The 72089-nt window shown below is 34.7% G+C and overlaps 4 protein-coding genes and 5 pseudogenes across 17 annotated transcripts; all 9 read right to left on the reverse strand.

Annotated features, from left to right (window-relative positions):
• Positions 1–4284: 4284 nt before the first annotated feature.
• On the reverse strand, positions 4285–8086 carry LOC147409451 (8-hydroxygeraniol dehydrogenase-like). Of its 2 annotated transcripts, XM_086459396.1 has the most exons (5): positions 7939–8086; positions 6392–6505; positions 5072–5585; positions 4778–4931; positions 4285–4667 (listed from the first exon to the last, which is right to left on the reverse strand). In XM_086459396.1, exons 1-5 carry the CDS (start codon positions 8034–8036, stop codon positions 4468–4470), a joined length of 1080 nt encoding a protein of 359 aa, XP_086315522.1. In that variant the 5' UTR covers positions 8037–8086; the 3' UTR covers positions 4285–4467. The 2 variants fall into 2 exon arrangements, with proteins under 2 accessions (XP_086315522.1, XP_086315530.1); XM_086459404.1 differs by lacking the exons at positions 4285–4667; positions 4778–4931 and having other exon boundaries at positions 5060–5585.
• Positions 8087–12825: 4739 nt separating this feature from the next.
• Positions 12826–25484, reverse strand: LOC147409452 (cinnamyl alcohol dehydrogenase 2-like). Its single transcript, XM_086429064.1, has 5 exons — positions 25357–25484; position 24942; positions 23374–23486; positions 18861–18909; positions 12826–13290 (listed from the first exon to the last, which is right to left on the reverse strand). Exons 1-5 carry the CDS (start codon positions 25452–25454, stop codon positions 12826–12828), a joined length of 726 nt encoding a protein of 241 aa, XP_086285190.1. The 5' UTR covers positions 25455–25484.
• Positions 18830–22820, reverse strand: LOC147409453 (putative LRR receptor-like serine/threonine-protein kinase At1g07650). Of its 10 annotated transcripts, none has more exons than XM_086429137.1 (6): positions 22482–22820; positions 21275–21340; positions 21121–21156; positions 20909–20952; positions 19837–20216; positions 18830–19750 (listed from the first exon to the last, which is right to left on the reverse strand). In XM_086429137.1, exons 5-6 carry the CDS (start codon positions 20068–20070, stop codon positions 19373–19375), a joined length of 612 nt encoding a protein of 203 aa, XP_086285263.1. In that variant the 5' UTR covers positions 20071–20216; positions 20909–20952; positions 21121–21156; positions 21275–21340; positions 22482–22820; the 3' UTR covers positions 18830–19372. The 10 variants fall into 10 exon arrangements, with proteins under 10 accessions (XP_086285263.1, XP_086285235.1, XP_086285271.1 ...); XM_086429109.1 differs by adding an exon at positions 21808–21858 and having other exon boundaries at positions 20909–21156; XM_086429145.1 differs by having other exon boundaries at positions 22478–22820.
• Positions 25485–33911: 8427 nt separating the features above from the next.
• On the reverse strand, positions 33912–34368 carry LOC147409454 (putative mannitol dehydrogenase pseudogene; annotated as a pseudogene).
• A 134-nt stretch (positions 34369–34502) lies between these two features.
• On the reverse strand, positions 34503–37547 carry LOC147409455 (cinnamyl alcohol dehydrogenase 2-like; annotated as a pseudogene). The gene is made up of 3 exons (XR_015173942.1): positions 37361–37547; positions 35862–35975; positions 34503–35027 (listed from the first exon to the last, which is right to left on the reverse strand). The product of XR_015173942.1 is annotated as a cinnamyl alcohol dehydrogenase 2-like (transcript).
• Positions 37548–38649: 1102 nt separating this feature from the next.
• LOC147409456 (8-hydroxygeraniol dehydrogenase-like) lies at positions 38650–42515 on the reverse strand (annotated as a pseudogene).
• A 391-nt stretch (positions 42516–42906) lies between these two features.
• Positions 42907–52589, reverse strand: LOC147409457 (8-hydroxygeraniol dehydrogenase-like; annotated as a pseudogene). The gene is made up of 5 exons (XR_015183057.1): positions 52492–52589; positions 50278–50391; positions 47822–48328; positions 43449–43604; positions 42907–43286 (listed from the first exon to the last, which is right to left on the reverse strand). The product of XR_015183057.1 is annotated as an 8-hydroxygeraniol dehydrogenase-like (transcript).
• Positions 52590–58270: 5681 nt separating this feature from the next.
• LOC147409458 (putative mannitol dehydrogenase) lies at positions 58271–60059 on the reverse strand (annotated as a pseudogene). Its single transcript, XR_015170493.1, has 4 exons — positions 60044–60059; positions 59302–59550; positions 58997–59157; positions 58271–58897 (listed from the first exon to the last, which is right to left on the reverse strand). The product of XR_015170493.1 is annotated as a putative mannitol dehydrogenase (transcript).
• A 2373-nt stretch (positions 60060–62432) lies between these two features.
• Positions 62433–69656, reverse strand: LOC147409459 (8-hydroxygeraniol dehydrogenase-like). The gene is made up of 5 exons (XM_086429159.1): positions 69499–69656; positions 64571–64684; positions 63302–63815; positions 62964–63117; positions 62433–62783 (listed from the first exon to the last, which is right to left on the reverse strand). Exons 1-5 carry the CDS (start codon positions 69594–69596, stop codon positions 62584–62586), a joined length of 1080 nt encoding a protein of 359 aa, XP_086285285.1. The 5' UTR covers positions 69597–69656; the 3' UTR covers positions 62433–62583.
• Between the last annotated feature and the right edge of the window lie 2433 nt (positions 69657–72089).

Here is a 72089-nt window from a genome sequence, read left to right on the forward strand (position 1 = left end):
GGTTGACTTGATCTAATCAAGAGAGCAAAGCAAGAACAACTTGCCTAATTGAGAGAGACAGAGAGGGAGAGGGACTTATTCTAATCGAAAGAGACAATATCAATCTTTAAAACCCTAATCATGATAGGCAAGAATAAAGAGGTAAGAGACTCCAAAATAGTCAAAGCAAAAGAGAATATAAAAGGACATAAGGTTTGAGAGATGCAACCTAGGGTTTGAATAAGTCGTGATGAATGCACACGATTGGATACATGGTTGACGTGGCAAGGGCACATAACCATAGATGTTTTTCTTCAAATACACAGGAAAACTGTGCGATTTTGTTCCCTTGCCACGTCAACTGCATACATAACCGTGTGCATTCATCATTATTCTTTGAATAAAACCCCAAAAAAATAATATAACATTTCAATTCATGTTGGATTTGTGAAACACACTCATATCTGACCTGAATTCGAGTCAAGTTAAGAAAATTAAATCATGTTGAGTATATTTTTTTATTCAGATATACTCCTATGACCCAACAAATTCGCTAAAATCAATTTTCAAATCACTTGGATATATCAGATAAAATCCAACCCATTTTAAGCTCTACTTAGATCACCTACTAATCCTCCGACTCGTGCAATCTTTTCTGTTAAATCCTTATTTTAATTTCCTATTTTATTTAATTTTCTAATTCTATTTAGTATTATTGTAGAGAGTTTCTATTTTAGGTTTACCAGGAGTTTAGTATGAGTCAAATTAGGTTTTAGAATTAAATTAGAAATTGTTATTGTGGCCAAATTGGCAAGTTAAGCCTTTATATTTAGGAGGGAAATTTCACTATTAAAAATAAGCAATAACAATAAATTTATCTTGTTAGAAACTCTTCTTCTTTTTCTTCTTCCTTTTAATCTCTCATTCTCTTCTAGTTTACCATCTTCTTGACCTAAGAACCCTAACATCTGGTATCAGAGCATCTCTCCTAATCTTTACTATAACGATTAATGAGCTAGAAGTCAAAGTTCTATCTCTCACCCAATGAGTTGAAAAAATTTCTAAGACATTGACCAAATTCGAATTAATGAGTTGCCAGCTATGTTGGAGCGAATTTGGCAACACTTGCAGTAATTGGCACCAATACCACTTTGATCGCAATTGGAGACACAAGACCATCCAAATTAAGGCAGGGCTATAATTCAAGGCTACAACATTCATATTGAATTTTCCTTGTTTAATGGAGATGATCCAATGGGTTGGATTTTTCGTGTGGAGGAAAAAAAAATCACCAATATCATGAACGAACAGATTGTGGCCCTAGCATCGTCTTGTCTTATGGGAGTTACGATTCCATGGTACCAATGGTTAGAACGCACTTTAGGCAAATTGAACTAGACACAATTTACTCGAGCATCATGTACATGATTTGGCTTTCTAGATCAGAACGATCCTATTGGAGCACTTTCCAAATTGTGTCAAACGAAAATAGTTAGTAAATATAAATTGCGGTATGAGTGGTTGGCTAATAGAATGAAGATTACCAAATATTTCCTGATTAATTGTTTTATTTCAGATTTGTGTAATGAACTACGAGTTAGAGTTCAGCTGTAAAAACCTACTACCCATATACAAGCTTTTGAACTAGTAAAATTTCAGGCCGAAGCTATAATTGTTACAATGGTAAAGTTGACTTCTCGAGTGAACTCAAACCATCCATTCCTTCTACCTATTCCTACTAGACCAACAACTCTTGAGCCACAACATCGTTACTTGGGCCATCCTTTCATGGGCTTCCTCCTATTCAACAACTTTCCCTTATAGAACAAGCAGACCGACGAGCCAAGGGTCTTCTTTTGAATTGTGACAAATAATTCAAACCGGGGCACTAATGCAAAAAATACAATAACTCATTTTAGACGTCAATATTCTTTCTATTGAGAATTGTGCAAATACACGTAAAGACAATGTTGTAACTGTCAAGGTTTTTCCAACTTGTGGACAAATCATTTCGAAGGGGGAGGGGATGTTAGGATCCTTATTTTAGTTTTCTAGTTATATTAGTTTTCTAATTTCATTTAGTATTATTTTAGAAAGTTTTTATTTTAAGTTTGTTAGGAGTTTAGTATGAGTCAATTAGGTTTTATAGTTAAATTAGGAATTGATATTGTAGTCAAATTGGCCATTTAACTCTTTATAAATAGGATGACGGTTTTCATTATTAAAAATAAGCAATAATAATAAATTTATCACCCTTTTGTCAGAAACTGTTCTTCTTCTTCTATTTCCTCTTCTTAATCTCTCATTCTCTGTTTGTTCTTCTTCTTGATCTAAGAACCCTAACATTCTCCCCCAACATGCATTGGATAATTTTATTGAACAGAATAAAAAAATATGACTGATTCATTGGTTTTTGGAGCAAAAATCAAATAGGATTAAAACTCAGGAATATTCTAAAGTAAAGTAAAATATGACAGATTCAAGATAAGATTGAGTCAAATAAAAAAATATACGTAGAGATTGAAGATGGGCCATTTAAATGGGACCGGATCCTCTGTAGTGCAATATGCTTGTAATGCTCTTTAGCATGATTCAACGGTTGAAAGAGTGCCACATCAAAAACAAACTAAAAAAACCCCGTTTGAAATTGGGACCGTCCATTTTAAAATAATTGGATCTGACAAAATTTAAAAAAAAAAAAATTTAATTTAATTCTTTTTTAATCAAATTTTGACCACGATCACTGCAGGCTTCAGGTGTTATTTTTTCCCAACATGAGTCTCTGTCGCCTGTGGAGAGAGTGCTACAGAGGATCCGCACCCCATTTAAACTATTCACATTATTTTGCTCAGACTCCTCGGTGTGTAAGGGTAGTTTTATAAATTAGATAACCAATTCCATATTTCTGTAAGCAAAACAAATTTCAATTTCGGGGCTGACGTCGTGACTTAAAATGTCACTAACTATGCGAGGCCTTCCCATCAAATTCGGTCCCCTCTCCGGCTCTCCGTAGTCTATGGTAAGGACATCTCCCCGTGGAAGTGGAAACCATTATTAAATCTTCTTTGACACATTGTGGGAAGTTTTGATTGGTAAATTTTCTTGCAAATAGTCTAAGATCTTCGTAAAACTTCCTCCCAATAAATACAAATTTAAAATAAATAAATAAAACATAATAAAAAATGGTTTGAGAATTAAAACCTATTTGAATACAGATTTTTATTATGAATCAAAATTTTCAGGGAATGTCATCTCAATAAAAAATCCCTCGAAGGCATGATCCTACTCAATTTGAGATACCCTCATATTTATACTTTAATTTGAGATACCCCTGTATTTTCAACTAATAACATACCCCTATTTGATCTTATATTGCCCCTACTCCCTCATCTCCCTCCATTTCCCTTGTCCTACCCCACCACAAGAAAATCTTGACAATGTCCTAAATAAAGTTAAATGATACTTAGATAGTGTACAAGTATAATGTTCAAATTTACCTCGGACAACTCAGATTATTTCAATGACGAATTTTCATCATCCAAAAAGCTAGGGTAGTGGTGTGACACCTTCCAAACACCCTTCGACATTCAAGTTAAATTGTAAGTTACAGAAAATAATGGTTATAAACTTCAATCAACTTCCAAAAGTCTTTTCTTTTATAGTTTCTTCCTTTAGTTATAGGCTAATCTTCTTTCTTAACTTTCCCTTGGTCACATCACAATTTTCTTTATTCGAGGAGGATGAGAAATTTAGGGTGATTCTCTCTAAAGACCGAGAATTAGCGAAAAAATTTTATCGACAAAATTTAAAGTTATCCATTTAGGAAAGGACGTGATTTATGTAATCAATCACTTGTAGATTTTCAGAATCTTCTACTAATTCGCACTCAGAGAAGATGAGAGCTCGTTATAAGCATATGCTTTTCTCAATCTAGGGAAAACTAGGCACTTAACTCGGGCATGTTATGCTGGGCAGTGCTCTCAAACACTTTAGCAACCACAAAGCAGGGCAATGCTAAAATCTATCTTGCCCAACCACTAAATAATTCTCTAATATAGACATGTGAAGGGTCCATGATTCAACTCGTCTACTCTATACAAATAGCATTGTAATATAACTTGCTAATGGCATTGTTTGCATAAATAACTTTTATGAACAAAGTAAAATTACTTGATAAAAAGTACCTATTCAACAACCACTATATATTTACCATTAAATAACCTAGGATATGGGTATTTGTTATTGGTGGTTAATCCAAACTGTTGGGTTGTGAGGAACAATAAAAAAAAAAAACCTAATTTAATCACATCAAATTCATCCCCATCTTTACAAAATTATTTAGTGTATCCCTTACACTTTATTATAATCCATAATAATTAATACTCTAATACATAATATCAATCAAGAAAAATACTCTGCCAAATAAAACTTAAATTTATTGACTTCCACCAATATTAAAACATAGGCTTTGGATTTCGAGTAATTTGATTAAGAAGTGAGTGTGTTTGCCACATCGATGACGAATCGATATTTAACATCACCTTTGGCAAGTCGTTCCATAGCTGTATTCACGTAATCCATCGATATAACCTCTACATCCGCAGTTATATTGTGTTTCCCTGCAAAATCTAACATCTCCTGTGCTTCCTTCATACCCGCACCGGCACTCCCAGCTATTATCTTCCTCCCTATCAAATCATAATTAGCATTTTAATTATAAGTGAGGACACCACCAAGATATGAATGCATGGGGTAGTAGTGTTCATAAGTTTTCAACCATGTAATTATTACAACTTACCCATAATCAAAGGGATGGTAGGTAGTTCTAGAGGCTTATCTGCAACACCAACCATAATCAACTTCCCATTAGTCTTCAATAGACTGATCAATGGAAGGAGAGGGTGAACGGCAGAGACTGTATCGATAATACCATCCAAAGTGCCCATTGCAGCCTATGAAATAAATATAAATAGGGTTAGAATTAGAACAAGCAAATGCAATCCACATTTCACACATCAGTTAAATAATGTAACACTTAACAAAATAAAGTTATAATTTAACTTCATTTGTTTTGCAACATCTATTTATTTACCTGCATTTCCTCTGGATCAGAGCTAACCAAAAAAATGTCTGCACCAAGTTGTTCAATGGCTTCCTTCTTTTTGCTAGCAGAAGTGCTGATCACTGTGATCTTCATACCAAAAGCCTTGGCAAACTTCACAGCAACATGACCAAGACCACCAAGACCCACAACACCCAAATGTTTGTCGGGATCGCTGAGTCCAAAAAATTTCATTGGGCTGTAGACTGTAGTCCCAGCGCACATTAGTGGTGCGCCTGCATCTAAGGGTAAGTTATCAGGGAAAAGGCAAGCAAAGTGCTCATCCACGACAATCTTATCAGAATATCCACCATACGTTATTGTGCCATCGGGGTAAATTGCACTGAAGGTGAGTATTAATTTTGGGCAATAAGTTTCCAAGTCTTGAGAGCAATTGTCACATGAACCACAAGATCCAACCATGCCCGCAACACCCGCTTTGTCTCCCACTTTGAATTTTTGGACATTGTGCCCTACCTCTGTAACTATGCCTACAATCTCATGCCTATACGAGTACGTAAACAAGCTTTAGGATTAATTTTCAGATCAGTATATGTGAGTAGATTGCTGACAACTCATCTCTCGCTAATAATTTCTATGATCATCTAATTGAATTATCTAGCTAGGGGAAGCAAGTGCAATGTATATGGTGTCTAAGTAGTGGAATTATCCTATGACATGGAACTTATAAATCAGCAAATAAGATAGGATGCACTAACAGCTCGTGGGGTTAATTGGCATTCAAATTTTTGTGATCAAAAAGCATTTGAGACAAAAAGACTTTAGACATCAGTTTAATTGTAATGATGTCTATTATTTGGATGTAAAAACACTCATAAATGGGGGGTTTTAGAAATCAATTTTTCAAATATCAAAGTCTAAAGTCCAAACATAAACAGATGTGTACAAATCTCACACATTTTGGGCTTTAGTTTCCCATGGACAATCCAATAAAAGTGTTTTGAAAAGAAATGTATTTCAAAATGAATTCTGAATTTTAGTGTTAAATAAAGCTAAATGATATTTAGATAGCGTTGTAAAATAACTTGGTAACGGCCATTATTTGTTAAAATGATACTCTTATGAATAGAATAAAAAGATCTAACTAGAAGCTATTTTCAAAAGATATGAAAAATATTTAAACAGTACTACTGTAACAGCCATGCATTATTTACCATTGAACTTACTTGAAATCTATATGATTCCACATTAAATAAGCTAGAGACATGTATAATTTATTGGTGGTTAAGATGTCATATGTCCCATTCCAATGACAAATAATAAATGTAAAAGATGTAGTAGTAGTAGTACCCAGGGACGATAGGATAAATCGAAATGCCCCAATCATTCTTAATAAAGTGAAGGTCTGTATGGCAGATCCCACAATAAAGTATCTTCATGGTGATATCATTGTCGCTGGTGGCCCTGTAAGTAGAACATGGAATAAGGTCAATTGCATTCATAATCGCGACAAGATGATGATGATTAATGATCAATAATAATCCCACAAAAAAAAAAAAAATGGGATTTAGAGTAACGTAAAATGAATTCCCGATCACAAAGAGGTGGATGTTGAAGAGTGTGATCGATAATAATTCAAAAAACCAAAAGAAAAAAATACAGAAGGAAAAAAGGTAATGTTTGAAAAATGAAATATTAGCCATATAGGACTATGTGGACCATGGAGAGCTCTACAGCTCAAGTGCGACATCTTTAGATTATCTATCAGGTTATGGGTCATGTATGAGTCAATCCATCTCAAACAAGTCAAGTCCTTTAAATTAAGTCTAAATAATAATAATTTTTATAAATGAATATTCATAATAAAATGTTATGGGTTTAATTTTTAATAAATGTATATTCATAGTAAAATAATTATTTTCTTTTTTAGGTTTATTATAATTCATAAAATATCATTTTACATTGATAATATTTAAATTATTAACATATGATTATTTTAGGGAAAATGCTGGAATGACACAAACGGAAACACAAAGGTGACAAAAATGATGGGGTGGCGCGCACGTAACCGTAGATGGTTTTTACTCATATCTAGCAGAAAAGCATCTACAAACACGACACCACATCATTTTGTCACCTTTGTGTCTCCATTTGTGTCGCCCCAGCATGACTCTTATTTTAGAGAGCTGCTATTGGTACTTATTACACCCTAATAAAAATACAGAAAATAAGTAAATGAATCACTATGGTATATTTAACTGCTTTACACATGCAGGTGGATGGTATGTGCGGCCCGCCAAAGAAAAAAAAATTTTGATTGACAATGAGTTAAAGTTCTAGTAAACAAGTGTTAATTGTTTGAACTTGTTTTATAATGTTTTGTAACGCTTAGATAATAGAGTGGTGCTGGGGTGACATAGGATTTACTACAATTCTTACATTCTGACGTTGAGATGCGTATATAACTGTAGATGGTTTTTTACTTGCATTGCAAGAAAACACATCTAGGATTATGTGCACACCCCGCATCAGAATTGTGAGAATCACAGTAAATCCTGTGTCACCTCACCATTAGTATTTAAGAAATTAGAGTGTAATAAGTAAAAGTAGGGTACCAATAACAGATCTCTTATTTTATAGAGAGATTTACCCGGCAGACTGTTGCATTTTTTTTTTTTTTTAAACTCCCTTGGACCGTATTTTATTATGTCGGTTACCCATCAAAACTTACTTTATCATGTTTGTCATCCTAGTCTGATTCATGAAGTAAGGTTTGTTTAGTAACAAACTTGATAAAGTAGGGAAGTTTTCTTAATAAAATTGCAACAGATGGGTCTGCCCCGTAAACTCTCTATTTTATATGAAAACAACATCAAAAGGGATGGACGTAACGACACCTTCTGGAGAATTTGAAGGGAGAGAGGACACCAGATGCATCTCTCGCTGCCCATCCAAGCGCCTTTTGTGGGTGTTCTTCTTCTGGTGATTTCAACATGTTAAGAGAGAGAGAGAGAGAGAGAGAGAGAGAGAGAGAGAGAGAGAGAGATGGTGTATGGTGGTGCAGTTTGTGTGAGGCTGTCTGGGTTGTTATCTTTATATATATATAGTGGGAGGAGATAAGATCAGACAATCTCAGACATATAATCTTCTATTAAAAGAGACTTTTCTAGTCTAAGAGACGGCTAAGATGGAAAACCAGTTCCTTGTTTCCTAGTGATACGTATTTTCGGGAATCTTTAGGAACACATCTCTCTTGACCTTGAGATTAATTTTCCTCCAAGTAACAATAGGGGACGTCGACCCACCCAGTGACCAAATGAGTTGAAGAAAATGTCCAAACCCGCGAGTCAATAATCATTGTTTAAGGTTGCTTTACATTTTAGACTTCATTAATTTTCCTCCAAGTAACAATAGGGGACGTCGACGCACCCAGTTACGAAATGAGTTGAAGAAAATGTCCAACCCCGTGAGTCAATAATCATTGTTTAAGGTTGCTTTACATTTTAGACTTGATTAATTTTCCTCCAAGTAACAATAGGGGACGTCGACGCACTGTGATAATCTGACTTTCCCACGTGGCATGCTCAATCGACATGTCTGACTTGACATGTTTGGGAACGGTTATATCTGTACTCCTCAGGAGACATTTTTATGAGTTAGTGCAATTGAGTATCCCAAGGCATACAGATCTATGATTCCAAGCCTATGTATTTTCAAACTGGCGACATGCCTTCTTGACCTTTGTCTACCTTGAAATACTAAAAGAAAATGACCTAAATGCCTCCCATCGGAATCTCTAACTACGCCCTTCCAATTTTTTCTTCTCCCCAAGCCCCTAGTCTAGAGTACGGTCATATACACTGATTTTCAACCTTAGAATTCTCTCCGTTGTCAATTTTTATTTTTATATGTCAAGTACTCAATAGCAAGAGAAGGTTCTGGGGAAGCGATGAAGTAGATTTTTCACTCTTATTTTTCTTGGTTCGGTCTCTTATAGTTAGGGTTTAAAATAGGTCGGATGTGGCTCAAATACAAGTATATGCATAATCAGATTCAATTTTTTTCCCCACTTTGGATCCATATCTAAATCCATTGGATCTTACAATTGAAAATCATATCCGAATTTATTATATTTGTTAAAATCAAATTCAATCTGACCCGGGCCAATCTTTTTGGAAATTTCCTCTTTTTTTTAAGTTCAGATTTAGATAGATTTTTTATAAGCAATATCTGCATTCTTACAAAATCTTTCTAATAGATGCTTCTATTTGAGATGAATACAATCATTTACCAATGAGTCCGTACCTATTTTACAAAATAGATCTAATTATCTATGGGAAATGTTCAACACCAAACATTTTTGCAAAACATTTTTCAAAACATGGGTTAGAAGTTTTGGAATTGGCTGATTTTTGGTGAGGATGATCTCTACGGTGAGGAGATCATCATCACCAAAAATCAGCCCATTCCAAAACTTCTAACCCTATCAAAAATGCTTTACAAAAAATGGACGGTCCACGATTTTTCAACTTATAAACATGGGGCTAGAAGTTTTGGAATGGGCTGATTTTTGGTGAGGATGACCTCCTCACCGTAGAGATCATCCTCACTAAAAATCAGCCCATTCCAAAACTTCTAACCCATGTAGGACAAAAATGGTTGGCTAAAATGTTGGCCAAAATGTTTGGTGTTGAACGGGACCCATTATCTATAAATCTATAAGATTTACTTTGAAAGAGAATAGGTTTAGGGAGAAAAGTAGGGACAATATTGTAGATCAGTTCACAATTTCACCAAAAAGGCTAACATTTTTATTTATTTATTTAAAATTTGAATAAAAAATCAAAAACAATTATTTAGAAATAATACATGAACAAGCTAAACTATATAGAGGGCGATTAGGAAGATATTGTGACTAGGAAGAGAGAGAGAGAGAGGAACTTATTCTAATCGAGAGAGACGATATCAATCTTTAAAACCCTAATCATGAGAGGCAAGAATAAAGAGGCAAATAGCCAAAGCAAAAGAGAATATAAAAGGATGTTGGGTTTGAGAGATACAACCTAGGGTTTGAATAAGTCGTGATGAATGCACGCGGTTGGGTACATGGTTGATGTGGCAAGGGCACATAACCATAGATCTTTTTCATTGGATACCCAGGAAAAAGATATGTGATTTTGTGCCCTTGCTACGTCTACCGCATACACAACCGTGTGCATTCATCATTATTCTTTGAATAAAACCACTAAAAATAATATAACATTTCGATTTAGGTCGGATTTGTGAAACACACTCATATATAACTTGAATCCGAGTCAGGCTAAGAAAATTAAACCATGTTCAATCTGTTTTTTGATTCAGATCTACTCCAATGTCCCAACAAACTCGCTAAAATCATTTTTCAGATCACTTGGATATCAGATAAAATCCAACCCATGTTAGGCTCTACTTAGATCACCCACTAATCCTTGGGCTCGTATAGTCCTCTCTGTTAGATCCTTATTTTAATTTCCTATTTTATTTAGTTTTCTAATTCTATTTAATATTATTTTAGAGAGTTTCTACTTTAAGTTTATTAAGAGTTTAGTATAAGTCTAATTAGGTTCTAGAGTTAAATTAGGAATGGCTATTGTAACCAAATTGGCAAGTTAACCCTTTATATATAAGATGGCAATTTTCATTATTAAAAATAAGAAATAATAATAAATTTATCTCCCTCTTGTTAGAAACTCTTCTTCTTCCTCCTCTTTTTAATCTCCTATTCTATTCTAGTTTATCTTCTTCTTGGTCTAAAACCCTAACATCTGGTATTAGAACATATTTCCTAATATTCACTATGACAATTAAGGAACTAGAAGTTCAAGTTCTAACTCTCACCCAATGAATTGAAATTTCTTTTGAGACATTGACCAAACTCGAATTAATGAGTTGTCGATTATGTTGGAGCGAATGTGGCAACACTTGCAACAATTGGCACTAATACCACCTAGGTCCCAATTGGAAATACAAAAATGTCAAAATCAAGGCAGGGCTATAATTCAAGGCTGCAATATTCGTATTGATTTTTCATTGTTTAATGGAGATGATCCAACGGGTTCGATTTTTTGTATGGAGTAATATAAAAAAATCACCAATATCACGAACGAACAGTTGGTGACCTTGGCATTAGCTCATCTTATGGGAGATGCAATTCCATGGTACCCATGGTTAGAATGCACTTTAGGCGAATGGATTTGGATACAATTTACTCGAGCATCGTGTACAAGATTTGACTCACTAGATCAGAAAGATCCCAATGGAGCACTTCTCAAATTGTTTCAAACGAAAACAATTAACAAATATCAATTGTTGTTTGAGTGGTTGACTAATAGAATGAGAAGATTACCAAAAGATTTCTTGATTAGTTGTTTTATTTCAGGTTTGTGTGATGAACTACGAGTAAGAGTTCACATGTAAAAACCTACTACCCTTATACAAGCTTTTGAACCAGTAAAATTTCAGGATGAAACTGTAATTGTTACAATAGTAAAGTCAACTTCTCGGGTGAACTCAGACCATCCAGTCCTTCTACTTGTTTCTACTGGACCAACAACTCTTGAACCCACAACATCGTTACTTGGGCCAGCCCCTCATAGGCTTCCTCCTATTCAATGACTTTACCCTACAGAGCAAGCAGACTGACAAGCCAATGATCTTTTTTCAATTGTGACGAATAATTCAAACCGAGGCACCAATGCAAAAAAACCCCAATTACTCATTCTGGGGGCCGATATTCCTTCCTCTGAGAATTGTGCAAACACATTTAAAGACAATGTTGTAGTTATCGAAGTTTTTCTAACTTGAGGACTAGTCATTTTGAAGGGGGGGTGGGGGGGGGATGTTAGGATCCTTATTTAGTTTCCTAAGTTATATTAGTTTTCTAATTCCATTTAGTATTATTTTAAAGAGTTTCTATTTTAAGTTTATTAGGAGTTTAGTATGAGTCAAATTAGACTTTAGAGTTAAATTAGGAATTGCTATTGTAGCCAAATTGGCTCTATATATAGGATGATAACTTTCATTATTAAAAATAAGCAATAATAATAAATTTATCTCCCTCTTATTAGAAATAGTTCTTCTTCTTCCTCTTCTTAATCTCTCATTCTCTGCTAGTTCTTCTTTTTCTTCATCTAAGAACCCTAACACTCCCCCAACATGCATCGGGTAATTTTTTGGGTAGATGTGTAAGGATGGTTCCTAAGGGGGGATTCAAACTCAAGACCTCTTGGGGATTTTTCTTTCACGCTCCAAACTTATTATCTGGGTACACTGTTTTACTTATTTTCAACTATAATCTGTCTCCTTCAACCCTCAAATATCAATAGTAATATAGGAATTTTTTTTTAAGGGATGGAAAAGGAAATTGATTTAATCAAGGAGTTTTTATATATATACTAGAGTTCGTCCGTGCCCTCATCTCGAACATACTCTTTGGAGTAAAGTGGGTAAAAATGGGAAAAAAAAAATTATAAAGTTTGAGGGGTATTATTGAAAAATTTGAGGTTAAAGGGGTAAAAGAGAAAAAACAATAAAGTAGATTAAAATGGTAAAACATTGTAAAATTAGAGGGCTATTATAGAAAAAAGGATTAGAACAAGAAATGAATATTAATTAATAGCATTAGAACAAGCAAATGCAATTCACATATCAGTTCAATAATGTAACATTTAACACCAGAAGGCTAGATTGATTTTCATTTGTTTTGTAAAATCTAAAAAAAAGCAAAAAACCATCTTTTTATTTACCTATATTTCATTTGGATCACAGCTAACCAAAAAAGAGTCGGCTCCAAGTTGTTCGATTGCTTCCTTTTTCTTGCTAGCAAAAGTAGTGAGCACCGTATCCTTCACTCCAAAAGCCTTGGCAAACTTCACAACAACATGACCAAGACCACCAAGACCCACAACGCCCAAATGTTTTTCAGGATCTTTGAGTTCAAAGAATTTCATTGGGTTGTAGACTGTAGTCCCCGCGCACAATAGTGGCGCACCTTCATCTAGGGGTAGGTTATCGGTGAAAATGCAAGCAAAGTGTTCATCCACGACAATTTTATCGGAGTATCCACCATATTTTATTGTGCCATCGTGGTAATTGGCATTGTAGGTGAGTACAACTTTTGGGCAATAAGTTTCCAAGTCTTCAGAGCAATTGTCACATGAACCACAAGATCCAACCAAGCCTGCGACACCCGCTTTGTTTCCAACTTTGAATTTTTTTTCACATTGTGCCTTACCCCAGTCACTATACCTTCTATCACATGCTTATACAAGTACATAACCACATTTTAGTGTTGATTTTCATATCAGTATGAGCACATTGCTAACAACTCAATCATCTAATTGATATAGCAAGAGCAAGTGCAACGCATTTGATGCCTATGTAGTGGAACTGCCCTATGACTTGAAACCTATAAATCGGCAGAAAAGTTAAGATGCACTAACGGTTATACCTTCGAATTTGCGTGACTAATAAAACAGACAAGCGTTTGTGATCATAAGTTTTTGTCCTGTGATTATACATGTCAATTGAGTTTTTTAGTTTTTCTCCACTTATTCTATAGAAGATTGTGGGTTGCACATCGCAAATTTTGGGTAGCATCCAACTTTAAAAAAAATCTCTTTTCTTCCGTTTCTTTTAAATTTCCATTTCAGTCCTACAAGTTATTGTTCACGAGAGGATTTTTATGATCGTCTTCAACCCAATTCATCATTCTCTGCTTGATTTTATTCTCTTGGTATTGTTGTCAATTACAGTTGTAGAGATCGCCTAATTGGCACCATAGCCACAAGCATGGAATGCAATAGATAGGAAAAGAAAACGACGATGATAGTGACGACGACAACAAATAATAATGTAAAAGATGTAGTACCCAGGGACCATAGGATAGACAGAAATGCCCCGTTCATTCTTAATGAAGTGAAACAGATTGAGAAATAAGGTCCGATTGCTGAAAAATAGATGATTAAAATTAGAGAGCTTCTATTGCCACACCAACTTTTACTAATGGCACTCCAAGATGTGTGTTAATTCTCTTGTAACTTACTAATAAATTGGGGTGGCGTTAGCAAAAGTTGGCGTGACAATAGAATCTCTCTAATATTATTTGTCCTACAAAAAAAATAGAGTATGGTAAAATGCATGCCCATCACTAAAAGATGGATATTGAGGAATTTTTAATAATAATACAACTGAAATGAAGATGTAAAAAATGAAGTATGAGCCATAGAGAGGGCTCTATATATGGATATTCCGGTCATCTATTAGTCTATGGGCCATATTATATATGTACAAATCATTCCATCCAAGACGAGTCAAGTTAAATTACGTTAATTTAATTTATAAATTTTATAATATATCTGATTTTAGTTTTTCATAAATATATAATATAAGCTAGGTTCAATCATAATCCACAAAATATCACTTTATAGTTTATATTAATAACAAACATTTTAATTATAAAAATATAATTATTTTATATGAACACATCAGCACGGATGGAACCTTTTGTGGGTGTTCTTCTGGTGCTATAAGAAATATGGAAATTAGGAACGGTTTATAACGGTTCCTAATCCAATATGAAACGGTTTACAGACCGTCTCTAATCGAGGCGTCGTTAATGAGATCACACCATTTGGAACGGTTAAAACCGTTTCAGAACTCCGCATTCGGAACGGCTAGGAACCGTTCCAAATCTGCGTTTATATTCCAGAGCACATTACCACGAAAACTATCTTAGACATCGCTTTGAAATATGATGCTTATAGGACTGATGTCCTAAGTCTAAGACTTTAGACATCGGTTACAAACCACTATCTAAAATAGTTATAAACTGATATCTCACTAAAATGAAATATTTTATATTTAAAAAAAAAATTAATTCTGTAACGGCGGAAATAATAATCCGCTGCTATATTCAATTTAAAATAAATTGATGAAGAACAACTCATTAACATAACTTTTTCTACTAAAAAATAAAAATTTATTTTTTAGTGACGAATAAATTAATCCATTGTTTTATTCAATTTTCACTAAATATTTAAAAAATTCATTTTATAGTGGCGGATATGTTAATCTACCGCTATATTCAATTTAAAATAAATTGATAAAGACTTAACATTTTATATTTAAAAAAAAAATATTGATTTTTTACTAGCGGATTTTCCAATCCACTGTTATATTCAATTAAAAAAAATTTATAAACAGAACTCACTAAACCGAATTTTTTATATAAAAGAAAATTGAATTTTGTAATGACGGATATACTGTTCCGCTGCTATAGGAATTGAATATACAGGATGGGCATTTGTAGGGGTACCTATCGCGACGGATAGAATTATCCGCTACAATATATATATATATATAGAGGCGAATAAAATGATCTGCTGTTATAAAACGCCGTTGTAGGTCAAAAATGTTGTAGTGTCTAAACTTCTAAAAGAAAATTGATTCTTTTTTTACGAGCCTATCAATCGCAATCAAAATAGACCCAACTAGAGAACATCGAGAGTTCTCTATCACATTAATTTATACACAAAAAGAATTACAATGAGTCATAATTTACAAATCCAAAATTACAATACATCGATAAACCCTTTCACAATTGTTACACAATAATAAGTGCCTACAAGGAAGAAATGACATCACTTTCATCCCTCCCTATCTTCTTTAAAATCCTCACAATGCCCGCAGTTGCCAATCGAACAATCCTTCGTGGCACCACATTGCACCTTCAAAGGAGTGTCTGAGATCTGAAAACCCAAATCCCACAGAAGAACAATGATTAGAGTAGTCCCCTTAACAAACAAATAAACTGATCATAGTGCAACTTGTATACCTAAAGCATGTCTTCCAAGATTCTGCCTACTTCTCTCAAGTTGGGAGAATCATCTTTATGCATGGCAGCCATCAGCGGTGCCTAGACTTGTTTGGGAAAGGGTGAAAATATTGTTGCAATCAATTGAAAAAGTTTTAATTGAATAATTAAGTTAATGAGGATGCCTTCGGAGAAGTGAAAAGATTTAAATATGTTATACGTAGGTTTAATACAAGAGAACAAATTTAAATGCACAGTTACAAAGTTTTCTAGTCATCTGAGATAACATTCATTTAACTGCCAAGAGTTTCTATTAAGATTACACACAATCATATACACATGCATTTGATATATGATGCAACGTGTGTGTATGTGTATAATCAAATTAGATAAATTCCATTGTTGCAAGAAGAAAATAGGCCTCATGGGATAGATGCAATAGCACCAACTATCTACATCAATCCATCCAACTATAAGACTAAGAGCAAAAAGACCAGTAACCAATAATAAGCATAATCGAAGAAAAACTATGTTGTGCCTATTATGAAGCAAAATAGTGAAGTTCAGAATACCTAAAGTCTCAATAATTGCTACTTAGACCATGTCATTGCACCTTAATGAATGACTTTGACATATAGGTTATACAACTTCAGGAAGGAAAATGATGGGCAAGGGATCTTAAGCAAATAGTTGCATCCACAGCACCATAAACAAACAAATCAAGGGGCTAGATATAGGCTGGTAATGGAAGGAATTGAATGTTAGTCATGAACTGTCAGAAGGCAAGAAACATAATCTAATATTTGGTGATTGAGATACCCACTAATTTCAAACATGGGCAACTGTTGTATCAGACATAGACCAATCATTTTGGCGGCCTGGATATGCATGTTTGTTTATTTAAATGGAAAGTTAAAAAAAATAAAATAAAAGGTGTTTATACAACCCATGGATGGTTCCTTCACTCCTATTTCATAACAGAATGAGCAAATACACAAATATAGAAGAACTAGTTTACATGGAGAAAGGCTTCCCAAACATGAACATCCAAATTTCAGGAACCAACATGTCTATGTATAGAAAAAGAAAAAAAGAAAGAGAAACGCACCAATGCTGATATGCTACTGTCTGATGATGACTTTTTCTCCCTCTTTTCATCGTTTTTACAGCTTTTGACAATGCAGAGCAGAAATGTCCTGAATAAAACAAAACACTCTCAATCAGAATTGTTCATACAAACAATTAGAGAACTTCATTAGGCGAGAGATTGAGTATTAAAAAAAACCATCTCTGACTGTGAACTCCACTCCTGTAGATTTTGAAACCAAGGTTCCATTTTCAAGATAAGCTTCATACTTAACTGCATTGACAAAGGAAATAAATGTAAAAGTTCAGTCCAATTCATGTCACTAAATTGTCATTCGGTTAGATATTTAGATTAACTAAATACAACACAAATGATGCAAACAAAAGCATACAGATTCATCCAATATTAGCACATACATTAGACCTGCATAAATATGTGCATGCATCCATGTACATGAAAGTAGAAACAGATGCAAGAGTGTTGATTTACATGGATATAATGATAGTTTTTTAGAAGCATCTTCTTTTTTGTACTATTGAACATCAACCAATATGCAAAGGCCCTAGAAACCAACTTGTCTATCAAAAACAGGTTGAACAAAAACACATGCTGGAGAAGATGCATATAGAAAATGCTATAGAACACTCCTAAATCAAAAAGCAAACTCTACATAGCAAACTCAATTTAATTTTAAACTTAAAATTCTAATCTTATAAGAATATGATTTAGTGCACTGTTGAGGCTCAAACTCAAATGGTACTTAATCAGACGATGGTTTGTTTAGGTTAAAGTAAAACCTATCAGATTATAATCTAAAAAAATATTAAAAATATTGGTCCTTGAGACATAAAATCAAGAGCTCCCTCAGCATTCAAATAGTAGGACACCTAGACAGACATGGTAAACCATCAACACCCCGAGCCATCTAATCTGGATGTCTGCAAGGTTTGGTTCTGGGTTCTGGGTAATGGATCATGGGTTCACACAGAGCAAAATAAACAAATGTTCTGGCATATTAATATACCAGCAGAGAGACATTTTTAACAAAATTTTCAATACATGGGGAAAATTATTGGACATCTTCAACTTTAATAATATTCTGAGACTATGTTTGATCACGTCAACAAATTTATCTATAAAAAGATTCGTTTAAAGTAGGTTTCATGTTGATGCTAATGATGATAACCATATTAAATAAAATACAGATGGATACTTGAATAACTTTCTTTCAGGAATGTTTGATCTTTGATATAAATGACATATTTTTTAAGTATGAGATATGATCTGATCCCCTCTACTTGTTTGTAGCATGAAAGTACTGGAACAGTGGGCATATTGATACAGGCCATCAGATGAGATGGATTAAGTAGTCGAAACTTACGTCACCAATGAAAGTCATACATATTTGATTGGTATATCACCCTTAATGAACCAAGGTTAATTCGTACAGCCCATAACATATATAGCATCTTATAGAAAACACTTTCATCAAGCAATGTAGTGCATACCTTGTCATGCCAATCTTCTCGTATTCCTCGATGTGAGAAATGTACAGCTCTTCCAAATTCAGCTAGTACATTTAATTAATAGCCATAATTAAGGCTCAACAATGGAGATTTTCAGCCAACAAAATCCCGCAGCAATTGTCCTTCGATATCCTTCCTGAAATGCCAATTTGGAGCTTCAAAACCATCTATAACATACCCATCATTATTCGCTTCAAGGCCAAAATGATGATCAATGTCCATTTATAGAGGCTCTGACAATCCAATGACATTATTTTGGCAGAGGCCTAATGTTAGAGAAACCCCACTATTTCCACCAGCAGTGCCGATGCCAAAATCTACAAGATGATGGTTTGACAAATTGTTGTACGAGAAGTTCATCAATTCATTGCTCTTGTCGGGTACTACATGGGAAAGTTCATTTCTACTACGATTCAACAAGTGGTCATGGGCCTTTTGCATCACATTAATTTGGGTTTGGTTATTAGAAGGGGGTGGATTTGCAATGGTTAAAAGGTTCATTAAACACAAAATCCAATGATTGAGATTTATGAGTATCTTGATAACACAAATCTCGGAGATATTTGCCCCAAGGATAAGTCTCAACCATTGGATTTTGCATTTGAAGGACTGGGATCATGTGTTTTTTTCATGAGTCATTCTTTGGAGTCAAGGGATCCTGACCCTATATATATATATATATATATATAGGGTCCACTTAGCTGAGTGGCACCTTCATTCTAACTAGTATAAGTCTCACACTTGACATCCAGCTGTTGCAACTTAAGAGAAAAATAATAATATATTACAAAGAAGGCATGTGTCAACAGAGACATCCTATAATTACTATGAGTCGTGCTGGGGTGACACAGGATTTACTGTGATTCTCACAATTCTGACGTGGAGATGCATACATAAAGGAATTCATTTAAAATAAGTTTCAGATGCTTTGACAGAAGGTAACATCTATGAATATGGCTGGGAATCCAGCCAATTGGGATAGAAAAAGTATTGTACAGTAAAATAAAGGAAAATTTGAGGTATACTACGTGTAGTCGGGGTAACTCACCAGGGTTCACAGAAATTGCTGATAATATAAGAGGACCATAGGTTCCTCTAACAGGGATCCCAGTTGTTCCCTTCCCAGCGCAATATAAGCGAATCTCTAAAGCACTCGTCACAACCGCTTTAAATGTTTTTATAGCTACCTCATCAACACCACCCGCTTCATCCTCAATATTGAAATCCTTCAGTACTAAATTTCCCTGCAATAAATTAATCTAGTTAACTCTGACATTTAATTTATATGCTAATAATAAAAGCATATATTCGTAGTTCTGTTTTAACATACCTGACTGTAAATGTCAAATATACGTCTTCCAAGGCTACTATATGTTGTATCATTTGTAAACATTATCTCCGCAAAGTGAAGATTCACAGTATAGTTTCCCTTTAGTAGAAAGAATCCATAATATGTGAGAGAGATGGGAGAAATGCGTGCTGTCATGTATAATTGGTAGTTGTTCATCATGAGTCTGAATATATTCGTTGTTGTGTAGAGGTCCACATCATTATCATTGTCCATGAAGTTTCCCGTGGTACTTAATGCCCAGTTATATCTACTTTGGATAAACTTTGAAGCACCAGCTGAGTCTATATCGTCATGGTATGTAGTATTTCCATTGATAGTAACTTCTCTTCCACCGCAGTTTATATGTAACGAATACCAGTCTGGAACCAAAAGTACTTATAGATTAATGCTCAGTGGTTATAAGTCTTATTACAAAGTTAGATTTTTCCCTTTCTTTCAGTTTTAATGTCTTTTCTATTTAGGAACTGGGAGGAAAATGTGCTTAAAGTGTTTTTAATGAATAAATTGTCAATCAATTGAGCGAAATGCTTAATAGGTGTTGGTTAGAAAAAGGAGAAATACTTTGTGGGTAACTTAAAATAACTACGTTACTAGCTTTGAAGTTCTCAAAAAGTATTATAGAATTCTAAATTGAAACAATATAAATATACATATATATATATATATATATATATATATATATATATATATATATATATATATATATATATATATATATATATATATTATGATGGCTACATAGAAATAGTTTTAATAATGAATATGATTAGAAGATCTTAATGCGAGCCCTCGAACGTATTCACTTTTACCACAAGCTGACTTGTGGATTAAAAGCTACAAGTTTTGAACAAATTTAAGGAATTTTTTTTATTATCAAGAGAAGCTAATTTGCTTTTTTGATAGGAGAGAAAATACAGGAACCACTACACGTTAATAATATAAACAGATGACATTTATAATATAACTGAAGGAAAAATAGAAACTAATCTCCAAACAAATGTGAATCCCCAAAAAAGAAATTAAAAAAAAAAAAAAAAAAACACAGCCTTACTTCATGGACAACGAAAGCTGCTCAAACATGGAACCACTCCACTTCTTGATCAATATAAAAGGTCCAAAGCATGTCAGCATTACGAGATTAGATTGCGTATGCTTATATATAACAAAGAAATGAACTGAAGATGATTTTCATAAACAGTTTTGATAATCTAAGAAATTTATTATGATGCAATGTCACAATAAAAAGATGTATTAGTGACTTACGAGTTATTCCCCAAAGACGAACTTCCAAATAAGTTTCTAAAGAAAATAATCCAAAGTAAAAAAACAAAAAAAAAGCATCGAATTAGAAAGAAGATAATTAACCATATGAAGATAGACACTATAAAGAAGCCAGAATTTAAAGGAGTACTCTTACACATTCCGCTGTTGACAACCAACTGCCCCCGAGTTTCCTACTGAGAAGTTGGTGTAGGAAAGATCACTGTATGCCAACATTGTAATACAAAAAGTCATCTTCTTGACTCAGCTAAGATTAAGTAATTTGAAGAGCAGTGTAGCATTCAATGGTGTGTACTGAAAAACATGCATGCATTCCTTATAATTAATAATAAAAGTAAAAAATTCAATAAGAATTTGGTTCATCCCACACGTACACTGCACGTCATGGGCATCGTCCCTTTATTTTTTATATATACTTATATGTAACTCTTGAGGGTCAGGCTATTTTATATAATGTGATTATGACACTTAAAAGCATGATTTTAGTTCAGAATGATTAATTCGTAGAATCGTAACAAATGTAAGATCACAAGTGTTGTTTCCACCCAATTGAAAACTGCACATTACATAGGAAATTTCTCATGGAGAAACAGGGAAGCAATTTAAACTAGTGGATAATCTACTGCACATTACATGGGAAATTGCTCATGGAAAAATAGGGAACCAAACCTATTGCATCATAGCTTGAACTAGCATCACATGGAAATTTCTAAACTGTTGCTGCACACAGAAGGAAACATATTATAGAAAATCAAGAATTTTTATGCATACATATTCAAGAAAAGAGGAACTTTTTAAGTACCTGCCAGGTCCAGTCTTTTGACTTGCAAAAGTTACATTGGGATACAAAGTCAAAAACCATCCAACTATACTATTGTCATAATTACCAAAGCAATATGTTGCTATACTATTGCTCATAATAGAAATTTATCAAAGAAATGAATGTAACCCATCATTTTCAAGTCATATTGCTATACTATTGTTTGGTTATCTCTTAAAGATAAAAAAACAAAGATATAATGTGAATAACTTGGTCTGTAACGAGAGAAGGTGTTTAAACTAATAGAGATTAGTGTTACACACCAACAGAAAATTGAAGTCTTCTCTGAAAATTTCAATGTTGAACTTGAAATCTCAATGAAAACAGAGAAATCAATAAGATCAATTTTGTGTTTAAGAGACAGATCCGAAATAAGATTTAGGATTTTGTGAAGATCGATTTAGGATTTGAGAGACAAATCCGAAATTAGATTTAAGATTTTGTGAAGAATAAAATCGAAAAGATCGAGTTAGGGTTGTGTGAAGATCGAAGATGGAATGTCAAGATGGAAGATCAAACCTACTCGAGCTCTTATGGTTCTTCCTTTTTTCGTTTCTGTGAAAATGAGAGCCCGAATGTGATGATCGAAGATGGAAGATGAAGAAGGGAGACTGCTCAGGCTCTTACGGTTCAGCCATCTTCTTCGTTCCTGTTAGAATGAGGATCCAAAGAATGTTTCTCTTTCGATGTTCATCTATTAAAACGGCTTTTAACATTGAGATGACATCGAGTGGCTGAGGGATCGACTGAGAGAGTGACTGAGAGGTCGATCGAAGGAGCGACTGAGAGAGAGAGAGATGAGATCGAGTGGTTGAGGGATCGACCGTGAGAGAGAGTGAGAGAGAGAGACAGAGAGAGTGGCTCGTTGAGACGACAAATGCGACATTTACGATTAAAACGGCTTTAACAGGTAAAACGGTTTAAACCCGTTTTTAATCTAAAACGGATAAAATCCGTTTTATAATTTTGTTTCAATGGGTTTCATACATATTGAGATTAAAAAAAAAAAAAATCATGTATGAATGAGTGTGACTTTTATAATTGTTATCTATTTATAGATATCAATTCTGTTAAAAATAAATAATTTAAAATTTTCTACAAAAAGAGACATTCGTGTATCCGAGATTCTGTGTGAAAGATTTTCTCAAAATAATGCAAATTTTGAGGAGATATACAATTGTGTTAGAACTGGACTCTGTTCGATTGTCCCTATTTTCTCAACATGATTTGGATCTAATTTATCTATGTGAAAACGAAATAATTTGGATAAGTTTTATCTAGTAAGAATCAAGTGGATTAGAATATAGTTTCTGATCTAAATAAAAAAATCCAAATCTGAATATGGATATACTCAAATCCTGCCCGAGTCTGACCCATTTAAACCCTCATGGTGAAAATAAAAAAGATGAGAGTACCCAGGAACCATCGGATAAACAGAAATGCCCCAGTTATTCTTAATGGAGTGAAGGTCTGTATGGCAGATTCCACAGAAGAGTATCTTTATGGTAATGTCACTGTCCCCATTAGCCTTGCAAACAAATTAAATCGATCAATTACATTCCCCATGTCTAAATTATAGATATTAAGGAATGATTACATAATTTATCCAGAAAAGATTAAAATATGAACAATGGGCTATATAGGACTATTGGGTCATGGAGATGTGCTTTCCAAGATCACCCTCAATTGAGAACTCCTCGGTAGGGGTGTCAATGGGTTTAAGACAATTAAAACTATAACCATTATAGTTCCAGTTCTTGTTGACTCCAATTCTGACTTTAAAATAAGTGTAATTAGAACCCCCATCTGTTCCGATTCTCAAGAATAGTCAAGGGAAAAAAAAATTCAAAATCATTATAAAGCTTTTTCCCTTATAAAAAAAAAAATTAATATGTTATGTACTATAAACTTAATTATAACTTATTCCATTGAAGATGTAAGTCAGTCATTTTTTCAAAAATTAAAATGCATCTTCTTTACAAGTAATAAATTTTTAGAAGAGATGATCCATTTTCAGTTTCAATGCATAATTTATATAGACTAGGAGGTGGTATGTACAAACACACATATATTAAGAGGATATATTTTTAATTTAAAATATTGATTAAAGGATTTTTTAAGATTACATAGTGATGAAGCAAATAATTTTATGGTTGTAGGTTGCAATTTTCATGTTTTTTTTTTTCAAAATTTCCTTAATTATATTAAATTTAATGAAAATGCGAAAGTTACATTAAAATGTACATATATTCTCACATCGTTGATGTGGATGTATGTTCGAAACCATAGATGCTTTCATCGAGAAATGAGTGAAAAGCATCTATGGTTATGTTTGCACGTCCACAATAATAATGTGAGAATTGATGTACATGTTAATGGTACTCACTCTAAATTTAAATAACGTCGCCCAATTTTAGTGTCAAACCACTTCTTCTCCACCTTCCTTCGTTCTAATACTAAAGATATTAAAGAACTTTATATAAAATAGAAATTAGAGTCGTTGTATAAATTTGACCTACTTTCTTCATAGTGAAATCGAACTTTAATGCTACCTCCGTGGACATAACGTTTTGGTGAGCCACATAAAATATCGTGTTGTGGGTATTGTGTTCTTAATCTTTTATTTGTGTGGTTGTTTATCTTCTTTGTATTTTCTACTTTTAATTAGGTTACCCTTCATTGCTATTATCAAACAAGGTCTTGAAAGATGTAGCATATAAAATATTTGGTTAAATACCTAATAAATGTTTGATCAAATTACTAAGTGAACTTCACATGGGTGTTCACATACATAATAATTTTTATTAACATATTCTTAAATCCAATAGAATTCATCAATCAAACTAACTTCTTGCAACATTTCATGAACTAACGGATGATGGACCAATAATTTGATCAGATTTTGATTTAAAAAATCTTAAAAACATAAATATTTTTCTTAATTTTTATTTTCATAATATAATATGAGAGCTTCAATTGCCACTCTACTTTTGCTAAGAAGGCATAGATTCTCTCTATAATATTAAATTTCAATTTAAATTATTTCTTTCCTAATAAAATAATTATAGTCTTATTTTAAAAAATATAAATCCTATACCGAATCAACTTAATATTATTAAAAGAAAGGTCCCTGTCAATTTTTTTTATTTTTTATTTTAAAGACACCTATCACTCCTCTCAATCCTCTGAAGAAATTATGATTTTTATGAAAGCAAACTATGTTGGCTCAATCAAAAGCAGATACGCTTCCAAGAATCATTTCTTATGTCAAAGAGTTCACATGATGGGAGCACAACTCCACCACTGATGGATATGGTACATAACAGAGACAGACCATACATATAACAACAGTTTGAGATTATTTATTTATTAATGGGATTGGGAATAACTAAGTATACCTTCTAGAGAATTTAAGTGGGGAGAGGACACTAGACGCATCTTTCGCTGCCCATCCAAATGCCTTATGTGGGTGTTCCTCTTCTGGCGATTTCGTCATTTTAGTTTCACACTCAGAGAGAGAGAGAGAGAGAGATGGGAGTAGTGGTAAAGTTGTGTGAATGTATGTGGTGGTATATATATTACACTTTAAGATCCACACAGCGTCAAGAGTACCGCTTTATTGGGAGGAAGAAGCAGAAGATTCCTAGAGATTATTGAAATGGAGTTAGGATTCATAGCAGTGTCCCGTTCCAATAGAATAAGAACATTGTCTATGTGGCGTGTTTTGGTAGGAGTATAAGACACATACGACTCCTGACCAAGTCATTTTTATATGACACAGTCCACAACTCCAATAAAAACGTACTACGTAGACACTGTATTTGCTTATAGGATGTTGGATCGCAATTCTTTTTGTTATGACCAGGCTCTTCGGGATCCAATACTTAGGGATCAAGCACCAATTCTAAAATAGATTTTTTATTTTTATTTTTATTTTTATTTATTTATTATTGTTAATGACCTGTAGGCCCACTAGCAAAGACGAGGCAACTGACTTCTTAGAACACCATTTGTCTCTCCAAATCTCTCGTTCATGCAATATCCCATAAACCACACTTCCCGGTAAGTAGGGTTATTTGTTTTTTTAGTTATTTTTTTAATTATTACTCAAAGGTGCATATGCAAATGCACATACATTATTTGTTTATATATATAGGATCGTGTTCAAGGGACATCTACAAATGATAATAATTTTTACGTCACTCGGATGCCATCCATTTTACAAGATCCAACAACATGTGTTGTAGAAAACATTAAAAAAGTGGATACCATCCAAGAGGTTGCGTAAAAATAATTATCAATTTAGGCGATTGTTAAAGACACCTAGCAATTTAGCTAGGGCTACAAAGTTTTTTTTTGTTCTATATAGGTTAGAAGTTTCGGAATGAGTTGATTTTTGTTGAGGATGATCTCTTTGGTGAGCTCGTTAGCCTGGCTTGTCCGACAATACAAGAGCTAGGGCCTTCATATGGAGCCCACAAAGGTAGGGCCAGGCTTAGTAACTTTTAACCTATAAAATATGGGTTGGGCTTAGGGCCCTATAATGCCCGGCCCACTACTCAATCTTATAGAAATATTTATAATATATTTAATTAGAAACATATTTTTCTAATAAAAGTAAAATATATTGTTTAGCTACAATTTAACTCTCATCTATGAACATTATAGGTTAATAAGACATTAATTTCAACTTCGATTGGATGGTCATCAAACATGCACAAAAAACGTTATTTGAAAAATGCTTTTTTTTTTCCATTAAAAATATTAAATTTTAGTAATTTTATTCGGCATGAGTCAAGCCCAAGCCTATTAGGGCCAGGTTAGGGCTTAGTCACCATAGGCCCAATATTACTATCGGGCTGGTCTAGATAGAACCCATCTCTTTAGGGCTGAGTTAGGATTCAACCAAACCCGGCCTAAACCACCCTTACTTTTAACCCATCAAAATAAGTTGAAGAATTATGGACCATTCATTTTTTTTTTTTTTTTTTTTAATCACTCTTCAGGAGAACCATCCTCACAAAATCAGCTCACTCAAAACTTCTAACCCATATAGGACAAAAAAATTTGGCAATGGCATGGGTGGGTGCCCAAGCTAGGTCCCTTTGACACTCGCCTTAGTTTAAGATGTCACCCAAACAAATCCCATACCAAAAAAGCACCTATATATATGGACTGCATCTCCATGTGGCACCCAAAAATACGGTCAATTGCCACATGAATGTAGAGCATAAAATTTTACGAACACCCAAAAAAGAAATTTTAAAAAAGACATATTTTCACCATGTAAAAATATGGGGTTACATAGATTGAAAGAGCACATATCTATATGGACTCCATCTCCATGTGGCACTCAAAAATGCGATCACGTGCCACATGAACGTAGAGCATAAAAATTTATGAACACCCAAAAAGGAAATTTTGTAAAAGACATTTTCACCAGAGGATTTAATTTTTATATTTGTGACTGTCCATTTTAAAAGTCGAGATTTGGCACAAAAAAGGTGGTTTTTTAATTCTATTTTTAATAAATCTAATCTAGACGATAAACCTATAGGGCTGAGGTGCCATTTGGACCTAAGCAGTCCACGTGGCCCAAATGAGAGGATCAGTCTAGGCTTGACATGGTCTTTCGGTCCATGCAACCTCTTCCCACAATGCTTGGCAACGATTGTATATGGCAACCAGCAACCAACTCTATAATGGTTTTTACTCTGGTATCCTTCTTTTTTGGCCACCAAGTAATTTTTTCTTTGGTTGCACCTTCCACTAACATCTTTGTTGCCGACTTCCTAACAACTTTTTCTTTGCTACCCTTTTTCTTAGGCTCCTAGATAGTCCGTTTTCTTAGTTACTCATTCCAAATTTGAACCCGAGATGTGGTGTTAGCACTTATAACCTAACAAGGGATTGAAGACATTTGATTGAAAACAAGGTTGAATAGATTAACATAATTTTATTAAGAAATTGATCAATTTCTAATGAATGTCTAGAGACTGCTAGTGTGGCATCCATCATCTATTTCTGATTATATTTTCTTTGTTGAGAACTGCTACTTCTTTTGGTCTTGTTTCAGTTTCACTAGTTGTCTGTCTAAGTCCATCAATAACATATTTGAAGGTTGGTCCTGTCTAGGTCTTTCTTGCTTGGTAGAGTAAGCAAGGTTGTTTCTAGCTTTCTTGATAACATGTAAGTTCTGGATCAATGTGGGAAATTTCCAAAATGAGGAAAGTCACAAAAACAATCATTAAGAACATCTCATCAAATAAGATTGTTGTTGCCATCTACATTGACTAATTGTCTTCTTTCCATCTTATATTAGAGAATGCCTTGTTTTCTACATTTAGCTTGCTTTCCCTCTTACAGCCCATGGGTCTAACTCATCCTTGAAAACTAGCTTCAAGGAGAGGGTCGCCCCCATGATCTAGGACTATTCTAACACGCCATCTCAACGCCTGGGCTGGAGAGGCTCGGCTCAGTTCTCCCCCTCCACGCAAGGGCTGGAGATACTAACCCAACCCATCCCTCACATGCACCTGCTCTGATTCCATGTTAAAGCCCATGGGCCTAACTCATCCTTGAAAACAGGCTTACAAGAAGAGGATTGTCCCCTCTTTATACATTGCACATCCCAATAGTATGTGGGACTATTCTAACATCCCAAGTACCATATTGATATCAAGGTTATCTGCCTTTACTGAATGTTGGCTTTGAGGTATCTGGGTTATGTGTCAAAAGTCCCTACAGGATTAGTAGTAATCAGATCATACTTGATAGATAGTGCTTGTGAAGGAAGTCCAAGCAGAATACATGTTTATAGGGTCTGGCTTTTACTTGTTATTGTCTTTGAATTAAAAAATCTAAACTCTCAAGCTCATTTTCTTATAATCGATGCAGTCTGATTACCCTTCGAAGATTTGTGAACGGATCTTTGTAACTATTCTGTGAAGGTTGTGCTTGTAATTTATATCCTTATTTAGCCTTCTTTGTAGTGTCTGCACAGAGAGGTTTTTAATTTCCATTTTATTCAAAATACACGCCTTTACTTTTCAACGCGCAAGTCTTTGCTTTGTCCATATTCCTTCTGGAGTTGTTTATTTGTCTTATTGACCATCTGTAAGTGATTCAACCTAACAGTCAACCACGACTCATACCTATACATATTGTTAAAATCAGCTCATTCTGAAACTTGTAACCCTAATTTACAAGTTGAAGAATAGTGGACTATCCAATTTTTGTAAATCACTTTTGATGAGATTAGAAGTTTTGGAATAGGCTAGTTTTTTGTGAAGATGATCTCCTCATTATAGAGATCATCCTCACAAAAAATCAGCCCATTATGAAACTTCTAACCCAAACATTGAAAAATGTTTGGCTCACTTATATATATATATATATATAGAGAGAGAGAGAGAGAGAGAGAGAGAGAGAGAGAGAGAGAGAAGCAAGATTGACTTGATCTAATCAAGAGAGCGAAGCAAGAACAACTTGTCTAATTGAGAGAAACAGAGAGGGAGAGGGACTTATTCTAATTGAAAGAGACGATATCAATCTTTAAAACCCTAATCATGAGAGGCAAGAATACAGAGGTAAGAGACTCCAAAATAGTCAAAGCAAAAGAGAATATATAAGGACATAGGGTTTGAGAGATGCAACCTAGGGTTTGAATAAGTCGTGATGAATGCACACGGTTGGGTACATGGCTGACGTGGCAAGGGCACATAACCATAGATGTTTTTCTTCAGATGCATAGGAAAAATGTGCGATTTTGTGCCCTTGCCACGTCAACCGCATATACAACCGTGTGCATTCATCATTATTCTTTGAATAAAACCACTAAAAAATAATATAACATTTCGACTCAGGTTGGATTTGTGAAACACACTCATATCTTACCTGAATCCGAGTCAACTTAAGAAAATTAAATCATGTTCAGTCTATTTTTTTTTATTCAGATATACTCCTATGACCCAACAAATTCGTTAAAATCAATTTTCAAATCACTTGGATAGCAAATAAAATCCAACCCTTTTTAAGCTCTACTTAGATCACCTACTAATCCTCCGGTTCGTGCAATCTTTTTTGTTAGATCCTTATTTTAATTTCCTATTTTATTTAGTTTTCTAATTCTATTTAGTATTATTTTAGAGAGTTTCTATTTTAAGTTTACCAGGAGTTTAGTATGAGTCTAATTAGGTTTTAGAATTAAATTAGGAATTGTTATTGTAGCCAAATTGGAAAGTTAATTAAGCCTTTATATTTAGGAGGGAAATTTTCACTATTAAAAATAAGCAATAATAATAAATTTATCTTGTTAGAAACTCTTCTTCTTCTTCTTTTTAATCTCTTATTCTCTTCTAGTATACCTTTTTCTTGACCTAAGAACCCTAACATCTAGTATCAGAGCATCTCTCCTGATCTTTACTATAACGATTAATGAGTTAGAAGTCAAGTTCTATCTCTCACCCAACAAGTTGACAAAATTTCTAAGATATTGACCAAATTCGAATTAATGAGTTGCCAGTTATGTTGGAGCAAATGTGGCAACACTTGCAGCAATTGGCATCGATACCACTTAGATCGCAATTGGAGACACAAGACCATCCAAATTAAGGCAGGACTATAATTCAAGGCTGCAACATTTATATTGAATTTTCCTTGTTTAATGGAGATGATCCAATGGGTTGGATTTTTCGTGTGAAGGAAAAAAAAATCACCAATATCATGAACGAACAGATTGTGACCCTAGCATCGGCTTATCTTATGGGAGATACGATTCCATGGTACCAATGGTTAGAACGCACTTTAGGTGAATTGAACAAGACACAATTTACTCGAGCATCATGTACATGATTTGGCTTACTAGATCAGAACGATCCTAGTGGAGCACTTTCCAAATTGTGTCAAACGAAAATAGTTAGTAAATATCAATTGCGGTATGAGTGGTTGGCTAATAGAATGAGAAGATTACCAAATATTTCCTCATTAATTATTTTATTTCAGATTTATGTAATGAACTATGAGTTAGAGTTCAACTGTAAAAACCTACTACTCTTATACAAGCTTTTGAACTAGTAAAATTTCAGGACGAAGCTATAGTTGTTACAATGGTAAAGTCGACTTCTCGAGTGAACTCAGACCATCCAGTCCTTCTACCTATTCCTACTAAACCAACAACTCTTGGGCCACAACATCATTACTTGGGCCAGCCCCTCATGGGCTTCCTCCTATTCAACGACTTTCCCCTACAGAATTAGCAGACCGACGAGCCAAGGGTCTTTTTTTCAATTGTGACAAATAATTCAAACCGGGGCACCAATGCAAAAAACCCAATAACTCATTTTAGACGTTGATATTCTTTCCATTGAGAATTGTGCAAACACACCTAAAGATAATGTTGTAACTATCAAAGTTTTTCCAACTTGAGGACAAATCATTTCGAAGGGGGAGGGGATGTTAGGATCGTTATTTTAGTTTTCTAGTTAGATTAGTTTTCTAATTTCATTTAGTATTATTTTAGAGAGTTGCTATTTTAAGTTTATTAGGAGTTTAGTATGAGTCAATTAGGTGTTATAGTTAAATTAGGAATTGATATTGTAGTCAAATTTGCCATTTAACTCTCTATATATTGGATGATGGTTTTCATTATTAAAAATAAGCAATAAAAATAAATTTATCACCCTTTTGTCAGAAACTGTTCTTCTTCTTCTATTTCCTCTTCTTAATCTCTCATTCTCTGTTTGTTCTTCTTCTTCTTCTTCTTCTTCTTGATCTAAGAACCCTAACATTCTCCCCCAACATGCATTGGATAATTTTATTGAATAGAATAAAAAAAATAAATATGACTGATTCATTGTTTTTTGGAGCAAAAATCAAATAGGATTAAAACTCAAGAATAGTCTAAAGTAAAGTAAAATATGACAGATTCATGATAAGATTGAGTCAAATAAAAAAATATACGTAAAGGTTGAAGATGGGCCATTTAAACGGGACTAGATCCTCTGTAGTGCAACATGCTTGTAAAAAACAAACTAAAAAACCCCGTTTGAAATTGGGACCGTCCATTTTAAAATAATTGGATCTGACGTAATTTTTTAATTTTTTTTAATTTAACTCTTTTTGAATCAAATTTTGACCACGATCACTGCAGGCTTCAGGTGTTATTTTTTCCCAACATGAGTCTCTGTCGCCTGCAGAGAGAGTGCTACAGAGGATCCGCACCCCATTTGAACTATTCACATTATTATTTTTAGTATATAAAAGAAAATCAGTGCAGGGGCTGATGGAGTGAATTTTTGCTCAGACTCCTCGGTGTCTGCCATGTCAAGCCATGTAGGGGTAGTTTTATAAATTAGATAACCCATTCCATACACGTGGGTTGATGTGATTGGCGCATCCCATATATCTGTAAGCATGTCACTAACTATGCGAGGCCTTCCCATCAAATTCGGTCCCCTCTCCGTAGTCTATGATAAGGACATCCCCCCGTGGAAGTGGAAACCATTATTAAATCTTCTTTGACACCTTGTGGGAAGTTTTGATTGGTAAATTTACTTGCAAATAGTCTAAGATCTTCATCAAACTTCCACCCAATAAATACAAATTAAAAAAAAAAAGGTTTGAGAATTAAAACCTATTTCAATACAGATTTTATAAATAAATAAATAAAAATACAGATTTTTATTAGGAATCAAAATTTTCAGGAAATGTAATCTCAATAAAGAATCCCTCAAAGTCATTCTCCCACTCAATTTGATATACCTTTATATTTATGCTTTAATTTGATACACCCCTATATTTTCAACTAATGACATACCCCCATTTGATCTTATATTGCCCCTACTCCCTCATCTCCCTCCAATTCCCTTGTCCCACCCCACCAAAAGAAAATCTTGACTGTATCCTGAATAAAGCTAAATGATACTTAGATAATGAATAGGTACAATTTTCAAATTTACCTTGGACAACTCAGATTGCTTCAATAACGAATTTTCATCATCCAACGAGTTAGGGTAGTGGTGTGGTACCTTTCAAACACCATTCGACGCTCAAATTAGATTGTAAGTTACAGAAAATAATAGTTATAAATTTCAATCAACTTCCAAAAGTCTTTTCTTTCATAGTTTCTTCTCTTATTTATAGGTTAATCTCCTTTCTTAACTATCCCTTGGTCAAATCATCATTTTCTTTATTCCAGGGAGATGAGGAATTTAGGGTGATTCTCTCTTAAATCCAAGAATTAGCGACAAAAATTTATCGACAAAATTTGAAGTTATGCATTTAGGAAAGGACGTAATTTATGCAGTCAATTACTTGTAGATTTTCAGGATCTTGTACTAATTCGCACTCAGAGAAGAGGAGAGCTCGTTATAAGCATATGCTCTTCTCAATCTAGGGAACAATAGGCACTTAACTCGGGTATGTTATGCTGGGTAGTGCTCTCATATTTTAACCACTACAAAGCAAGGCAGTGCTAAAATCTATCTTGTCCAACCACTAAATAATTCTCTGATATAGACACATGGAGGGTCCATGATTCAACTCATCTACTCTATACAAATAGCATTGTAATATAACTTGCTAATGGCATTATTAGCATAAATAACTTTTATGAAAAAGTAAATTTACTTGATAAAAAGTACCTATCCAACAACCACTATATATTTACCATTAAATAACCTAGGATATGGGTATATGTTATTGGTGGTTAATCCAAACTGTTGGGTTGTGAGGAACAATAGAAAAAAAAAAAAAAAAACCTAATTTAGTCACATCAAATTCATCCCCATCTTTACAAAATTATTTAGTGTATCCCTTGCACTTTATTATAATCCATAATAATTAATACTCTAATACATAATATCAATCAAGAAAAATACTCTGCTAAATAAAACTTAAATTTATTGACTTCCACCAATATTAAAACATAGGTTTTGGATTTCGAGTAATTTGATTAAGAAGTGAGTGTGTTTGCCACATCGATGACGAATCGATATTTAACATCGCCTTTGGCAAGTCGTTCCATAGCTGTGTTCACGTAGTCCATCGATATAACCTCTACATCCGCAGTTATATTGTGTTTCCCTGCAAAATCTAACATCTCCTGTGCTTCCTTCATACCCGCACCGGCACTCCCTGCTATTATCTTCCTCCCTATCAAATCATAATTAGCATTTTAATTATAAGTGAGGACACCACCAAGATATGAATGCATGGGGTATAGTGTTCATAAGTTTTCAACCATATAATTATTACAACTTACCCATAATCAAAGGGATGGTAGGTAGTTCTAGAGGCTTATCTGCAACACCAACCATAATCAACTTCCCATTAGTCTTCAATAGACCGATCAATGGTAGGAGAGGGTGAACGGCAGAGACCGTATCGATAATACCATCCAAAGTGCCCATTGCAGCCTATGAAATAAATATAAATAGGGTTAGAATTAGAACAAGCAAATGCAATCCACATTTCACACATCAGTTAAATAATGTAACACTCAACAAAATAAAGTTATAATTGAACTTCATTTGTTTTGCAACATCTATTTATTTACCTGCATTTCCTCCGGATCAGAGCTAACCAAAAAAATGTCTGCACCAAGTTGTTCAATGGCTTCCTTCTTTTTGCTAGCAGAAGTGCTGATCACTGTGACCTTCATACCAAAAGCCTTGGCAAACTTCACAGCAACATGACCAAGACCACCAAGACCCACAACACCCAAATGTTTGTCGGGATCGCTGAGTCCAAAAAATTTCATTGGGCTGTAGACTGTAGTCCCAGCGCACATTAGTGGTGCGCCTGCATCTAGGGTAAGTTATCAGGGAAAAGGCAAGCAAAGTGCTCATCCACGACAATCTTATCAGAATATCCACCATACGTTATTGTGCCATCGGGGTAAATTGCACTGTAGGTGAGTATTAATTTTGGGCAATAAGTTTCCGAGTCTTGAGAGCAATTGTCACATGAACCACAAGATCCAACCATGCCCGCAACGCCCGCTTTGTCTCCCACTTTGAATTTTTGGACATTGTGCCCTACCTCTGTAACTATGCCTACAATCTCATGCCTATACGAGTACGTAACCAAGCTTTAGGATTGATTTTCAGATCAGTATATATTAGTAGATTGCTGACAACTCATCTCTCGCTAATAATTTCTATGATCATCTAATTGAATTATCTAGCTAGGGGAAGCAAGTGCAATGCATATGGTGTCTAAGTAGTGGAATTATCCTATGACATGGAACTTATAAATCAACAAATAAGATAGGATGCACTAACGGCTCATGGGGTTAATTGGCATTCAAATTTTTGTGATCAAAAAGCATTTGAGACAAAAAAGACTTTAGACATCAGTTTAATTGTAATGATGTCTATTATTTGGATGTAAAAACACTCATAAATGGGGGGCTTTAGAAATCGATTTTTCAAATATCAAAGTCCAAAGTCCAAACATAAACAGATGTGTACAAATCTCACACATTTTGGGCTTTAGTTTCCCATGGACAATCCAATAAAAGTGTTTTGAAAAGAAATGTATTTCAAAATGAATTATGAATTTTAGTGTTAAATAAAGCTAAATGATATTTAGATAGCGTTGTAAAATAACTTGGTAACGGCCATTATTTGTTAAAATGATACTCTTATGAATAGAATAAAAAGATCTAATTATAAGCTATTTTCAAAAAATATGAAAAATATTTAAACAGTACTACTATAACAGCCATGCATTATTTACCATTGAACTTATTTGAAATCTATATGATTCCACATTAAATAAGCTAGAGACATGTATAATTTATGGGTGGTTAAGATGTCATATGTCCCATTCCAACTATGGTGATGATGATATTGGTGACAACAATGACAAATAATAAATGTAAAAGATGTAGTAGTAGTACCCAGGGACCATAGGATAAATTGAAATGCCCAAATCATTCTTAATAAAGTGAAGGTCTGAATGGCAGATCCCACAATAAAGTATCTTCATGGTGATATCATTGTCGCGGGTGGCCCTGTAAGTAGAATATGGAATAAGGTCAATTGCATTCACAATCGCTACAAGATAGATGATGATTAATGATCAATAATAATCCCACAAAAAAAAAGGGATTTAGAGTAAGGGAAAATGAATTCCCGATCACAAAGAGATGGGTATTGAAGAGTGTGATCGATAATAATTCGAAAAACCAAAAAAAAAGAAAAAAAAAAATACAGAAGGAAAAAAGGTAATGTTTGAAAAATGAAATATTAGCCATATAGGACTATGTGGACTAAGGAGAGCTCTACAGCTCAAGTGCGACATCTTTACATCATCTATCAGGTTATGGGTCATATACGAGTCAATCCATCTCAAACAAGTCAAGTCCTTTAAATTAAGTTCAAATAATAATTTTTGTAAATGAATATTCGTAGTAAAATGTTATGGGTTAATTTTTAATAAATGTATATTCATAGTAAAATAATTATTTTCTTTTTTAGTTTTATCATAATTCATAAAATATCATTTTACATTGATAATATTTAAATTATAAACATATGATTATTTTAGGGAAAATGCTGGAATGACACAAATCGAAACACAAAGGTGCAAAAATGATGTGGTGGCGTGCACGTAACCGTAGATGCTTTTTACTCATATCTAGCTGAAAAGCATCTACAAACACGACACCACATCATTTTGTCACCTTTGTGTCTCTGTTCATGTCAACCCAGCACGACTCTTATTTTAGAGAGTTGCTATTGGTACTTATTACACCCTAATTAAAAATACAGAAAATAAGTAAATGATTCACAATGGTATATTTAACTGCTTTACACATGCAGGTGGATGGTATGTGGGCCCGACCAAAGAAAAAAAAAAAAAAATTGATTGACAATAAGTAAAAGTTCTGGTAAACAAGTGTTAAATTGTTTGAACTTGTTTTATAATGTTTTGTAATGCTTAAATAATAAAGTGGTGCTGGGGTGACAGGATTTACTGCAATTCTTACATTCTGACGTTGAGATGCCTATAGTTATAGATGGTTTTTATTTGTATTGCGAGAAAACACATCTACGATTATGTGCACACCCCGCATCAGAATTGTGAGAATCGCAGTAAATCCTGTGTCACCTCAGCATTAGTGTTTAAGAAATTATAGAGAGATTTACCCGGCAGACTGTTGCATTTTTATTTAAAACTCCCTTGGACCGTATTTTATTATGTCCGTTACCCATCAAACCTTACTTTATCATGTTTGTCATGCTAGTCTGATTCATAAAGTAAGGTTTGTTTAGTAACAAATTTGACAAAGTAGGGAAGTTTTCTTAATAAAATTGCAACAGATAGGTCTGCCCCGTAAACGATCTCTATTTTATATGAAAACAACATCGAAAGGGATGGACGTAACAACGACACCTTCTGGAGAATTTGAAGGGAGAGAGGACACCAGATGCATCTCTCGCTGCCCATCCAAGCGCCTTTTGTGGGTGTTCTTCTTCTGGTGATTTCAACATGTTGAGAGAGAGAGAGAGAGAGAGAGAGAGATGGTGTGTGGTGGTGAAGTTTGTGTGAGGCTGTGTGGGTTGTTATCTTTATATATATAAATATAGTGGGAGGAGATCAGATCAGAGAATCTCAGACATATAATCTTCTATTAAAAGAGAGACTTTTCTAGTCTAAGAGACGGCTAAGATGGGAAACCAGTTCCTTGTTTCCTAGTCATACGTATTATCGGGAATCTTTAGGAGCACATCTCTCTTTACCTTGAGATTAATTTTCCTCCAAGTAACAATAGGGGCTGTCGACGCACCCAGTGACGAAATGAGTTGAAGAAAATGTCCAAACCCGCAAGTTAATAATCATTGTTTAAGGTTGCTTTAGATTTTAGACTTTAGGAGCTGTGATAATCTGACTTTCCCACTTGGCATGCTCAATCGACACCTCTGACTTGATGTTTTCGAGAACGGTTATCTCTGTATTCCTCGGGATACATTTTTATAAGTAAGTGCAGTTGTGTATCCCAAGGCAACAGATCTATGATTCCAAACATATCAGGTCAGGGGTGTGGATTGAGTATGCCACGTGGGTAAATCAGATTATCACGATTCTTTAGACAAAGGCTTCCACAAAACCCATGTATTTTCAAATTGGCCACATGCTTGCTTGACCTTTGTCTACCTTGAAATACTAAAAGAAAATAACCTAAATGCCTCCTATCGGAATCTCTAACTACGCCCTTCCAATTTTTTCTCCTCCCCAAGCCCCTAATCTAGAGTACGGTCATTTACACTGATTTTCAACCTTAGAATTCTCTCCATTAGCAAGATAGGGTTTTTGGGAAGTAATGAAGTAGATTTTTCACCTTTATTTTTCTTGGTTCGGGCTCTTATAGTTAGGGTTTAAAATAGGTCGGATGTAGCTCAAATACAAGTATATCCATAATCAGATTCATTTTTTTCCCCACTTTGGATCCATATCTAAATCTAACTTGGATCTTACAATTGAAAATCATATCCGAATTTATTATATTTTTTAAAATTAGATTCAGTTTGACCTGGGCCGATCTGTCCAGTATCAGAGCATCCTTCCTAATCTTCACTATGATAATTAAGGAATTAAAAGTTCGAGTTCTATCTCTCAACCAACGAGTTGAAATTTTTTTTTTTTTTGAGAGATTGACCAAACTCGAATTAATGAGTTGCTGGTTATGTTGGAGAGAATGTGGCAACACTTGTAGCAATTGGCACCGATACCACCTAGGTCCCAATTGGAAATACAAGAACTTCGAAATCAAGGTAGGGATATAATTTAAGGCTGCAACATTCTTATTGATTTTTCGTTGTTTAATGGAGATGATCCAACGAGTTGGATTTTTCGTGTGGAGCAATATATAAAAAAATCACCAATATCCCGAATGAATAGTTGGTGGCCTTGGCATCAGCTCATCTTATGGGAGATGCGATTTCATGGTACCAATGATAAGATCGCACTTTAGGCGAATGGAATTGGACAAAATTTCCTTGAGCATCGTGTACAAGATTTGGCCCACTAGATCAGAACAATCCAAATGGAGCAGTTTCCAAATTGTTTCAAACGAAAACAATTAACAAATATAAATTATAGTTTGAGTGGTTGACTAGTAGAATGAGAAGATTACCAAAAGATTTCCTGATTAGTTGTTTTATTTCAGGTTTGTATGATGAACTACGAGTAAGAGTTCAAATGTAAAAACCTACTACCCTTACACAAGCTTTTGAACTAGTAAAATTTCAGGATGAAACTGTAGTTGTTACAACGGTAAAGTCAACTTTTCGAGTGAACTCAGACCATCCAGTCCTTCTACTTGGTTCTACTGGACCAACAACTCTTGAACCCAGAACATCGTTACTTGGGCCAGCCCCTCATGGGCTTCCTCCTATTTAATGACTTTCCCCTACAGAGCAAGCAGACTGACAAGCCAATGGTCTTCTTTTTTTTTTTCAACTGTGACGAATAATTCATTTTTAAAGACAATGTTGTAATTATCAAAGTTTTTCTAACTTGAAGACAAGTCATTTTGAAGGGGGAGGAGGGGATGTTAGGATCCTTATTTTAAGTTTATTAGGAGTTTAGTATGAGTCAAATGAGATTTTAGAGTTAAATTAGGAATTGCTATTGTAGCTAAATTGGCCATTAACTCTCTATATATAGGATGACAACTTTCATTATTAAAAATAAGCAATAATAATAAATTTATCTCCCCCTTATCATAAATTATTATTCTTCTTCTTCTTCTTAATTTCTCATTCTCTGCTAGTTCTTCTTTTTCTTGATCAAAGAACCCTAACATTCCCTTCACATGCATCGAGTAATTTTTTGGGTAGATGTGTAAGGATGGTCCCCAAGGGGGGATTCAAACTCAAAACCTCTTGGGGGTTTTTCTTTCCCACTCCAAACTTATTATCTGGGTACACTTTTTTTACTTATTTTCAAGTATAATGTGTCTCCTTCAATCCTCAAATATCAATAGCAATATAGAATTTTTCTTTTTTAAGGGATGGAAAAGGAAATTTATTTAATCAAGGAGTTTTTATATATATAGTTCATCCATGCCCTCATCACGAACATACTCTTTGGAGTAAATTGAGTAAAAACTGGGAAAAAAATTATAAAGTTTGAGGGGTATTATTGAAAATATTTGAGGTTAAAGGGGTAAAAGAGGAAAAAAACAATAAAGTGGATTAAAACAATAAAAGATGATAAAATTAGAGGGTATTATTCAAAAAAGGCTTAGAACAAGAAATGAATATTAATTAATAGCATTAGAACAAGCAAATGCGATTCACATATCAGTTCAACAATGTAACATTTAACAACAGAAGGCTAGATTGATTTTCATTTGTTTTGTAAAATCTTTAAAATAAAAAAAATAAAAAAAAAAAAAAAAACCAACATTTTATTTACCTTCATTTCATCTGGATCACAACTAACCAAAAAAAGAGTCAGCTCCAAGTTGTTTGATTTCTTCCTTTTTCTTGCTAGCAGAAGTACTGATCACCGTACCCTTCACTCCGAAAGCCTTGGCAAACTTCACAACAACATGACCAAGACCACCAAGACCCACAACACCCAAATGTTTTTCAGGATCTTTGCGTTCAAAGAATTTCATTGGGTTCTAGACTGTAGTCCCCGAGAACAATAGTGGTGCGCCTTCATCTAGGGGTAGGTTATCAGTGAAAATGCAAGCAAAGTGTTCATCCACAACAATCTTATCGGAGTATCCACCATATGTTATTGTGCCATCATGGTAATTGGCATTGTAGGTGAGTACAAATTTTGGGCAATAAGTTTCCAAGTCTTGGGAGCAATTGTCCCATGAACCACAAGATCCAACCAAGCCTGCGGCACCCACTTTGTTTCCAGCTTTGAATTTTTTTTTTTCACATTGTGCCCTACCTCAGTCACTATACTACAATCACATGCTTATACAAGTACATAACCAGATTTTAGTGTTGATTTTCATATCAGTATGAGCAGCACACTCTCTATGCTAACAATCATCAATTAGAAGTGCAGCAAGGCTTGTTGCAGCAAAGAAGTGGAATTGCCCTATAACTTGAAACATATAAATTGGCAGAAAAGTTAAGATGCACTGACGGTTCAACCTTCGAATTTGCATGACTAATCAAACGGACAAGCGTTTGTAATCATAAGTTTTCTCCTGTGATTATACATGTCAATTGAGTTTTTTAGTTTTTCTCTTCACTTATTATATAGAAGATTGTGGGTTGCACATTGCAAATTTTGGGTTGCATCCAACTTTTAAAAAAAATCTCTTTTCTCCCATTTCTTTTAAATTTCCATTTCATTCCTACAAGTTATTGTTCACGAGAGGATTTTTATGATCTTCTTCAACCCAATTCATCATCCTCTGCTTGATTTTATTCTCTTGGTATTGTTGTCAATTACAGTTGTAGAGATCGCCTAATTGGCACCATAGCCACAAGTGTGGAGTGCAATAGATAGGAAAAGGAAATGAAGATGATAATGACGACAACTACAAATAATAATGCAAAAGATGTAGTACCCAGGGACCATAGGATAGACAGAAATGCCCCGTTCATTCTTAATGAAGTGAAGGTCTGAATGGCAGATCCCACAATAAAGTATCTTCATGGTAAATATCATTTTCAAGGGTGGCCCTGCAAACAGATTGAGAAATAAGGTCAATTGCATTCCCGATTGCTGAAAAAGAGATGATTAAAATTAGAGAGCTTATATTGCCACACCAACTTTTAATAATGGCACTGTAATTTACGAATGAATTGGGGTGGCATTAGCAAAAGTTGGCATGGCAATAGAATCTCTCTAATATTATTTGTCCTGAAAAAGATTAGTAAAATGCATGCCCATCACTAAAAGATGGATATTTAGGAATTTTTAATAATAATTCAACTGAAATGAAGATGTTAAAAATGAAGTATGAGCCATAGAGGGCTATATATGGATATTCCCGTCATCTATTAGTCTATGGGTCATATTGTATATGTACAAGTCATTTCTTCCAAGACGAGTCAAGTCCTTTAAATTACGTTAATTTAACTTATAAATTTTATAATATATCTGGTTTTAGTTCATAAATATATAATATAAACTAGGCTCAATCATAATCCACAAAATATCACTTTATAGTTTATGGGAAATGTTCAGCACCCAACCATTTGCCCAATATGTTTTGTCCTACATAGGTTAGAAGTTTTGGAATGAGCTGATTTTTGGTGAGGATGATCTCTACGGTTAGAAGATCATCCTCACCAAAAATCAGCCTATTCCAAAACTTCTAACCCACGTAGGACAAAACATGTTGGGCAAATTGTTGGGTAAATGGTTGGATGCCGAACGGGACCCATAGTATATATTAATAACAAACATTTGACTTATAAAAATATAATTATTTATATGAACACCTCAGCACGGATGGAACCTTTTGTGGGTGTTCTTCTTCTGGTGATTTCTTCTTTTGTGGGTAATTCGCAAGGAGTTGTACTAATAAACCCCAGGTAAGAGGGGGAGCGGATCCCCTATAGCCCATTTATCCTGTAGCTCTTGTTCTACAGTCCATAGAACGTCACATTGATGGAAACTAATAACACAATCATCTTGGATTCTTGGTTTAGAATATATATATATTTAAAATTATTTTGGATTTAATCAAGTGTTTGAAAATGGATAGTCAATGAGATCCTAAATTTAAATGATTGGATACAATTGTCGTGATAATGTGGCACACCCTCAAACGTTGATAAGAGCTACAAAAGAATCACGCTTGCTCCCACGTAAGAGACATTTCACGCATGCTTATCAGCTGAAAGAAGAGACATCTTCTCATTTAAAGACGCACTCATAGAAATGTAGCAACATTCTGATCATGTGAAGAACTGAAATGTGGTTTCTTCTTGATAAATTGAATAATCCAATAATGGGATACAATACCCTAAAGAGGGTTTATATAGAAAACATAAGAAATCTTAACCGATTGGATAAACAAAATTGGATAGAACCTAGATCTCATCCTAAAAGAGTTGGTGTATCGCTACACCTTATTACATTGCATCATACCAAATATTCTAACACATTCAAGCAGTAATATCCTGCAAATTGGCTTAAGAAGTGAGTGTGTTTGCCACATCGATGACAAAACGATATTTAACATCACCTATGGCAAGTCGTTCAAAAGCTTTATTCACGTAGTCCATCGATATAACCTCTATATCTGCTGTTATATTGTGTTTCGCAGCAAAATCTATCATCTCTTGTGTTTCTTTCATTCCCCCCATTGCACTCCCTGCAATAATCCGCCTACCTATCAAATCAAAATCAACATTTTGATTGTTAGCAAGAACACCATGAAGCATGAAACCAAGATACTAAATATATATCGATAGTATATTCATAACAGTTGACAACACAATTTTTCCATTCCAACTTAACAATGATGATGATGACAATGACTACGACAACTTACCCATAACCAAAGGGAAAAGTGGTAGCTCTAGCGGCTTCTCAGGAATACCCAACATAACCAACTTCCCTTGAGTCTTCAATAGTCCGAGCAACGGAAGTAGAGGGTGAGAACAGCAGAGACTGTGTCGATAATACCATTCAGGGTCCCCATCGCAGCCTAAGAAATTAATAACATGCAACAAATGCACTATAAGGTTCAACAATGCAACAACACTTATTAACACAATCAAATGATCGAGAAACCATGTATATTATGTTGAGGAAAAATCTAGAGTACTCGACTCTAAATACTCAAATGTTGGATATAAACAAGTAAACGATTTACTTGTACTATACCCTCAATAAAAATATCACTCACAAGTTAAAAAAGAAAATAACACTCTATTAAGAAGAATACACTTTTACAAACACTCACACTTTTTACAACCTCTCAAGACCTCTTACTCACAACTTATTTCTCATAACTTGTTTCTTACTACTTGATTACAAAATGAGAGGACTCACCCCTATTTATACTAGTGGCACCTCCTTAACTAATGGTTAGGATTGTGCCAACACATTCTTAATCTAGTGGTTATAATTTTGTCATCTAGAACTTTCTAAAAATATCTATTAGTTTAGAGTTTTCTACCAAAATATCTATAATTCTGGAATCTTCTATTTTCCTCTTATCTAAAGACATCTAGAGTTTTCTCTAGGAAGATTCTAGAAATTGGGCTATAAATAACTATTGAGCTTGGACAATAAATGTGGGCTTTTCCCAATTTGGACTGGTGTTGAATTGTAACACTCCCCCTCAACACCAGCTCTTACTCTTTGCACCATGTTGAGTTGACGACGAAATTTTTTGAACTTTGCCAGTACTCGATCCTTTTGTGAGTTTTCCACCTGACTATATGTTTCATCATGTTGTTGAGAAAATCCTCGAGTCACCAATCTAGTCTTGTACCTCTCTATCGATCCATCTGGACAACGTTTTATGGGTTTCACATCTTTTGTCTTTGACACCAGATCCCAGGTCTGATTTTGCTTTAATGCTGTGATTTCTTCAAATATCTCAGGTTCTTTAGCAGTTGCTTCTTCAACTATGGTTGCATTGGCATATTTGGGATTTGGTTTACGAATTCTGTTTGACCTTCTTAGTTGTGACTGTGGAGTTGATAATTCCGTTTCTTCATGATGATCTTCTTGTTGATATACACCAGTTTCCCAAGGATTCTGGGCCAACTCTTGATCACCATCACTGTCATGCAGATCTCCAGCCTCATCTGAACTTGGTTGAATGTTGACAGTGTGCTCCTCCATCTTTTGTTGTAGTTTGTCTTCGAATTCTATTGAGTTTGGCAACACCTCTTTTCCTGAGGACCACCAAGAAGATGCTTCGTCGAATACCACATCTCGCGATGTATAACACCTTCCAGTTGTAGGATCACAGCATCTCTACCCCTTTCTCTGATTATCTTATCCAACAAAGATACACCTGACTGCTTTCTTATCGAACTTGCTACGTAAATGATCAGGAACAAATACATAGCATACACATCCGAATACTCGAAAGTAGCTAACTGTAGGCTTTATGTCCCACAGTTTTTCAAAGGGTGAAACAAACTCTAACCTTGGTTGAGGAAGTCTGTTGATCACATGGGCTGCTGTTCTCATAGCTTCGGCCCAAAATTTTCCCGGTACATTCTTTGCATGTAGCATACTCCGACAAGTTTCTGTAAGATGTCGATTCTTTCTTTCTGCTACACCATTCTGTTGTGGTGTATTGGCACATGTATACTGACGACGTATTTTGCATTCTCGTAGGTATAGAGAGAACTCGTCCGAGCTATATTCTCCTCCGTTGTCTGTGCGCAAGCAACAGATCTTCTTTCCTACTTCTCCTTCAACTATCTCTTTGAACTCTTTAAACTTTGAAAATGTTTCAGATTTTTCTTTCATAAAGAAAACCCACACATACTTAGAGAAGTCATCAATGAAGGTTACCATGTACCGCATTCCGCCAATTGATGGTTGCTTGACTGGCCCGAACACATCAGAGTGAACTAACTCTAATGGTTCCTTTGCTTTAAACTTCGATTTCTCGTATGGCAATTGATGTGCTTTACCATACTGACATCCCGCACAGACCGTGTCTATTCTCACGTCAAGCTGAGGAAGTCCCTTAAGCATCGACTTCTTTACCATTACACTTAGCTTGGAATAGCTAACATGACTCAACCGCATGTGCCACAAATCTGCTGTCTCGTTCTTTCTTGTCTTGTCTACATATGCAGACTCTGCTGACATTACGTAAACTAACTCCAATCGTCGTCCCTCCATCGTTGGCTTTTCTGAGATTTTGATGTCACGATATACCTTCACATCTTGGGGACCGAACAAGACATAGTAGCCTGATGATGTTAATTGAGCTACGGATAACAAATTTTTCTTCATTCCTGAAACATGGTAGACATCTTGAAGTGGCACCTGGTTAGAATTATAACGAGGTGTGAGTATCGTCTTACCGATGTGAGCTATCGGTAACCTTGAGTTGTCAGCCGTCACCACCACACGACTTCCCTTGTACTCAGACAAGTTTTGCAACTTCTGTCTACCACCTGTCATGTGATTTGAGCACCCCGAGTCTACAATCCAGTCATTCTCGTAGTCAATCCGTTCAGATGTAGCTGTAAGAGCTACTTCTTCTTCTTCCTTTACAAACGATGCTTCAGCATCCCATTCATCTTTAATTTTCTCTTTAGAACTGGAAGTAGCAGCATTACTTTCAGCATGCTTTTTCTTAGACCAGCAGTCTTTCGCCATGTGGCCCTTCTTCCCGCAGTTGTAGCAATCGCCTTCGAACCTTCTACTATTACCGTGATTCTTTGAAGCTCCCCCTGGACGAGAGCCTCCCTCTCTTTGATGACCTCTTATCTTGTCACCATTCGTTTTAGATCCACCTCTGACGTACTGCTTGAAGCTACCTTTACTTTTGCTTGTGTAAAGTGCTTCTTCCTTATCCTTCAACGAGACTCCTCCCATTTGCTTAGCCAAAGCTTCTTGACCAACAAGCAAATTTTTGAACTCAACAAGTGATGGTTGTGTCGGCCATCCTTGTACTGCAGCAACAAAGCCTCGGTATTCAGGTCGCAAACCATGGATAATTATTCTTTTTATCCTGGTTTCTCCAATAGCAGCGTTCGGATCTAACTCTGAAATTTCACGGCATATTGACTTCACCTTATGAAAGTATTGGGCGATCGTCATATCACGTTGCGCCATTGATAGCAGCTCGTTCTCGAGAAGTTGTAACTTTATATCGTTCTTCTTTGAAAAGAGTGTAGCGAAGGTATCCCATGCTTCTTTCGGTGTTTTGACATCTCGAATGTGCTCTAACATTTCTTCTTCAATTGTAGTTTTTAAAGCAAACATCGCCTTGCCTGCTTTAATCTTCCATTTTCTCAAGATGCCATTGGCATCTTCTGTTGTCGGTTGTGTAACTTCACTACCACCGACAATCTCCCAAAAGTCTTGACCTTGTAGGTAAGACTCCATGCATGTTGCTCACGTGTTGTAGTTTTAGTTGTTGAGCTTCTTGATTCCTCCAACTACTTGAAGGTCACCCATCGTGCTGACAGAGCTTCGACTGAACGGAACAAACTTGACTAACGATCTTGTTGAGTAGTAAACTCCTCACGACTCAAGATAACTCCACCAAAATCGATCCTTGCCAACCTGGCTCTGATACCAATTGTTGAGAAAAAATCTAGAGTACTCGACTCTAAATACTCAAATGTTGGATATAAACAAGTAAACGATTTACTTGTACTATACCCTCAATAAAAATATCACTCACAAGTTAAAGAAGAAAATAACACTCTATTAAGAAGAATACACTTTTACAAACACTCACACTTTTTACAACCTCTCAAGACCTCTTACTCACAACTTATTTCTCACAACTTGTTTCTTACTACTTGATTACAAAATGAGAGGACTCACCCCTATTTATACTAGTGGCACCTCCTTAACTAATGGTTAGGATTGTGCCAACACATTCTTAATCTAATGGTTATAATTTTGTCATCTAGAACTTTCTAAAAATATCTATTAGTCTAGAGTTTTCTACCAAAATATCTATAATTCTGGAATCTTCTATTTTCCTCTTATCTAAAGACATCTAGAGTTTTCTCTAGGAAGATTCTAGAAATTGGGCTATAAATAACTATTGAGCTTGGACAATAAATGTGGGCTTTTCCCAATTTGGGCTGGTGTTGAATTGTAACATATTATTCTATCAAGTTCGACCACATTGGGTCTGGAATCAAGTAGGTTTACCATTGTATCGATTCTAATTTGACCATATTTTTTCAACATATATTTATTTACCTGCATCTCCTCTGGATCACGGCTGACTAAGAAAGAGTCTGCACCCAGTTGTTCGATTGCTTCCTTCTTCTTGCTAGCAGAAGTGCTGATTACTGTGACCTTCATCCCAAAAGGCTTGGCAAACTTCACAGCCACATGACCAAGTCCACCAAGCCCCACTACACCCAAATGTTTACCAGGATCACTGAATCCATAGAATTTCATTGGGCTGTAGACTGTAATACCAGCGCACAACAGCAGTGCACCCGCATCTAGTGGCATGTTGTCCGGAAAATGGACAACAAAGTGTTCATCCACAACAATCTTATCGGAATATCCACCATATGTTCTCGTGCCATCAACGTAGTCAGCATTGTAGGTGAGTATAAATTTGGGGCAGTAATTCTCTAAGTCCTGAGCGCAACTATCACATGAATGACAAGATCCAACCATGCACCTGCTTTATCCCCCACTTTTAATTTGGTTATGTTGCGTCCCACCTCTGTCACTAGGCCTACAATCTCATGTCTACACAACTGGTTAATATTGTTGATTTTGGTATTATGAGTTACTAGGTGGATAGGAAGCACGTCTTTTAAAAGGTCAAGTGAATCCAGCAAAGTTGTTCGCTAATCTCTTCGCTTAACTTTTATTATGAGTCCATTGATCATATATTAGATGAAAATGGTTTGAAGAGAAATGTGTTTCAAAATGAATATTGAGTTCTAATGTTAGATGAATAAATAATGTTTAAGTGATGTTGTACTGTAACATGGTAATTGGTAACAGTCGTTACATGCAGCATTAAATATAGTTTATAAACACAGTTAAAGGAACTAATAAGTCGTGATCCAGAATGGTGTCCTGTTCCGATAGCAACCTAGAGTTTCTATGGGGCACTTTTTGATTGGAGATTAATCACATGTGGCTGTGATCATGTAGAAAACGGCTTAATTAGGAGCCTGGGGTCTTTTAAATGGAAGCAGATCCCCTGTGACACAAGTTCCTGTACCACACTTTCAATAGATAAGAGAGAGTCATACTAGAAAAAAATTGACACCCCAGCCGTGTGTTTACAAATAACGGCTACTAAACTCCTAATATTTTAGGTTTGCAATTTAATTGCATCACTGACGTGGCGTTCTTTCAACCGTTGAAAGTGTGCTACAAGAACCTCTTGCTATAGAGGATTTGCTTCCCTTTTCCTTTAAACTCCAACGGTCCTAGCAAAAGATGCCACATAGATTCTGCTCCTACTAGGAAACTGACACGGTTATGGATCCTGATACATTCCAAAAGAATAATGTTGAAGTGACCTCAAGCTTGTACCTCAAATTGCACTTTACTGCAAGAATCACTTATGTTTTTCATCGAGATATGAGTGAAAAAGCAATCTATGATTCCTACACACTTCCACGTCAAGAAAGTGCGATATGAGGTGCAATCATTACTCCAGCATGATTCTTTCCAAAAAGTAAAAAAGAAACATAATCAATACTAGTACCATTACAGGATGTGTTATTCGTTAAAATCATGATTCCATGGTAAATGACCAAGGAAAGATTATGGATTCATAAAATGGGTCAGATTGTATCTAAAATCTAAGTGATCCGAAATTCGAATTTATGGGGGTTTGGGCCATTGGAGTAGATCCAAATCAAAAAATGGGTCGAAGATGGTTTGATGTCACTTGATCTGAATCAAATATGGATCCATCCCTATATCCATCTAGATCCAAATGATATATTTATTTAAAAATTATGTTTTTGGGTTTTTCAAAATATTATTTTCTATTATTTTAATGCACTGTGAATTCTAATAAAATAAAAGGATTATATCGATAAAATAGAATAGCATTGGAAGAAAAGTATAGCACAAAAAAAAGGTTGGAAGGGACTGGAATTATTTTACCTAGCCCAAATCAAGAAATACAAGTTGGGCCGAGTTGTTGTGGAGCCTAAGAATATCGGTCAATAAGGAGGTATTGTTAATCAAGCCACACGTTCTCACCCCCGAAAGAAATTTTATCCAGGAGTATTTTCATTGTTTCACTAATATTATATATAACCCTAATTTGATTTCCTGGGATATTTATATTTCTTGTTCTTAATAATCTTAGTAAGAGGGTGTAATCTGTAATTGTGAGTTTTCTCTCCATGGTGAAATCAGTGCGATCCATAAATGTACCTCAAACTTGAGAGAGTCATGTAAAAATTTATGTTTCTGTGTGTGATTTGTATTTCATTTCGATTCATTTCTTGGTTCGATTGCCCTTGTTTTCTCAACATGATTTGGATCCAATTTATCTATGCGAAAACGAAATAATTTGGATAAGTTTTATCTAGTAGGATTCAAGTGGATTAGAATATGGTTTCTGATCTAAATAAAAAATCCAAATCTGAATATGGATATTCTCAAATCCTGCCCAAGTCTGACCCATTTAAACCCTTATGATGAAAATAAAAAGATGAGAGTACTCAGGAACCATCGGATAGACAGAAATGCCCCAGTTATTCTTAATGGAGTGAAGGTCTGTATGGCAGATTCCACAGAAGAGTATCTTTATGGTAATGTCATTGTCCCCATTAGCCCTGCAAACAAATTAAATCGATCAATTACATTGCCCATGGCTAAATCATAGATATTAAGGAATGATTAAATAATTTATCCAGAAAAGATTAAAATATGAACAATCGGCTATATAGGACTATTGGGTCATGGAGATGTGCTTTCCAAGATCATCCTCAATTGAGAACTCCTTGGTAGGGGTGTCAATGGGTCTAAGATACTTAAAACTGTAACCATTATAATTCCAGTTCTTGTTGGCTCCAATTCTGACTTTAAAATAAGTGTAATCAGAACCCCCATCAGTTCCGGTTCTCAAGAATAGTCAAGGGAAAAAAAAATTCAAAATCATTATAAAGCGTTTTCCCTTATAATAAAAAAAATAATAATATGCTATGTACTAAGTATCAACTTAATTATAACTTATTCCATTAAAGATGTAAGTTAGTCATTTTTTTTCAAAAATTAAAAAGCATCTTCTTTACAAGTAATAAATTTTTAGAAGAGATGAACCATTTTCAGTTTCAATGCATAATTTATATAAACTAGGAGGTGGTATGTGCAAACACACATATATTAAGAGGATTTATTTTTAATTTAAAATATTGATTAAAGGGTTTTTGATGATCACATAGTGATGAAAGAGGATAATTTTGAAAAGTAAGCAAATAATTTTATGGTTGTAGGTTGCAATTTTCATGTTTTTTTTTCTTCTAAAATGACTTTAATTATATTAAATTTAAAGAAAATGCCGAAGTAACATTAAAATGTACATATATTCTCACATCGTTGATGTGGATGTATGTACAAAACCATAGATGCTTTCATCAAGAAACGAGTGAAAAGTATCTATGGTTATGTTTGCACCTCCACAACAACAATGTGAGAATCAATGTACATTTTAATGTTACTCACTCTAAATTTAAATATCGTTGCTCAATTTTGGTGTCAAACCACTTCTTCTCCACCTTCCTTCATTCAAATACTAAAGATATTAAAGAACTTTATATAAAATAGAAATTGGAGTCCTTGTATTGATTTAACCTATTTTCTTTATAGTGAAATCGAACTTCAATGCTACCTTCGTGGAATACCCTTTTGGTGAACCACATAAAATATCGTGTTGGGGTATTGTGTTCTTAATCTTTTATTTCTATGGTTGTTTATATTCTTTGTATTTTCTAAAATTAATTAGGTTATCCTTCATTACTATTATCAAACAAGGTCTTGGAAGGTGTAGTATATAAGATATTTAGTTAAGTACCTAATAGATATTTGATCAAATTACTGAGTGAATTTCACAAGGGTGTTCACATACATAACAATTTTTATTAAAATATTCTCAAATCCAACAGAAATCATCAATCAAACTAACTTCTTGCAATATTTCATGAACTAACAGATGATGGACCAATAATTTGATCAGAATTTGATTTAAAAAATTTTAAAAAACATAAATATTTTTCTTAATTTTTTATTTTCATAATATAATATGAGAGCTTCAATTGCCACACTACTTTTACTAAGAAGGCATAGATTCTCTCTATAATATTAAATTTCAATTTAAATTATTTGTTACCTAATAAAATAATTATAGTCTTATTTTAAAAATATAAATCCTATACCGAATCAACTTAATATTATTAAAGGAAATGTCAGGGGCGGAGCTAGTAAGGAGCTGATGGGTCAATTGCCCCACAGAACTTTGAGACACCCCTATATTTTCAACTAATTACATATCCCATTTGTCCTCACTCCCTCACCTCTCTCCCCATTTGCCCCCACACCCTCATCTCCCTCCAATTTTTGCCCCCACACCCTCACCACCCTTCATTCAAGTTCTTCAACTATACAACTAATCATAGTTTGCCCCCACTACAAGAAAATCCTTGCTCCGCCCTTGGAAAGGTCCCTGTCAATTATTATTTTTTATTTTAAAGACACCTATCAGTCCTCCCAATTCTCGGAAGAAATTATGATTTTTATGTAAGCGAACTATGTTGGCCCAATCAAAAGTAGATACGCTTCCGAGAATCATTTCTTACGTGAAAGAGTTCACATGATGAGAGCACAACTCCATTAGTGACGGATATGGTACACGACAGAGACAAACTATATAAGTATACCTTCTAGAGAATTTAAATGGGGAGAGGACACCAGACGCATCTTTCGCTGCCCATCCAAACACCTTTTGTGGGTGTTCCTCTTCTGGAGATTTCGTCATTTTAGCTTCACACGAGAGTGTGAGAGAGAGATGGGAGTAGTGGTAAAGTTGTGTGAATGTATGTGGTGGTATATATATTATATTTTAAGATCCACACAGCGTCAAGAGTACCGCTTTGTTGGGAGGAGGAGACAGAAGATTCCTAGAGATTTTCGAAAAGGAGTCAGGATTCAGAACGGTGTCCCGTTCCTATAGAATAAGAACATTGTCTATGTGGCGTGTTTTGGTAGGAGTTTAAGACACATACGACTCCTGACCAAGTCATTTTTATATGACACAGTCCACAACTCCAATAACAACGTACTAAGTAGACACTGTATTTGCTTATAGGATATTGGATCGCAATTCTTTTTGTTATGACCAGGCTCTTCGGGATCCAATACTTAGGGATCTAACACCAATTCTGAAATTGATTTTTTATTTTTATTTATTTTTTATTGTTGATGTAGGCCCACAAGCAGAGGCAAGGCAAGTGACTTCTTAGAATACCATTTGTCTCTCCAAATCTCCCGTTCATGCCATGTCCCATAAACCACACTTTCTGTAAGTAGGGTTATTTGTTTTTGTAGTTATTTTTTTAATTATTACTCAAAGGTGCATATGCAAATGCACATGTATCTAAAGGGCTTATTTGTTTATATATATATATATATATATATATATATATATATATATATATATAGGGAAATGTTTAGCAACAAACATTTTGACAAACATTTTGGCAAAACATTTTTGAAGATATGGGTTACAGGTTTTGGAATGGGCTGATTTTTGGTGGGGATGATCTCTACAGGGAATAGATCATCATCACCAAAAATCAACCCATTCCAAAACTTCTAACCCATCAAAAATGGTTTACAAAAAATGGACGGTTCACAATTTTTCAACCTGTTAACTTGGGGCTAGAAGTTTTGGAATGGGCTGATTTTTGATGAGGATGATCTCCTCACCGTAGAGATCATCCTCACCAAAAATCAGCCCATTCCAAAACCTCTAACCCATGTTTTGAAAAATGTTTTGCCAAAATGTTTGTCAAAATGTTTGTTGCTGAAAGGGACCCATATATATATATATAAAAGATCGTATTCAGTGGACATCTACAAATGATAATAATTTTTACATCACTTGGATGTCATCCATTTTACAAGATCCAACAGCATGTGTTGTAGAAAACATTAAAAAAATGGATACCATCTAAGAGATTGTGTAAAAATAATTGCCAATTTAGGCGATTGTTAAAGACACTTAGCAATTTAGCTAGGGCAACAAAGTTTTTTTTTTGTTCTATATAGGTTAGAAGTTTCAGAATGAGCTGATTTTTGTTGAGGATAATCTTTATGGTGAGCAGATCATCTTCACAGAAAATCAGCCTATTATGAAACTTCTACCTAAGGGTGTTAATTAAGCTCATCAGCTCGCTAGCCCAGCTTGTCCGACAAAACAAGAGCTAGGGCCTTCATATGGAGCCCACAAAGGAAGGGCCGAGCTTAGTAACTTTTAACCCATAAAATCTGGGTTGGGCTAGGGCCCTATAATGCCCAGCCCGCTACTCAATCTTATAAAAATATTTATAATATATTTAATTAGAAAAATATCTTTCTAATAAAAGTAAAATATATTGTTTAGCTACAATTTAACCCTCATCCATGAACATTATAGGTTAATAAGACATTAATTTCAATGTCGATTGGATGGTCTTCAAGCACAAAAAACGTTATTTGAAAAATGCATTTTTTTTTCCATTAAAAATATTACATTTTAGTCATTTTATTCGGCATGAGCAAAGCCCGAGCCTATTAGGGCCAGGCTAGGGCTTAGTTGACATGGGCCCAACACTACTATCAGGCTGGTCTACATAGAACCCATCTCTTTAGGGCTGAGTTAGGAATCTACCAATCCCGACCCAAACCCATCTATTGACACCCTTACTTTTAACCCATCAAAATAAGTTGAAGAATTGTGGACCATTCATTTTTTTTTTTTTTTTTTTTTAAAATCACTTTTGAGGAGAATCATCCTCACAAAATCAGCTCATTTCAAAACTTCTAATCCATATAGGACAAAAAACTTTGGCAATGGCATAGGTGGGTGCCCAAGCTAAATCGCAAGGTGCCTATGACACTCGCCTTAGTTTAAGATGTCACCCAAACAAATCCCATACCAAATGAGCACCTATACATATGGACTGCATCTCCATGTGGCACCCAAAAATACGGTCAAGTGCCACATGAATGTAGAGCATAAAACTTTACGAACACCCAAAAAAGAAATTTTAAAAAAGACATTTTCACCATGTGAAAATATGGGTTATATAGATTGAAAGAGCACATATCTATATGGACTACATCTCCATGTGGCACCCAAAAATGCGATCACATGCCACATGAATGTAGAGCATAAAAATTTATGAACACCCAAAAAGGAAATTTTGTAAAAGACATTTTCACCAGTGGATTTAATTTTTAAATTTGTGACTGTCCATTTTAAAATTTGAGATTTGGCACAAAAAAGGTGTTTTTTTAATTATATTTTTAATAAATCTAATCTAGACGATAAACCTATAGGGCTGAGGTGCCATTTGGACCTAAGCAGTCCACATGGCCCAAATGAGAGGATAAGTCTAGGCTCGACATGGTCTTTCGGTCCATGCAACCTCTTCCCACAACGCTTGGCAACGATTGTATATGGCAGCCAGCAACCAACTCTATAATGGTTTTTACTCTGGTATCCTTCTTTTTTGGCCACCAAGTAATTTTTTCCTTGGTGCCCACTTCGTAACAACTTTTTCTTTGCTACCCTTTTTCTTAGGCTCCTAGATAGTCCGTTTTCTTAGTTGCTCATTCCAAATTTGAACCTGAGATGTAGTGTTAGCACTGATACCCTAACAAGGGATTGAAGACATTTTATTGAAAACGAGGTTGAATAGATTAACATAATTTTATTAAGAAATTGATCAATTTCTAATGAATGTCTAGAGACTGCTAGTGTGGCATTCGTCATCTATTTCTGATTATATTTTCTTTGTTGAGAACTGCTACTTCTTTTGGTCTTGTTTCAGTTTCTCTAGTTGTCTGTCTAAGTCCATCAATAACATATTTGAAGGTTGGTCCTGTCTAGGTCTTTCTTGCTTGGTAGAGTAAGCAAGGTTGTTTCTAGCTTTCTTGATAACATGTAAGTTCTGGATCAATGTGGGAAATTTCCAAAATGAGGAAAGTCACAAAAACAATCATTAAGAACATCTCATCAAATAAGATTGTTGTTGCCATCTACATTGACTAATTGTCTTCTTTCCATCTTATATTAGAGAATGCCTTGTTTTCTACATTTAGCTTGCTTTCCCTCTTACAGCCCATGGGTCTAACTCATCCTTGAAAACTAGCTTCAAGGAGAGGGTTGCCCCCGTGATCTAGGACTATTCTAACACTCCCTCTCAACGCCAGGGCTGGAGAGGCTCAGCTCAGCTCTCCCCCTCCACGCAAGGGCTGGAGATACTAACCCAACCCATCCCTCACATGCACCTGCTCTGATTCCATGTTAAAGCCCATGGGCCTAACTCATCCTTGAAAACAGGCTTACAAGAAGAGGATTGTCCCCCCTTTATACATTGCACATCCCAATCGTATGTGGGACTATTCTAACATCCCAAGTACCATATTGATATCAAGGTTATCTGCCTTTACTGAATGTTGGCTTTGGGGGTATCTGGGTTATGTGTCAAAAGTCCCTACAGGATTAGTAGTAATCAGATCATACTTGATAGATAGTGCTTGTGAAGGAAGGCCAAGCAGAATACATGGTTATAGGGTCTGGCTTTTACTTGTTACTGTCTTTGAATTAAAAAATCTAAATTCTCAAGCTCATTTTCTTATAATCGATGCAGTCTGATTAACCTTCGAAGATTTGTGAACGGATCTTTGTAACTATTCTGTGAAGGTTGTGCTTGTTATTTATATCCTTATTTAGCCTTCTTTGTAGTGTCTGCACAGAGAGGTTTTTAATTTCCATTTTACTCAAAATACACGCCTTTACTTTTCAACGCGCAAGTCTTTGCTTTGTCCATATTCCTTCTGGAGTTGTTTATTTGTCTTATTGACCATCTGTAAGTGATTCAACCTAACAGTCAACCACAACTCGTACCTATACATATTGTTAAAAGATGTGCATGTATAGTTTTGCAATCGATGAACTTATTTGTTTAACTATCGCTTCTTAACAAGTAAATTTTTAACATTTTGTAAATATTTTGAAATTGTATCTGGTTATGCATATTTCTCAAAAGTTTTATCCATTTCCATATTTTAACCTAAAACTAATCTTTGTGTAGAAATCATGTCACAATGATGGTTTCTCATGTTCACACAGAACACGTTCCCTTCAGAAGCTCGTCACAACACTTAGAATATTAAATCCACCATTAGTGAATAATGTGATTGTTGTCCTAGTGCCCAGACTAAAACGTTTGATGGAAAAAAAAAAAAAAACAGGGTTCCTTTTGATCGAGCATTGTTTAAATCACCTTGATTATAGAAAAAATGGGGTAATTTTAGTTTCCTAATACGCAATTACCACTCATTTTTGTCTCATCAACTAAATTTCAAACCTATGTTCTGAAGTCAGAACAGCCTCAAACATCATAATTTTTGCAAATAATCACATTTGATTCAGATCATATACATTGTGGCAATCAAGAAGTGTCCCTAATTGGTGATAAACAAACAGGGTTGTGTCACCCTCAACCATGTCATCAAAATCATACAAAGCACATTAACAAGGGCATTCAGGGATAAAAATGGTTTGGAGCCATTTTAAGCGCATCTCCCTTTTCAAGAGCTTGATTGATTTGAGCTGAAACTTACTAGCTACCGCACCACCCCTTTTAGTTGAGTCGATTGTTCCCTCTCTCCTATGTTGTGATAGATGTTTCTTATTTTGCAAAATAATGAAAGGAACAATTTCGGATATTTCTTGTACGGATTCTCTCAGTGGAGGAGATTATGGTTCAAAATAGGGAGATGGCTTTCGCCAGATGTTTTCTCATGTTATTGATAACTGAATTGAATTACAATGAATCTTAATAGAGTTTTTATAGGGTGAAATGTGGAATTGATCCAAACAATACATATGTCCTGTTTATGTTGCGCAACATGATAAATGTTTCGTCCCCTTAATATACAGATTGTAGTGTCATAAGCTATAGTACTTGTCTGCAGTCATTTCCTTAGGAAAATTCCTAGGAGTTTTATTAATGATTTGATCTTATAAAGGAATTAATCCCGCAATCACAGAGGATGTCACAGATGGTGATAACGAGTAGGCATAGTTGAAAGTTGAAACAATCTAATTGTATGGAAATAAAATCTAATTTAATCAAATCAAATCCATCTTGATGTTTATGATTGAAAATTATTTTGTCTATCCATGCCATTTATTACAATGCATAACGCTTGAATTTATTGACTTGTAAGACTATAAGGACATAGGCTTTTAATTTCTACCTGTTGTGTATGTGAACACTCTTGTAAAGCTCACTTAGTAATTTAATCAAACACCTATTGGGTACTTAACCAAACACCTTATATGCTACACATTCCAATACCTTATTTGATTATGACAATGAAGAGTAACCCAACTAATAGTAGCAAATGCAAAGAAGATAAACAGCCACACACAAAAAAAAAAGATTACGAACACAATACCCACAACATGATATTTTACGTGATTCACATAAAGGCTACATCCACGGAGGTATGAGCATTGGAGCTCAATTTCACTATGAAGAAAACGGGACAAATCAATACAAAGACTCCTTTTATCAGTTTGATTCACGTTCTTCTAGATCTCAATCTTCCTAAATTTCTCAACCTCTCCACTTTTGAGTTTCTTTCTTTCTCTACCATTTTCTCTAAAAAAAAACTTAAGACTCAAAGTTAGACTTTTTACAACAAAAAAAATAAAACCCTTTTTAGAAGCACGACATAAGTGGGCCACTTACCTAAATTACAAGTCCAATCCAAATTACCTTGGACCGACCCAACAATACACACACTTGAACTGGGCTTAATTAATTTTTGAGCCGTACTTCAACACTACCAAATTAGGTAAGCATTAGGTAAGCATTAAGTATGTTAGTCACATCGATGATGAATCGATATTTAACATAACCTTTGGCAAGTCGTTCCATTGTTGTATTCACATAATCCATCGATATCACCTCTATATCCACTGTTATATTGTGTTTCCCTGCAAAATCTAACATCTCTTGTATCTCTTTCATCCCTCCATCAAGACTCCCTCCTATTATCTTCCTTCTACAAAATCATAATGAGCATTTTAGTTATTAGTAAGGACACCTCCAAACTATGGATGCATGGGTAGTGTTCATCAGTGTTAGCCAATTAAATATTAACCTCATCAAAGGCATGGAAGGTAGCTCTAGTGGCTTGGCTTGTCGATCCGTACAACCAACCATAACCAGCTTCCCATTAGTCTTCAATAGTTTGATTAATGGAAGGAGAGGGTGAGCAAGAGAAACAGTGTTGATAATACCATCCAAAGTGCCCATTGCAACCTAAGAAATGAATATTAATAGCATTAGAACAAGCAAGTGCAATTCACATCAGTTCAACAATGTAACATTTAACAACACAAGGCTGGATTGATTTTCATTTGTTTTGTAAAATCGAAAGAAAAAAAAAACCGTCCTTTCATTTACCTACATTTCATCTTGATCACCGCTAACAAAAAGAGTCAGCTCCAAGTTGTTCGATTGCTTCCTTTTTCTTGTTAGAAGAAGTACTGATCACCGTAACCTTCACTCCAAAAGTCTTGGCAAACGTCACAGCAACATGACCAAGACCACCAAGACCCACAACACCCAATATTTGTTGGGATCGTTTGAGTCCAAAGAATTTCACTGGGCTATAGACTGTAGTCCCAAAGCACAATAGTGGTGTGCCTGCATCTAGGCAGGGGCGGATTTACAGTGGGGGCAATTGCCCCCACAAGAATTTCTAAAATGCATAGGGAAGTATTAATAAATTTAAATTTTTTTTTAACATTCTACTGCTTTGCCCCCACAAAAGTTTTGAAAATTTTTTTATTTGTAATTTAACCCCACAAAATTTTAACATTCTACTACTTTGCCCCCATAGAAAATCAGAAAATTTTTCTATTTGTAATTTGCCCCCACGAATACAAAATCCTGGCTCCGCCAATGCATCTAGGGGTAGGTTACCAGGGTAAAGGCAACCAAAATGTTCATCCACAACAATCTCATTGGAGTATCCACCATTCGTTATTGTGCCATAGTGGTAATTGACATTATACGTGGGTATAAATTTTGGGGAATAACTTTCCAAGTCTTGAGAGCAATTGTCACATGAACCACAACATCCAACCGAGCCCAAAACGCTCGCTTTATCTCCCACTTTGAATTTTTTCACATTGCGCCCTACCTCGGTCAGATCTCATGCCAATACAGTACATAACAAGGTTTTAGACTTTTAGGGTTGATTTTCATCACATTGCTAACAACTAATTTCTCAAGGAAAATTTCTATAATCATCTAATGGAATTAGGAAAAGACTTGAAACATATAAATCAGCAAATAAGTTAAGACACCCTGACAGTTCATGGGATTAATGGGCCTTCAAATTTTTCATGACTAATAAGGGGACAAGCATGAAGTCTGGAGAGAAGAAAACTTATAACAAACCTCTAGAGAAGATCAAACCTCAAAGCCTTTCTCCAAAAATATAAAAATCATTTTCAACCTATTAAGTACGAAGTTCGGAGAGAAGAAAATCTATAAAAAAAGATCTACAAAACCTCCAAAGAAGATCAAGTTTAAAATTTATCTCTACAAGCAAATAAATCATTGTCAACCGTTTAAGCACAAAGCATGGAAAGAAGAAAACCTACAAAAAATCTCTACAGATGATCAAGTGTCACAACCAGAGGCGGACCAGAGAACTTACCTTGCAGGGGCCAAAGAAAACCTACCAATCAATTTTCTATAAAATAAGAGAATTTAAAGGAAAAATCTTGAAAAAGAAGAAAGATGGTCTCCTGTCTTCTTGCAACTCAAACTCTCTTACTGAATAAGTGGAGAAGATAAGCTAAGTACAAGCCCTAACAATTTTGAAAAAACTCCCAAAATTATTGAGAAAAGTTGACTTGATGAGTTTTAATATTACGATTTGTTGATGCATATAACAAGTTAGTACAACTATAAAAGAATTTTTCTTTCCTGAGATTTTATGGTAAAAAGACTTAAGTCTAACCTAACGAACTTGGTAAAATTTCAAATCATACCAAGGGTATAGCTCATCTTGTGACATCCAAAAACATGATCCGATGCCACAGGGATTTAGAAGACAAAATTCTATGAATTTTATAAATAAATAAACTTAAAAATGCTATTTTTCAACGTTAAATTTTAATTTTAAATGTAGGAGTTTAGTAGCCGTCCATTTTCACCTGTCTAATTTTTATTTTTTTTTTAAATCTGAGTTTTTCCAAGAAATCTAGAGTGTCATGATGTTGGATTGCCAATTTGATAATTCATTTTAGCTCACAACCCTTGGAAATATTTAAAATCTGACTACTTAATAAGGAAAGTGTTTCTCCATATAAAAAATATTGTGTTTGTTGGACCATCCGCATATTAGTGCGTGTGTGGAAGAGTTCTTTTATGAGTCAGTCTAACCTGACTAACTTAGTAAGATTTCAACTTACTAAGGGTTGTGAGTTCACATCTTGACATCTCAAAAAAAAAAAAAAAAAAAATTATATATATATATATATATATATATATATATATATATATATATATATATATATATATATATATAGGGTCCCGTTCAATAGCTAACTTTTTGGCAAAACATTTTTCAAAACATGAGTTAGAAGTTTTGAAATGGGCTGATTTTTGGTGAGGATGATCTCTACGGTGAGGAGATCATCATCACCAAAAATCAGCCCATTCCAAAACTTCTAACCCCATCAAAAATGGTTTACAAAAAATGGACGGTCCACGATTTTTCAACTTGTAAACATGGGTTAGAAGTTTTGGAATGGGCTGATTTTTGGTGAGGATGATCTCCTCACCGAGGAGATCATCCTCACCAAAAATCAGCCCATTCCAAAACTTCTAACTCATGTTTTGAAAAATGTTTTGCCAAAAAGTTAGCCATTGAACGTGACCCATATATATATATATATATATATAAACATTAGTTTTCACCGTTGAATTTTAATTTTAAGTGTTGAGAGTTCAGTAACTATCCATTTTCAACACCTTCGAACAAGCTAAAAAATATTTCTTTTTAAAAAAAATTTATATATGAGTTTTTACATGATATCTAGAAGGCTGTCGTGTTAGATTACCAATTTGAAAATTCATTTAAGTCAAACAACTCTTAGTAAGACTTGAAATTTTACTAAATATAGTGCTTTTCTTTTCCAAGGTTTTACGTACAAAATATTTTGTGGGGGCCACCTCTCAATCACATGTAGTTCAAAGACTTCAGCCTTCTGTTTCTAACGTGGGTTAATCATAAGAAGATATTTATTTGAAATTTTCTCACAATATCTCAATCTCTCTCGCCTCTTCATCTCCTATTGTGACATTTATTGATAGGCAATTATCCTATATACCGCAAGGCAATTATGTTTTAAATTATTTATCCTATAAACGATAATATCATAAGGTAATTATGTTTTTTCTTTTTTTCTTTTTATTATTTAATTTTAATATATGAAACTCTAAATCTGAGTAGGATTCATGTACTTGCATCCGATTTTCTATAAGAATCTACAACTTTCCAATTGCTGCATTTCAAATACAACATTAGTTCAAGAATTTTAGGTTGCTAAATAGTGTAAACGTAATTCACAAGGAGTTGGACCGATAAACCCCACATTGATAATAACACATAAACAGTACTTGAATTATTGACTTACAACATAAGGTTTCAATTTCTTGCAAATTGGCTTAAGAAGTGAGTGTGTTTGCCACATCGATGACAAATCGATATTTAACATCACCTACAGCAAGTCGTTCCATAGCTTTGTTCACATAGTCCATCGATATAACCTCTATATCCGCTGTTATATTGTGTTTCGCTGCAAAATCTATCATCTCCTGTGTCTCTTTCATTCCCCCAATTCCGCTCCCTGCAATAATTTTCCTACCTATCGAATCAAAATAAACATTTCCATTGTTAGCAAGAACACCATGAAGCCTACATATATACATATAGATTCTGAAATCAAGATACTAAATATAGATGGGAGAATATTCGCAATCGTAATAGTTTGAAAATACAATTTTGTTCATTCCAATTAGCGATGATGATCATTACGACAACATACCCATAAGCAAAGGGAAAATAGGTAGCTCTAGTGGCTTCTCGGGAGCACCCAACATAACCAATTTCCCTTGAGTCTTCAATAGTCCGATCAACGGAAGTAGGGGGTGAACAGCTGAGACCGTGTCGATAATTCCATCCATGGTCCCCATGGCAGCCTAAGAAATTAATAATGACAGCATTATAACATGCAGCAAATGCACTATCCCTTCAAAAATGTAACATTAACAACACTAATGCTATCAATAGATCAAGTTCGCCACATTGGGTCTGGAATCAAGTAGGTCTACCACTGTATCAATTCTAATTTGACCCCAATTTTTTCAATATATGTTTATTTACCTGCATCTCCTCCGGATCACGGCTGACCAAGAAAGAGTCTGCACCAAGTCGTTCGGTTGCTTCCTTCTTCTTGCTAGCAGAAGTACTGATCACTGTGACCTTCATTCCAAAAGCCTTGGCAAACTTCACAGCCACATGACCAAGTCCACCAAGCCCCACTACACCCAAGTGTTTACCAGGATCACTGAGTCCAAAGAATTTCATTGGGCTGTAGACTGTAATACCAGCGCACAATAGCGGTGCACCCGCATCTAGTGGCATGTTGTCTGGAAAATGGACAACAAAGTGTTCATCCACAACAATCTTATCGGAATATCCACCATATGTTCTAGTGCCATCACTGTAGTCAGCATTGTAGGTGAGTATAAATTTGGGGCAGTAATTCTCCAAGTCCTGAGCGCAACTATCACATGAACGACAAGATCCAACCAAGCACCCCACACCCGCTTTATCTCCCACTTTGACTTTTGTTATGTTTCTCCCCACCTCTGTTACTATGCCTACAATCTCATGCCTAAATAACAGGTTATTGTTGATTTTTGTATTAGTACGAGACAAGTCGATAAACAGCTTATGTCTCTATAATATTTTCTCTAACCATCTAATCATATTAGGTAAAGTACGTGTAATGCATATAACACTGAAGTAGTGAAATTTTCATTGTCCTTGCATCAAATATGTCGAAAACTTATAAATCATCAATCAAGTTGGAGTTCAATAAAGGCTCAAGGGGTTTAAGTGACAAAAACAGGGGACAAGTATTTGTGACCAATACATAGGATTTTCACTTGAGATAACATATGTCAATTAAGGATATCCTGTAAGCTGCAGTTATAAGACAAGGTACTTATGGAAAGGTACAATGAGTTATTTGTGAATCCAGCAAAGTTGTTCTCGCTGATCTATCTGCTTACTTTTTCTTATGAGAGTAATTCAAGTTGGGAAGGTGCTGCTGGCCAAATAAGGTGGACTCATCCATCATATATAATACAAAAATGGTTTGAAGAGAAATGCGGTTCAAAATGAATTTTGAATTTTAATGTCAATTAACATAAATGACAGTTTTAAACATAGTTAAAGAACATAATAACAAGTTATCATCAAAAAAAAAAAATTGAAACAGAATCAATAGTACCATTAGAACAGCTGATATTCATTTAGAATCATGATTCCATGGCAAATAACCTAGGATATGATTATGACATATACAGCTGAAAGTCATATGCTCAGATAATGACGATTCCAATGAAGATAAAGAGATGAGAGTACCCAGGGACCATAGGATAGACAGAATTGCCCCATTCATTCTTAATGGAGTGAAGGTCTGAATGGCAGATTCCACAGAAAACTATCTTAATGGTAACATCATTGTCCCCATTAGCCCTGCAAAAAAAATTAAATCAGATCAATTACATTCTCCATGGCTAAATCATTGATATTGAGGAATGATTAAAGAATTAAATAAAAAAAGATTAAAATATGAACAATGGGCCATATATATATATATATATATATATATATATATATATATATATATATATATATATGTGAGTTGTGCTGGAGTAACATACGAGTGACATCTCAATGAAAAGCATCTATGGTTATGGCACACACCCACGTCAGAAATGTCCTCATAATGTTACTTCAGCATTATTCCATATATATATATATATATATGGATCAGGATCCGTATACACATAAAGCTACTCATAAAGCTACAACGTGTTTTGTCTTATATGGGGAAAAAGGTTCGGAATGGGATAATTTTTTGTGAGGATGATCTCTATGGTGAGGAGATCATCCTTGCCAAAAATCAGCCCATTCTGAAATTTCTGGCCCCATGTTTACAAGTTGAAGAATTTTGGATCGACCATTTTTTATAAACTACTTTTGATGGGGATAGAAGTTTTGGAATGGGCTGACTTTTTGCAAGGATGATTCCCTCACCATAGAGATCATCCTCATAAAAAATCAGCCCATTCAAAACCTTTTTGCTCATATAAGACAAAAACGTTGTAGCTTTATGACTAGTTTTATGTGTCTACGGGTCCTTACAGAGAGTCAAACATTGTGCCAAACATTTTTTCAATGTATGGGTTAGAAGTTTCAGAATGTTTGACTCTCTCTAAGGCCTCCGAGCGCTTCCCTATATATAGGGTCCCTTTGGGCAGACAAGTTTAGGGAGACAAGTTGGGAGAAACTTTTTGTCCTATTTGACTTAAAAGTTTCAGATTGGGCTGATTTTTTTATGAGGAGATCATCCTCACAAAAGATCAGCTCAATTTTAACCTTTTAAGTCATATACTCCACATAAAATATCAGCCCAATTTGAACCTTTTAAGTCATATAGGATCAATTTTATTTCCCAACGTTGTTCGTGGCTCAATTTTTTTGAGGGAGGAAAAGAGAAATTGTAACTCATTTTTCACAGTTAAGGAAGGAATCTCTCTGTAGACGTGGATTTAGGCAACTTGCCTAACCACAGAAATCTTATGTTCTTGCTTGATTTTTTTTTTCTTTCTATTTATTTCTTTTGTGACAATTGATGTCATTGTTATCAACAGTGATTACTATTTACTGGAATTAGGAAACCTGAGGTCTTATAAGGGCCTATCCAAACACAAAGTGGTTATACCAAATATTGACACATTTTTAATGCACTAGATCTGATTGGAAGAAAACTTGGGGCTTCAAGTTTGACTGAAATATTTGCAAATCCAATAGAAATTATCAATCCTTATAACTTGGTACAATGTTTCAAGAACTATAGGATAATGAGAGATTTTTTGTACACTGAATTTATTGCCACAGTGCTCATAGACTCTCTGGTGCGTGCCACTTCAAACCAATACATGTCATGGTTTCAAAACTTGTCCGAGACCAAGATGTAATCACCCGAGTCATCTCGGTATCGTCCAGCAACGAGACGGATGGGCAAGTCAATGTATTGGACAAGATTTAAAACCCACACTCATTTTTCTCATTGTTAAACGAGACGTCTCAAATATATCGAAAAACTCATCCCAGACAACTCGGGATCTCATTCACCAACGAGACGTCAAAACGAATTTTAAAACCATGATACATGTGAGCTCATGTGAATAGTGGATCTCAGATTCTGTGAGCAAAAAAAAATCTCAGAGGATGATGGACAATTAAGTAATCAGTCTAATAAAATGGAGATTTAATGAATTTTAAAAATAGAATATATTTTTCTTAAATTATTTTTATTTTTATAATATAATATTAAATTTGTATTATTTAAACAATTTTCTCAATAATATAAAATCATGGTCTTATTTTAAAAATATAATTCTAATAACGAATCAAACTAGAGGGGATGTCCCTGCGTGGAGGATTCTCCACCCACGCCTCAACACGTGAGCCTCAATCCAAGGAGTTAAATGCCTGAAATATCTTCTTTGTGGACGAGGATTGAAACCCTCCTCCCACTCCTCGACACATGCCACATGCACAATTGAAGGGAATTTTAAAAGAATACACATCGTGTGCATCTAAGGTAGAGAAATAAAATCCTCCTCCCACACTTTAATACATGCCACGTTAACTATATTTCAAGGATTTAAAGCCTAAAATATCCCCTCTTCAAAGATTCCATAAAATATGGTTAAGGTGTCATGGATTGAGGAGTGGGAGGAAGGTCTCACTCCTCCACAAATTTTTGTACACGGATGACGTGATAAGGACAATTAACCGCACATCTTTTTCTTGTGTATGCCAATGAAAAAATCTATGGTTTTGTTCGCTTACGACGTCAGTCATGCATTTGATTGCATGTATGCATCAGGGCTCTTTTAAAAAGGAGATATTTTAACGTCAATCCCTTGGATTGTGGCATCTGTTGAGTGTGGGACAATGGTTCCTATGCTCAACGAGTTGTTTTTGTTCACACGCTACTCAGTGCTTGTCACATCAAGCGTACAAGGGTAGTATTGTAATTAACAAGATACTTTTGTAAATTATGAATGCCATTCAATACACGTGGGTATATGTGATTGGTGGATCCCAGATTTCTGTGAGCTCCATGAGCAAAATTCTTTGAGCAAATTTTTTCACAATCCTCCGCCTGAGTGCATAAGATTCATCTTCTTTTTAAAATTTCATTGAATTATAGTTTAGGTGGCATGTGTTGAGGTGTAGGAGGAAGATTTTAAGAGTGCTAATATTCGAACTAAAAGTCTTCTCTCCATCAATACTCAACTGAAGTGGCATGGACATTTAACCATAGATCTTTTTTCTAGAAATAAACAACTAAACATCTCTATAAAAATGTGTAATTTTATATCCTGAGAAAAAAGATCTATAATTTCATGTCCGTGCCACATTAGCCTAATATTGATTGGGTGAAGACTTTTTAGTTAGAAAATCATTATTTGGATTTTAATCCTCTACCCTGAATGCATAAGATCTAGACTCATCAAATTAGTATGAATAATGATTTTCTAACTAGATAGTCATTGCTCGACTGACGTGTTATGGACATGAAACCATAGATATGTTTTCTCGGGACACACAAATTTAAATCCGACTAAAAGATGTGCATCTCGAGGAAATAGATCTATGGTTCCGTGTCTATAACACATCAAGGCTGGCAATGAACCGACTTTTATCTGATATCCGATCTAATCAAAAAATTCGAATTTGGATCAATAATTTGGATTTTTGGATCGGATTCGGATTGAAATATATATATAGATCAATAAAATTTCGGATCAACTATAATCCGATCCGATTGATTTTCTTAATACCAACCCTTTCGTCCAATCGTCTCCCACTTTGATAAAAGGAAATATATATATATAATCACGATTTGTTAAGAAGGTGGGAAGTTGAGAAGCCATAATCGCAATTCTTCCCCAGGTTTGAACTTCAACTCTGTCTCTCTCTCTCTCTCTCAAAGACTTAACAACAACCACGCTCTCAGGTAACATTCCTCCAAACCAAGCACTCAACAACAGCCATGCTTCCATTTGATTGTGAGTGTAATGAAGGATGGAAGAAAGTTTCCCTTGTTGTAAATGTGAATCCATTAAACCCACTAGGTGTTTGACTATATTATTATGTGAGATGAAACTTTTCTTTGTTTATGATGTACGATTCTTTGAGATGGAAGGTTAGAAGATTGATTAGAAATTATTGTATAGAATAACAAACGCTAGTCCAACCCGCTTGATAGTGATTCAAAATGACTTGAAAAGAGAGATTCTGTAACAAAATAAAAGCTAAACTTATTTGCTTCATCTCCACTCCCAAGAGATTAGGAACCCAAATTACCTTAAAATTTTCCCCAAATTTAAATCGGATCGGATTGGATTCGGGTCGATGTCTTATTCACCCTATCGGATCTGGACCAAATTGTAAAAGTTTCAGATCGATAGTGGGTTGATGCTGATCCGAAATCGAATTGATCCAGTCCTAATGAAGACTTTGTAGTTAGAATATCACCACTCTATTAGTATTTATTGTTATGGAAGGTATCAAATTAATATTATTAAAAAAAAGTCCCTGTCAATTATTTATATATTATAAGCACACCTATCTCTCCTCCCAAAGTCCCAATTCTCGAAAGAATTATAATATTTACGAAAACGAGTTATGTTGGCCCAGCCAAAAGTAGTCACGTTACAAGAATCATTTCTTACGTCAAGAGTACGCCTGGGAGCACAACTCCACTAATAGATATGGTGCACGACAGAGACGGACTAAGTGCAGTTTGATTTGACTTCAATAGTGAAATCAACATCGGATAATAATAATAAAAAATAGAAAAACAAAATCTGATTTTAATTTTAATTTTCAAATTCATTAAAACTAGACCTAAATAAATATGTCAGAAAAAAAAAAAAAAAAAAATCAGAATCAAATTCAAGATTTCTTCAAAATCTAATAAAAGCCCTGTTTTTTCTTCCAAACAAAACACATAAAATAAATATAGATAGTTTCCTGATTTAGATTGGTATAAAGTACAAATACGAGATCTATCAAAACAGGTCGATATGGTCGAGATTTACAAAATATCAAACGAGTCATCTTAGATCTGGAACAAGTTAATGTGGTAGGTGATTTATATGTTGTCATGCCGTGAATGAGTCAGTTTTCGTTTATTTTACAAAGGATCTTAATCGAACACAACAACACGTACTGAGAAAATTCTAAAAACAAGAAAGATAAAATACCTTCTGGAGAATTTAAAGGGAGAGAGCACACCAGATGTATCCCTCGCTGCCCATCCAAACGCCTTCTGTGGGTGTTCTTCTTCCGGAGATTTCGTCATTTTAGTTTCACACTCAGAGAGAGAGAGAGAGAGATGGTGAAGTTGAGAGAGTGTGGTGGTATATTTAAAGATCCACAATACGACAACCAGGGCCGGTCAGTTTTTAATTTCTGTCAAAATAGCGAGTTTTTTAAAGCTATAGCGATGTCTGATGCATAGCGTCAAGCGTACTGCTTAGATGGGAGGAAGCAACAGAGGAATCGTAGAGATCATGGAGAGTGCCTGGTGATACTATTTAGAAATCCTTAGGTTAGTGAGACAATTGTTTTTCCCTTGAAAGTGGAAACTGCGAAATAAGGGATGTAATGACGCAACTAGTGACGGATGGAGTTTAAAAGTTTTGATAATGAAATATGTAAGCAGTTAATATTTTTTTTTAGAGTTATTGTCACTGTCAGGGCGGGCTTCATTTTTTTAATCAATGACCAGACTCTTTAAGGAATCCAACACTTGCAGATCAGTACACCACCGTGTTGCACCCCAAATCTAAAAAGTATACATATTTTTTAATTATTATATCATCCTTAATTATTGCACATCTTCTGTCTTTATAAATAAATAAATAAAAGAGAGCTTCTATTGCCACACCAACTATTTCTAATGCCACCACAAGATGTGTGTTAATTCTTTATGTGATATATATATATATAGGGAAATGTTCAGCACCCTAAGTTTTACCACACACTTTAACAAACATTTTTTGTCCTACATGGGTTAGAAGTTTTGGAATGAGCTGATTTTTGGTGAGGATGATCTCTATGATTAGAAGATCATCCTCCCCAAAAATCAGCCCATTCCGAAATGTTTAGCCCCATGTTTACACGTTGAAAAATCGTGGACCGTCCATTTTTTGTAAATCAATTTTGATGGGGTTAGAAGTTTTGGAATGAGCTGATTTTTTGTAAGGATGATCTCCTCACTATAGAGATAATCCTCACCAAAAATCAGCTCATTCCGAAACTTCTAACCCATGTAAGATAAAACGCGTTTGTTAAAGTGTGTGGTAAAACTTAGGGTGCCGAACGGGACTCATATATATATATATATATATATATGAATTGGGGTGGTATTAGCAAAAGTTGGTGAGGCATTAGAATTTTTCTAATAAAAAGTAGACTCCCTGTCTCATTTCAAGGAATGTTTAATATTAATATTTTTTTAAGGTTAATCTTGTGTGTAATATGAAGGGAAGAATGTGCATGAAATTTCAAAGTTGGAACGTGTTCGACATTTTTGATAGGGAAAGGAACAAAATGTCATGCACTACAATTAGGGGAAATGAAATTTTACAAATTGGCATAACATAAAAGTAAAAGTATATGATTTTCATTAAGTGGAAAATTCATTCATTCTATTGAAATTATTATTGACTTGATCATCGAAGAGAATTTATAAGAGAATCATGAAAAAAAAAAAAATCAAGCATTATTATTAATAAATGATCGTGAAGATTTTGTTCAACAAATTTTTTTATTTTTATTTTTATGAGGAGGTTCTACACCCTTAGGCCCAACTAACAGAGGCAAAGCAACTGGACTCTGAGAGCATCATATCTAGCCCAAATCCTCAAAAATCACAAATATCAAGCAAGCAAGGATAACTCCATGTGGGTGGCCAATGAGACCTTGTTCAGCAAAATTGTTTACTTACAAAATCCAATGTCTCCATCTCTACCATGGTGGAGGAACGTTCTTAACTATCATTTAAGGCACCATTTTCCTTAAAAAGAAAATAAAATTGTGCTGCATATATTTTTGAAATTGAGATGAGGGCATTTTCCCATACATTGCCCTTTTTATATTTTAACCATACCATGTAATTGGTTTTAGTATTCTAACTTTTATTGAGGTCAATGGGAAAAATTAAAAAAGAAAAATTATGCATAATTAAAAAACACCATGAATATTATTGCTAACCATCACATTTGTTCTATCTCGAGCTTCAACCCATGGCCATATGTAATGTATATTAAAGTTGATAAATCAAATTAATATAAACCATCAATCTTCCCAAAAGGATGAATGGGCTTGAAAAGTGTCACGTGTTCGTAAAATTAGGTATGAAGGAGTGAAAAATCACCAATCTAGTAATCTAGATTTAAAAAAAAAAAAAAATGGTAGAGTTGAAAGAGGGGACTAATAAGTTGGAAGAGTTCATTATATAACCAACCATTAATATTTTTTTCTTGAAATAATGCCCACCACTAATAGATTATCCTCTAAAACCTGTCCCACTTAGAAATGGAAATTATAAGACTAGTTAGGGAGCCGCCTACTTGGACCGCATATAACAATAATAAGAAAAACGAGGAAAAAAAATAGTGACTGACCAGTGAAATAAGACCCATGAGTCATCGTGTTAAGTAGGTGGGTAACACGATCATCCATAAAAGTTGTTAAATCTCTCCACCATCATTTTACTTGTCGTTTCACGTAAGATTTTAAATTTGGAAAAATGGAAAATTACGTGATGGAACTTATTTCTAAATATTTC

Source organism: Akebia trifoliata, chromosome 2 (assembly GCF_017979445.1).
Source record: "Akebia trifoliata isolate Shusen 1 chromosome 2, ASM1797944v1, whole genome shotgun sequence".
Taxonomy (NCBI): domain Eukaryota; kingdom Viridiplantae; phylum Streptophyta; class Magnoliopsida; order Ranunculales; family Lardizabalaceae; genus Akebia; species Akebia trifoliata.

What these genes read in the sequence shown, in the direction of transcription:
- LOC147409451 (XM_086459396.1), bottom strand. Translation starts at nt 8,036, where the DNA reads ATGTTGAAATCACCAGAAGAAGAACACCCACAAAAGGCGCTTGGATGG. An exon ending in CCCTTCAAATTCTCCAGAAG is followed by an intron (nt 6,506 to 7,938) that starts GTGTCGTTACGT and finishes TTCTACTTACAG; the next exon opens with GGCCACCAGCGACAATGATA. An exon ending in ATTTATCCTATCGTCCCTGG is followed by an intron (nt 5,586 to 6,391) that starts GTACTACTACTA and finishes GTACTCGTATAG; the next exon opens with GCATGAGATTGTAGGCATAG.
- LOC147409459 (XM_086429159.1), bottom strand. Translation starts at nt 69,596, where the DNA reads ATGACGAAATCTCCGGAAGAAGAACACCCACAGAAGGCGTTTGGATGG. An exon ending in GTCTATCCTATGGTCCCTGG is followed by an intron (nt 63,816 to 64,570) that starts GTACTCTCATCT and finishes CCTGTTATTTAG; the next exon opens with GCATGAGATTGTAGGCATAG. An exon ending in TATTTTCCCTTTGCTTATGG is followed by an intron (nt 62,784 to 62,963) that starts GTATGTTGTCGT and finishes TTGATTCGATAG; the next exon opens with GTAGGAAAATTATTGCAGGG.
- LOC147409453 (XM_086429137.1), bottom strand. Translation starts at nt 20,070, where the DNA reads ATGGACAATGATAATGATGTGGACCTCTACACAACAACGAATATATTC. An exon ending in TATTTGACATTTACAGTCAG is followed by an intron (nt 19,751 to 19,836) that starts GTATGTTAAAAC and finishes AATTTATTGCAG; the next exon opens with GGAAATTTAGTACTGAAGGA.
- LOC147409452 (XM_086429064.1), bottom strand. Translation starts at nt 25,454, where the DNA reads ATGACGAAATCGCCAGAAGAGGAACACCCACATAAGGCATTTGGATGG. An exon ending in GTTTATCCGATGGTTCCTGG is followed by an intron (nt 18,910 to 23,373) that starts GTACTCTCATCT and finishes GAATCGTAGTAG; the next exon opens with AAATGAACTTTCCCATGTAG. An exon ending in AGAGCAATGAATTGATGAAC is followed by an intron (nt 13,291 to 18,860) that starts TTCTCGTACAAC and finishes TGTGAAAAAAAA; the next exon opens with TTCAAAGTTGGAAACAAAGC.